General features: G+C 38.8%; 1 protein-coding gene across 1 annotated transcript; it reads left to right on the top strand.

Moving 5' to 3' along the window:
* Positions 1-14,453: 14,453 nt before the first annotated feature.
* LOC104915314 (E3 ubiquitin-protein ligase Topors-like) lies at positions 14,454-42,733 on the top strand. Its single transcript, XM_010726155.3, has 3 exons — positions 14,454-14,554; positions 27,154-27,233; positions 40,684-42,733. The coding sequence occupies exon 3, from the start codon at positions 40,758-40,760 to the stop codon at positions 42,567-42,569; it is 1,812 nt and encodes a 603-aa protein (XP_010724457.2). The 5' UTR covers positions 14,454-14,554; positions 27,154-27,233; positions 40,684-40,757; the 3' UTR covers positions 42,570-42,733.
* Positions 42,734-72,089: the final 29,356 nt, after the last annotated feature.

Here is a 72,089-nt window from a genome sequence, read left to right as displayed (position 1 = left end):
ATAAGGACGTTGAGTTGCTCGAGTGTGTGAGGAGGACAGCAGTGAAACTGGGAAGGGATCTTGAAGTCTGAAGAGGAGTGGTGGAGGGAACTAAATTTGTTTACTCTGGAGGAAGCTGAGGAGAGATTCATCTCTTTCCTATAGTTCCTTAAAGCGGTACAAAGCAAACTGGGTGTTGATCTCCTTTCTTGGTGACAAGTAATAGGATATGAGGAAACGGCCCCAAGTTGCGACAAAAGATGTTTAGATGGGATACTGGGAAGAATTTTTTTCACGAGAGAATAGAGAAGAATTGGAACAAGCTGTCCAGGGAGATGGCGGAGTCCCCATTACTAGAGGTATTCAGGAGATATAGCACTAAGGGATGAGGTTTAGTTATGGGACTTGACAGGTCAGGCTGGTGGTTGCACATGATGATCTTAAAAGTCTTTTCTGGCAGAAATGATTTTACAATTCTATGATCTCCTGAGCCAGATCCTGAGATGATGCAAATGGGTCTAGTGTTTTCAAGTTCAGACTACCTTTATGCTGCTATAAATCAGGAAAATTGAAATAACACACAAGTACACACCAAAATCATCACTACTCATCTTACAACTAACTGTGTCTTGTCAGCATAGACAACAACTGTACAGACTCAGAACTAAAAAAACTATATATTCTAAGGTGAAGGGTTTGCTAAATGAGCATAACATAAGATAGCAGAAAGAATAGAGTACAAAAACGCTCAGGGCTGTAGAAAAGTGAAATTGACAGTACGTGGAGAGTGTTATGCTTCCTCAAGAAGTTCTTAGCACAAATAGTTCTCCCAAGAACTTTCTTTCTCTGTAGCATCTGATTTCACAGAATCACAGAATCACAGAATTGTAGGGGTTGGAAGGGACCTCTAGAGATCATCGAGACCAACCCCCCTGCCAAAGCAGGTTCCCTACACCAGGTCGCACAGGTAGGCGTCCAGGCGAGACTTGAATATCTCCAGAGAAGGAGACTCCACAACCTCCCTGGGCAGCCTGTTCCAGTGCTCCGTCACCCTCACCGTGAAGAAGTTCTTACGCACATTCGTGCCAAACTTCCTATGCTGCAGCTTATGTCCGTTTCCCCTCCTCCTGTCTCCACGTACCACTGAAAAGAGACTGGCCTCACCACTATGGCCGCCACACCTCAGATATTTATAAACCTGGATCAGGCCCCCTCTCAGTCGTCTTTTCTCAAGGCTAAACAGACCCAGTTCACTTAGCCTTTCTTCATAGGGGAGATGCTCCAGGCCCTTCACCATCTTTGTGGCCCTCCGCTGGACTCTTTCCAAGAGATCCCTGTCTTTTTTGTACTGGGGAGCCCAGAACTGGACACAGTACTCCAGATGAGGCCTTACCAGGGCAGAGTAGAGGGGGAGGATCACCTCCCTCGACCTGCTGGACACGCTCTTCTTAATGCACCCCAGAATGCCATTGGCCTTTTTGGCCACGAGGGCACACTGCTGGCTCATGGCCAACCTGTCATCCACCAGGACGCCCAGGTCCCTCTCTGCAGAGCTCCTCTCCAGCAGCTCATCTCCCAGCCTGTATTGGTGCATGCAATTATTCCTTCCTAGGTGTAAGACCCTACACTTGCTTTTGTTGAACCTCATCCGGTTTCTTACTGCCCAGCTCTCCAGCCTGTCCAGGTCTCGCTGAATGGCAGCACAGCCTTCAGGCGTGTCAGCCAATCCTCCCAACTTCGTATCATCAGCAAACTTGCTGAGGGTGGCCACTATCCCCTCATCAAGGTCATTGATGAAGATGTTGAACAAGACCGGACCCAGCACAGACCCCTGGGGGACACCACTGGTTACAGGTCTCCAGCCAGACTCTGCACCGCCAACGACGACCCTCTGCGCTCTGCCAGTCAGCCAGTTCTCAACCCACCTCACTGTCCACTCATCTGTCCCACACTTCCTCAGCTTTGTTATAAGGATGTCGTGGGAGACAGTATCAAATGCCTTTCTAAAATCAAGGTAGATTACATCTACCGCTCTTCCCCCATCCACCAGCATGTGACAGCATCATAGAAGGCCACCAAGTTGGTCGAGCACGACCTCCCCTTGGTGAACCCATGCTGACTACTCCTGATAACCTCCTTTTCTCCCAGTTGTCTGGAGATGGTATCCAGCACAAGCTGTTCCATCACCTTTCCAGGGACAGAGGTGAGGAATTATCTGATTTTGTATATTTCTTTTGTCAATTTTGTATTTTTAGATTTTGAGTGCATCATGATTTAGCACACGAAATGTAAAGATTAGTCCCAGCTAGCTGAGTTGAAAACAATAAATGTTATATGTTCCCATCACTGGACTTACTGAATAAGACCACATATATGACTGAGAGACCAGTTGCAGCACACGTGTGAGCCCCTTTGTTTGGTTTGTTTGCTTGGTCTGATGCACACAGAGCACATTGGATCTTCTGTGGGTATGCAGTTCTGAGCATGGAGCAGCACTAGGTGAGAGCAGAATATCACATATGTAGAAGACCTCTTCTCATGTGCTCGGTGACCATTTCTGTGTACTCTGGCAAGTGAAACACTTGTAAGGTCAGCTCTCCGCATCAAAGTGGCAATAAAGCAATGTGGTTTTTGTGCAGTGCTAGGAAAGATGGTGAGACTAGAGAAATACCCTTCCAGGCTGGAGTGCTACATAGGAACTTGACAAAGAAGTGAGTAAAGGACAAATCTCTCTTTTCTTTCCGTTTGAAGGTGAAACGAACCACTCAGAGCCAACTGTCATGCTTCTCATGGAAACAATGTACCTGGTAAGGCTGAAGGCTGTATCTGTGGTCAGAAAGAAGGACATGATAATACAGGAATAGAGAGGTATGGATTGAAGAATCACATTCTGCTCTTGCGTGACTGGGATATGTGAATGCACAGGTGTGTGTTGTCAAGCATACAACCTTGAATGCTTGTAAATTTTGCATTCTTGAGCTCTTCTCATGCACCTGAGGGAATGGCACAGAGCTGGTCAGGAAAGGGTTCTTCACCAGAGAGTGGTCAGGAACAGTCCCCAGGGTAGTGGTCATGGCAGTAAACTGACAAAGTTTTTATGATCTTATGAGTCTGTGAAGTACTTTTCAACACTCAGAGAGACTTACTCATACATAAATGGAGTATAGGAAATTGTACTGAAAATGTTCTGATACCAGTACCAAAAGGTTTAATTCCCCTTATCTTTCAGCTATTGCCTGGGCTTCATCTACAGGAAATCTATACTGAAAGCATAATAAGAGGCCATTAAAATGGAACACAGAGGCAGAGCACCTTCCATTAATCTTCTTCTGAATCCTCTTTCATTGGATTCTTTCATTTGTTTTGACCCTACTTGGGATTATAATCGTCTGAAAAGTGTGCACAGTATATGCTGTGCTTATCATCATCTGCACTGCTTCACTTGGAGTTAGGCTGGAGGGGCCTAAGGCTGTTTGAAAAAGAGAATTTTTAGCCAAATTTTCAGGTTGTCTCCTTTAATTTTCTATAAGCTCAAAAGCTTTTAGTCATGAATGGAGTCTGTGAATACAATAGGAACTACTCACTGGTAATCATAGAAGGCTGTGTATGTGGAAGGTCAGTACTGGCCATGTGAGCTTGCTTAAAGTCTATTTCGAAAGGAAGGATACGTCTATTAGCACTGCTTACTGCGAGCTGCTGGCAATCTCCCTCACCGGCAGCTGCAGTTTCTCTCATGCTCTCTGTGATTAGCTTCACTGCCAACTGATAGTAATACCAGTCTGAAAGATGTGTCACCTCATTAGCCTGACATTGTCTTCTTGGCAAGGCTTTCTGTCTTACCTTAAGCATGGCACTTTAAGGGCCTGTCAATATTGGTGCAAAAGGACTACCTAGTTGTTTGCAAAAAAAATGTGAGCATGGGTTTGTCTGCAAAGGCTATCAGATGTAAAAAGTTAAAGGGAAGCCCAGCTGCTCAGAACACACTGATACTTTCAATTTTTCTGCTTGAAACACCAGGTAAATTCAAGACTGTAATCCTCATGTGAAGGCAGCTATAGTTGGGTCAAATGCAACATTTACAGCTTTCTGTATTACTTCTTGTTTTACAGAGTAAGTTGTCAGTCTGATCAGCCTACTGTCCAATGTTCTTCACCATCAAACTGTCACTGGAAGAAGCTGTCTCATCAGTCAGGGAAGAAAAGGTCTCTGAAAAGTGATCTCCACTCTGCTCAGCTGCACCTGAAAGACTGAGTATTGAAATTCAAGGTTCACACTTAATTAAAATTCCTGAACTCAGCTGAGAAATCCAGAGCTCAGAGGTGATCACAGTGTCATAGTGCTGCAGTAGACCCAGGATTTGGTGCATCTGGCCACACTGTACCTTACTTATACTGCTGCAGAGGCCTGATGCTCAGTAGTTCAGGCCCAAGGCTCTTGGCTAGGGGGACTGGAAATATCACTGTCACACTTCATGTTGTCGCTATAATTAATTTTAATCCCACCAGTGAGGTCAAATGTTGCCCACTTTTTTCCATGTGCTAAAACCTTGCTAGGTGTTATGGAACCTTCTCAGCCAAACTGAAAAGAGGGTAAAATGGTTCAATTTTATTAATATGTATGGAAATTTTGGAAAAAATATCACTACAGGAGTCTGAATTCAACTCACACTCCCTGCAGTATGATACACTGACAGAGTTTTTATGATGTTATGAAGTTGTGAAGTACTTTTCAACACTCAGAGAGACTTACTCACACATAAATGGGGTATAGGAAATTGTACTGAAAATGTTCTGATACCAGTACCAAAAGGTTTAATTTCCCTTATCTTTCAGCTATTACCTGGGCCTCATCTACAGGAAATCTATACTGAAACTATACTGAAAGCATAATAAGAAGCCAGTAAAATGGAGCACAATAAGCTTTTCCTCAAATAAGTATAGAAAAGGTTCTTAGAGTCGATTCAATCTAGAGTAAGTATTTCTGGGGAGATCATCTTTTAATTAGGGATCTTCTAATTAGGATCTTTTAATTATGGTTGGGTTCAGCTGTTGGGTATTGATGGATGCAAATTTTAACTTCTTATGGAGCTTCTACTGGCTCATGAGCACTTGGCTCACCATACTTCATGCAGCTACTTGAATGACATGTTGCTCACTTCTAGATAAGTCAAATTTATCCCATAAGATGAAGGTGGGCATGCATCCATAATGAGAGAGCTGGCAGACGTAACTGTTGAACCACTCTCCATCATCTTTGAAGGATCTTAGCAAACAGAAGAGGTGCCTGAAGATTAGAGGAGAGCCAATGTCACTCCAGTCTTCAAAAAGGGCAAGAAAGAAGATCTGAGAAACTGTGGGCCAGTCAGCCTCACTTTCATCCCTGGAAATGTGATGGAATTGGAATTGGAAGAGAAGAAGGTTATCAGAAGTAGTCAACATGCATTCAACAAAGGGGAAATCATGCTTGACCAATCTGGTAGCCTTCTGTGATGTCATGATCATCTGGGTAGATGGGGAGAGAACAGTGGATGTTCTCTACCTTCATTTCATCAAGGAATTTGACACCATCTCCCACGCATCCTTATGAAACTTAGGAATTGTGGGATGCATGAGTTGGAAGCCTGTAACTAGTGGTGTTCCTCAGGGGTCAGTGCTGGGTCCATTCTTGTTCAACATCTTCATCAGTGACCTGGATGAAGAAATAGAGTCCACTCTCAGTAAGTTTTCTGATGATACAAAGCTGGGAGGAGTGGATGACACAATGCAAGGCTACCATTCAACAAGAACCGGACAGGCTGAAGAGTTGAGCAGGGAGGAACCTGATGAGTTTTAACACGAGCATGTGTTTGCTTACATGTCTTGCACTTTAAAAGGAATAGACACATGCTTCAGTACAGGTGAGGGGATGAACTACTGAAGAAAACTGTGAAGAAAGGCTGGCGTGTTCTGGTGGACAACAGGCTTACCATGCACCAGTAATATGTCCTGGTGGCCCAATGGTATTCTGGGGTATAATTAAAAAGAGCATGATAGCAGGTTGAGGGAGGTGATCTTCCCTCTCTACTCTGCCCTTGTGAGGCCACTTTTTAGAATATTGTGTCCATTTCTGGGCTCCCCAGTTCAAAAAAGACAGGGGTCTCCTTCCAGTGGAAGGCTACACATATGATTAAGAGTCTGGAGCGTCTCCTCTATGAGGAAAGACTGAGAAACTTGGGTTAATTCAGACTGGGGAAAAGAAGACTGAGAGGTAATCTGATAAATGTTTTTAAGTATCTGAAGGGAACTGAAAGGCAAGTGGATGAGGCCAAGCTCTTCTCAGTGCTGCACAGCAATAGGACAAGGAGTAATGGCCTAAAACTTACACACAGGAAGTTCCATACTAACATGCAGAAGAACTTTTTTATGATAAGGATGACAGAGCACTGGAACAGGTTGCCCAGAGAGGTTGTGGAGTCTCCTTCTATGGAGATATTCAAGATTTATCTGGATGTAGGGTAGTATGGTTAGGCTGCGGTTAGACTTGATGATCTTTAAGGTCTTTTCCAGCCTGAGCAATTCTATGATTCTATGATTCTGTGCTGCTTACCTGTGTGACCTATTGTGGGGTATCTGCTTTGAGAGGGGGTGTCTGAACCCTTCTTTGGCTTTGTCTCAAAGCTTGCTTTCCGAGGCATTTCTTGTGATAAGACTCTGACTTATCTAGGAGATGAGAGGCGGATGTTGCCATTTGGCAATCAGCATCACTTTGTGAACAATTTTACATTTGAAAGTGTTTGTTTGGAGCTGTTTGCCAACAAATGACAGTGCACAGATCTGGCCTGTGACCAAATAACTCCAACTTGGTATGAGAAAATTTGGGAATAATATCATCATGTCCCATGAAAAATAAGATGCAGGTGGTCACCTTCTTGCATCCTTTTATCTGCTGGCAAGGTCTGGAAGATGGGAACAAGGGAGTTTCTGCTGAGATCCCAAAGCCAGAAGCTGGCACTCCGAAGAGAGCTGACTCAATCACTTTGGACTTATAAGTAAGTTTGTACTATGATTAGAAAGTTGTCGTCAACCGAACAACAGCCCCTGATGACCCACCACTATTGAAGATCAACGTCTGAACTACAAGCAGTGCTGGAATCAGTGTTGGTGACTATCTCTCCCTTGCTTTCTATGAAGACTCCTTACTTTTATTTCCTATTTCTTTTCTATCACCTGTCTTTCCTTCCCCATCTCCCTAAACGACTAGGATTTGCAATAAACTGGTCAGGCTAACATTTAACGCATTGTATCTTAATCTCGCCATTGGGAATACATATATTAAAAGACCCTCCTCTCCCTCCTATAAATTGGAGCATGACAGGGGTGTTAGACTAGATGATCTCTTGAGGTCTCTTCAGCCCCTGTGATTCTGGGACTCTGTGATAAGATATTACGAAAAAAGAGACATGGTGTAGCTGTATAGCTTATATAATATTGTAGGAACCTCCTTTCTGGAAATAACTTTTCTAGGGATGCCACCACAGGTTTCAACATGTCTTCTTATGTTTGAGTACACCTCTTATCTTTGAACGTAATACCTTCACAGCTAAAACAGGCCCATGCGGAAGTTATAACAGAAGTCTTGGAAACTGATGTGGATCACCAGAGATATGAAATTGCACATTAGAAGATAAGTCTGAGTATAGGCAGCGTGCATCATGTGCAAAGATATCTCCCCTCCCATCTACAACAGCAAAACTGCTTAGAATGTATGTCGACTGCCCTATCTTGTAAAGGAAGTGCATTTGCTAAGTAACTGAACATTGTAATGACACCAAAAATTCCATGAGTGAAACAGAAAGACCTCAAAGAAAAGATCTGTATTAAAGAAAAAATAAAACTGTATGAAATTCATTGACTCTGCTCATTGTAGATACAGAAGTCAAGGGCTTATTAGCAGCCTCATCCAGAAGCATCCTTATTCCAGCCTTTCTTTGACACCACTAGTGCACGTCAAAGGTGAATTAAATCCTGGCTTTTATTGTTTTCTAGAATGAAAAGACAGTTATATTCATGAGCTCTTACAGCATATGAGAGACACACAACTGTAAAAATAATGCTCAGAGGTGATCAACAAAAGTCTATTTTAAGCATCTTTATAATTTGTATTCTTTCAGCATAGTCAAAATACAGGGCTTTAAAAAGCTTTTAAGAGCACAGATTTTTATTAAAGTATCTATTTTTCAGCACTTGGACTTTTCAGCTCAAAGCTAAGATAGTGCCTTGGAGACCTGATTCAAATCTCTGGCCTCCCTGCTTTGGAGCTGAGTAAGGATTTTCTTCTACACCCATCCCACCTCCCCTAGATGTCTCCAAACAAAAGTAAAGAAGAAATACGGAATATACATCTACCTTTCATACTGCCAACATTTCTTCCCCGGAAAGTGGAGAAACTGGTCCAAATAGTAATTATGTCTCCATAAAGTGCTTAGGCTCCTAGGAAATGTTTCAGCTGTCTTGAACAAGTCAACTCAGCCCACATAGCTGGATCTAGCTTCCTCTAGGGAATAAACAGAACTATGATCAGAGTTGCTTAGAGGGAAGATTTGCATGTTTTGCAACTATATTTTCAGTGATGGACAGTTCAAACATCTTTTTTATATTATTAATTTGTTTTGACCTTTGTTACCTTTGGTATTAATTTTGCTATCTGAATGATATTTAGTTTATTTCTTAATATGGTTTCCTCTGTAATGGTGTATTTACTGTCTTTACTATGGGAACAAGCCTATTACATTTTTCTTAATTAAGTTCAAGTAGTGCTATCAAAGCTACATTATAAAGTCCTAATTAACTGTTAATAATTACAGTCTTCTACTGAAACTACTTGTAATTAGGAGGCTACCAGCAGAGACCTGGTTACCTGCCAATGTGTTGGCTTGATTTTCACATGCAGTGGAGTTCCTTTGGGTTGTTTGGATGGTGAAAATTCCAGCTAAATTTGGCCTGAAAAATCTATTGTTCTGGGAGTATTTCTTTCCCTATGTATTGCAACAATCTGTTACTGATTTTTCAGAAAGATTGTCCTAGATCTTTTCACATAGTAATTTATGGTGTGGCATTTCAGTGAAGTTTTCTATAAAAAAAGTATTATTTCAAACACCTCATTCACATTTTAAATTGTCCCTGTTTTTTAAAAATATAAATTAAAGCACATGGACTTCACAGAATACATGTAAAGAGTATGTATTTTTAAATGTGTGCACCATTACCTGACCCAATAAAATACTATTCATTTAATGGGAGGAAATTTGAAATTAGAAAGTTTATCTCAGATGTGAACGCTGCCCACAAGTTGGTTGTTATTTTCCCGTGCAGCAGAGTTTTGAGGAGGCAGACAGTCCATCCGTGCAATTGTGTGAGAACGTACTGACCACCTGCCCAGGGGCTGTACAAAGAACATGATTATTTGGAATGAGTCACTCCTTAATAGAAAGTAATCTCTTTTCAGAGAAACCATCACACATAATTTGGTGCAATTGAACTTCATCTTTAACCTTTTGCTATGATTTATGTGATTAGGTCACCAGAGGAAATGGTTTTAGAATGCATGATTAAACATTCAAGGAAATAATTTCTATCTTCAAGCACCTCGTGTAACTTCACTTTTCAAGTGTTTGTCCTTCCTCGTCAGCCTGGCTGTATCAAAACGTAGAAATGCATTATTTTAAATGCTATTTTACTTAATTTTAAAATAAAAAGAGGTAAGAGCAACTGAAGCTGCCCATAAATTTTTATTGTGACACTGAATTTCTCGAGCTTTTACTCCAGAGTTTGAGTTGCACCACTGGTATTGCTGCTCATTGCTACACACTGTAAGCATAACATAATAATTTCTGCAGTTTATCTGCTGCAACTTGCCATTTCAGTTCAGAAGTAAGTTATTTTCAAATCACTTAAATTCTTCTTAATACCTTTACCACTGTAATGCTTGTGCATTTCTGAAAAGGATGATATGCTCTCCACCACATACCTTCCACACAGCTTCTGGCATCATCACCATTAGGCAGTGAGAGCTACAGACTATTCCAGTGGTGAGCAGGCTGCAATCCGTTAAAGTTCACCAGCTTGCTGAACAGTGATTAACATTTAAAATGCATGCAAACTTGTCTCCTAATTAAGGTTCAGTAATGTAAGGCTTTGAACCTGTTCGTTGCCTTTGGAAATAATCATAGAAGAAGAGTGTTCTTATCACTTGAAGTCATTATTGCAAAAGGTTGAATCTATCATTTCTCAATTTCACATCTTCTCCATGTTGGCTGTTCATCAGCACAAAATATGGCTATGAACTGGGAATACAGAGATTCCTCTGAGTCGCTGAGCCTTCTTATATCTAGTACTTTTCATTTGTTTCCTACAACTGAGGGATCTTTTTGTAGTTCTGATGTGCAGAAAATCAAGCCCTATAGCTTGTAACGATATAGAGAAGGTATGTTTTATTGGCAATTGTGCAATTCCCCTGGTGCAAGGGGGATAACTCCTGCAAGCTTGCACATCATCTGGAAAAATCGTGCTACAGATATAAGGTGAACTAAAACATAATCAATAGTTTCCCGGAATTCTGATACATATTTATTATACCCCAAACCATGCAGACCCTCCCCTGTTGCGTGTGCATAGTGGGTCGTGGGTTGAAGAATTTGTTGTCTTTTTCATGCAGGCTTCTGACCTTCCTCGCCATAACTCCCGACAGAGAAGGGGGGCATGCCCCAAACTAGTTTTGTCTCACTCTGAGGACATCTAATCACCTCCCTGTAAGATGTCTCAAACCTTATCAGCATGGCCTTCATTCCCCTCATTATCCCGGACTCTGTGTTTGCTATCCCCCTTTCTCTAACAAGCTCTACATTCCTGCTTCTATAAACTATCCCCCTCTATCCCCCCCCTATTATCAGTTACTGCAAAACCTTCTTTTTGCCTTTTACTGTTTCTTATGGGGCCCCTTTTCCACCTTTCAGCTCTATTTTTGTCTAAATATGAAACCAAAGTTAATTTTCCTCTATTAATTTACATAGCCAGTTACTGTTGAATTTCAGTGACTTTAAATAATAGTTGTAATGTTATATCTACGAAGGCAGCTTAGCAACTCAAGTCTAAGACTTGAGACCTACAATCTAATGCAGAAGACCTTCTCAGCTTATTTGAAAATCTTTAAATAACTCACATCCACACATCTTTTTGTCCCTCTACAAGCAGTCAACATCTCATAAGCTGACACTGGGGAAGAAGAATTAGTCTGGAGAAGAGTATTTACAGGAAATGGAGATGAATGGGACTATCTGTAGAGTGCCTCTTTTGTAGTGCAAAATTCATATTTCTAATGTTTGTTAATGTTGTTTATCTCTGCAAAGGTAAACACTAGTTGCAAAAATCACAGCCTGAAGTTGAAATCTGCAGCTCACTAGACAGTATGCTAGAAACTGAGGCATAATGTTCCATAACGTGTCATTCTTTGTCTGATTCATCCATTAGGTTGGAAAAAAATTAATCTTCTATGTAGTATTGCCTGACTGGAAAACTAATGGAGAACACATTCTACAAAGCATTGTTTCAGTGACATCTAGGGATATTTATAAGCTAGAAAAACATAACATTTTTTTTCCTCTTGTGACGTATTAATTCCCTTATTTTGCCATTCGTTTGCAAGTATCCACTATATGAGTTTTTTTTTCTTGTCTTTTCTGGAAACAACTGAATACCTGAGAGGAAGAACCTTAAAGACAGATATATATAATCTTCTTCTTTCTTTCCTGTTGATATTTTCATGGACAGTATTTGAAAGGTCCCATGAGACATCTCAACAAAGGAATGGAGCTTGGGCTCATTGTCCTGACAAATACAACTGCACTCAGTAAATCACCGCCTTTAAATACTGGTAATACAAGAATTCACGAGAGTCCTTCCCAGAAGGACTGGCACATATACTTGTAAATCACTGCACTTCAAGAACATAATACATTGCTCTATAAACTCTTTTGTGATTACATGTTTATGGGATATTAAATGTTATATACCAGAAACCATCATAAAATATTTTTTGTGTTTATGGTGGTTGTTGCATTAAATGAGAAGAGATGAGAGGGCAAAGAGCACAAAGTTCTGCTATCCATACAGCATCATACAATTATAGGGATAATGACAGTCTTCTCAGATGTTCTTGTGTGAGATTAGTGCAGTTTCTTTCACTATTATAACAGGATTGAATTTACTTCCTATCTGTTTTCAGAGTGCACAGTTCAAGAAAGATGTAAGAGCTGGAGTTGGGAAACTGCCTTGTGGAAGTAAGACTGCTTAAAAGAGCCACCAGTTCAGGAATCCAGAAATTCCAGAATTTATTTTTAAAAAAGATCCTCTTAATCACTTTCTCACACACAGTAATTCTGCTTAGGTCTAGAGGAAGGGGTTCCAAGGAGCTAAGGTTATCAGAGTGCTCTATTGCTAAGGAGCTATGAGGGATCTGTGGCCTCCTCAGCGCCTATCTGGGGACCTTCCTGTTGGACTTGACTGCCTGTAACTGATAGCAGAAGTTCAACTTCTTGAAATCAAGGATGATACAGCCCCCCCGCTGTATATGTGTATATGTGCTACTGGGGACAATGCTGAACTGACATAATTTGAAGCTGAAGCCTCCTACTTAAGCAGAACAGGACATCTGTATGGAACAAGTATTCTTTTGAAGGGATCACTGTTGGGAGTGGTGAAATTGCTCACCCTGCCAGCTCTTGTTATTACCCAGTGAAACTGGCAACAAGTGCCAAACACAGCTATATCTGAGCAGGACATCTTTCTACCGTAAATGGACATGGACCACTAACTCGTTTTTGCATATAGTTTCATTTCTATATCAACCATCCCCATGGTAACTGACTGCTGTGCTGAAGATCACGTTTATAAGGTGGAAGATAAATTTTGATTGATGTGAAATGGATGTGTTCTTTTCATATCCAGTGCATGTTTATATCAAATGGGGCAGTAATTGTTCCCTTCTAATACATAAATTAGGCATATGCCAAACTGTGTCAAATCATTACTCTACTACAGATTTCTCATGGACTTAGTATTTAAATTAAAAAACAAAAAACTCAATATGATGCTTTTCTCCATTAATGATTGCTTTTATTTAATTTCCAACGTACTTCAGTTGCTCACTGAGAGGCTAAACCAAATCAGGCACTGACTGTTACACTGTAATAATGTTCCCTTGGAGACAGAGATAGCTGATTCATGAAGTGCCAAAGGCTTTATATTCCACACACTTTCTACAAATTCTTTGTCCTTTTTGGTTGGTTGGCATTTGCGACCACAGCAACAGCTGCAGCTGGTAACAGAATAGAATTAACATATGACTGGGGCCTTGGTGGGACATAGCCCACCTGTCTCCCATGTTTTCCTTCTAACAGTACCCAACTGCCTGAGTCTGCCTTTCTGTCTTGGTTCCTGTGGTGTTTGAGCATTCAGTAAAGATAATTGGATGAGAACAATTTGATAATTTTGTGTTATAAAAACTACAAGGTCCTTCTTCTCGTTGGCAAGATCAGGTGGAAAAGGCTACTGGATAAGTTTCCTTGCACTTGTCTGAAAGAACCAGTGGCTTTCAAATGAGTCACAGTCTCCTAAATTGACCTAGGAGCATTTGAGTGATCTCATGGTATAAAGAGCTCTTCTACTACTGATGCTAGTGAGTTGTAAACAAACTCACTCAGTCATGGACAGGAAGGTGATGGATAGATGAACGAAAACTTCACAGTTCACTGATCTCAGACTCTAGGTTTAGGATGTAAAGTGCTAGTGTACCAGATATAATGTTCAAATCATTAAGAATTAAATCTCAGACATAGGCCATGACAGTATCTGCCTGATGATGAACTAATCAATGTTAGAAAACAATTCAGTAAATAATGCTGCAATATTTTTTCTATTTAGAGCAAATATAAAGGAAGAAATAAATTATATTGCTTCAAATAATTTCAGTTTCGTGATGGCCTAGGGAAAGGGAAACAAACGATTTAATAATTTTTTTTTCTGAACTTTTGTATCACATTCCTTAGATATTTTAAGGAGGCAAACTTGAACACTATTTTCAGCACAGCATAAGAAACAAATGCATAGACTGTTGCTGTTCAGAGACCAAGGACATGTCACTTGTTTTTTTCCCTGCAAGACAGCATGTATATCACACTTAGATCTCATAGTCATAAAATGTCTAAATTCTTTTGCCAATACTTCTCATTCTCTGCCATCTGTTATTTACATCAAAATAACATGATTCATTACCTTTCACTTATGCAGTTATTTCAATAATGTACCATAGATCCAGCTTAGAACCAGCTTCCTTCCTCACCTTCAGTCCTCAAGTTTGGCCTATTTGTCCTGTCTAAAATCAGCTGGAACAAGATAGCTTTTCTTCACAGTGCCATGTTTTGGTTTTGGTAAGAAAAGCAATGTTGATAATACTAAGATGTTTCTATTTGTTGCTGAACAGTGCTATAAAGAGCCAAGCACAACTCGGTTTTCTCACATTATCCTGCTGCCCTACCAACAAGGTAAGACTGAAGGAGCTGGGAGGGATGGGATCAGGACAGCTGTCTTAAACAGGCCAGAGGAATATTTCATATCATATGGCACCCTGTGGAAAGAAAGTTTTGCAGGCAATGGGAGTTCTCTCTTCTGCTGTTCTGGGGGTGAGCTGGGCATCAGTTGTGGGGTGGTGAGCAATTGCTTGTGCATCACTTTTTATAAACATTCATATATACATATATATATTGTCATAGCTACTATCCTTTTTCCTTTTGTCAGAACTATTGTCCTTTTCCTTTTCTCTGTCTCTGTAAATAGTTTTATTCCACAAGTTCTACTTTTTTTATTTTTTTATTTTTTTTTCCTATTGATTCTCTCTCTCATCCCACTGGAAAGGACAGGAGTGAACAAGTGACTGTGTGGTGTTCAGCTACCTGCTGGGTTAAACCATATGTCCCAGGATGAAATGGCTGTGACTGGTCACTAAACAATGTCCCTGTAGCAGATCCCTCTAGAGAAGGAGTCTGCTGACTTACAGGGCAAAACTTAAAACAAAGGAACATCAGTTCCACTGAAGTTTGTTTTTGCAAAGAGTGAAATGCAGAGCAGAAATAAAGGTAAATAAATCTTCTGAAATGACAATTACTTTAACTATAAAAAATGCAGGAAAATAATTGAGACAAATGACAGAATTTAGTAAAAATAAATCTCACCATTAAAAAGTAATGAAACATTTGCATTTCAGAGTGAAGTTTCTGCTCAGAAGTTTGGAGAACAGCAGGTTAACAGTGAAGATTATTGACTGCAATTTGCTGAGGTTTTCTAACAAAATTAGTTACGTATAACTTATGGAGGATTTACTCAGCTCTACATAGTTGCTTTATTATTCTTGTAAAGAGAATCATTTATAACTGTTCTTGGAGATCTTTTATCGGGCACTTATCTCATTCAGCTGGACTTGTGATATTGAAGGATAAAACGAATTGCTGTTTAATATTATAAGAATTAATAAGAGCAGAACAGCAGGAGAATAATGACAGGCTTAATGATTAAATATTTTACATTTGGCAACAAAACTGCAAGAAAAAATATAAGGAATTTAACCTTTATTCTTTATCTGAACACTGAAAAATGTTGGTGACAGCAAGCTACATAATGTAATTTTGGTTGTTGCTGACTAAACAAAGCTATTTATTTTAGTGAAAAAATGTTTTGTGTTACCTAACCATTCTCCCTCTGAGATGTCCCGTGACATTATTAAGCTTTCATCTATCAGACTGGGCTCTAATCCTTAGACATTTGTGCTCTATTACAGCCTGTATAGAGCAACTGAGGTACACTTTTGCAGACATGCTATTTTGAGACTTTGCTTTTGCCATCACTACTGCAACTACTGCAGCCATAGGAGGAAAAAAAAAAAAAACCTGCAAAAATATTATGTGTGCACTGTTGGAATTTAGTTTTGGTGATTCTTCATAATCTTCATATTTCCCTGTACCATAGTCAGCCTTTTTTAATGTTTCCACAAGCCTCTAAAATTAAAGAAATTGGTCTAAAGTATTTTAGAAGAAAAAAAGGAAAGATATTTATGGACATGAAAACTGAATCCACACATATACTGCACATTTCTTATTTAATTTCCATAAATACAATGATAAATACATGCATTCTTCTGGCTGAGAAATTACATATGGAAGATATCACACAGCAGCAAGTGTCTTTTCCTTCATGTATTCTTGCAAGAAAACCTTCATAGAGACTGTACAGCTTTTTATTCTGTGAAGTGTATTCCCAAATGATTGTGATGAATAGGCACGTGTTGTGCATGAGTAATACTCGCCATGTCTCACTTTCTCTATAGTTACATTGCTTATTCTACTGATAAGTAAGTGTTGATTCCTGATCTGTTCTTCTACCATAGTATAAATTGATTGTAACTTTGATTCACAACACAGTTAGACTTTGCTTGGTGAGACAGTGGGTTCCTCTTCACTTGCTCTCAGTTGCTCTTATGTTGAAGTAGGGGGAGCATCTAGATGTAAGAAAGTAGAAGTTGTTCTCGAATGCTCTGTAGTGGATACAGTGAACCTAAAACTGAAGTCTAGATTCCTAAAATGCAAGGTACTGATCCCTCATAAGGCACCAACATTTTTGCCGTCAGATGTCTGTAGTCGTGCTCAGTTTTGCATTGTTGTGCACTGACCTTGGAGTATCTCATCCTGTATCGGGTGTCTCACTCCAGGTGTCTGCTGTAGGCAGTGCAGAGCATTAATTTCTCTTACTTTTGCTCCTGCTTGGTCTGTATGGAGAAAAGAGTTCACTTTTTTTTTTCTCTTCCTCTGATTACATTTGCTGTTTGAATTGCTATGTGTTACAAAGCTAGCTTGCTTCCTTTTTTCGTTTTAAATTTATGTTATTATTATTATTTCCTTATGGCAAGCGGAGTTTCCATGGTTGCTGTGAGTGGTAACAGATCTAGTCTATTTCTGAGCTCCCATTAGAGTCTGGTGAAATTCATCATCTGTTGTTTTAGTTACTTGCTGACAACATTCTGTTCTTCATCATTCTCCACTGCTGCTTTAGCGTTTCAGTGCATAGCATAGAAACAACGATACACACTTTCTGCCTTGCTGCTATAATTGTGATCTGAAGACAGATAAATTCAATCATTTGGTAATTCTGCTATTGATTCCCAGTTTCTTTTTGCCAAAGGAATCTCCCTTTCCTTTAAAATACTAACCTCATCAGCTGCTATTTTGCACCATCTGGGAGCCTGCGTCTCAGTGATTTCTTCCCAAAGCACAACTTCCTCAGCTTTAGATTGGATTCAGCTCTTTAGATTTTTTTATTGTAGTTTTTAAATCTTTAAATTTACTTTTTGCCTGCTTGCATATGCAGCTTAGAGATTACTCCTAGAAAAGGAGTTGGAAGTTGACACCATTATTAATGTGATTTTTAATGAGTCTTGCATGTGGAAATTGTTAATAAAACTAAGTTTTTGTGCCAAGAATTCAACGAGGATACTGATAATCAGGATGGAGACAGAGGTCTTGTGCCTGAATACGAGCACAGATGGCACAGAGTATCTGGTTTCAGCTATTTTTCCTGCATCCATGACTGCTTCTCAGCTTCCTTGAACCATTTGAAGCTGTACTTCAAACTAGTACATATTTATTTAGTTCTAAAAACTCAGTGATGAGACATTGGGAACTTCAAATGTTATTTTGCCAGTTTACCTGCTGACAAATGGAAAGCACGCACACAGATTTAAGCAGATACTTGGCCATTGCATCATAAGAAACTACCTCTTCTAGATGAAGAGTGAATACTTTTTGTAACCATAGATATCTCAAGTGCCTGAAAAGTACAGACTGTGAGTCTTGCTCCTTCAGTCCTTACTCAGACAAAACCACAATAAAATTTAACAGAGATTTTATATGTGTCCATTATACAGAATTAGATCCCCTATTTTTTTAATCATCATATTCTGTAGTACAAATGACATTTTATTAGTGCTTTCCTTCTTCTGGGTTTACAGTATGCAGCAGAATGCAACATCTTATTTTATCCTCAGAACAAAAAAGTCCTAGATCTGTCATGACTATTACAGTGTAAAAATTATTACAAACAACTGCTAGTCCTATTGACATTTGACTAGAGTCAAGTGTTTTATAATATTACAATCTGAATGTGCCAAGAATAAGTCAGGGTAATTTACTTTGAACACTAAATGCTCAAATAAGAACTTTGCTGTTTATTGTTTGTTCTCTCATATTCTTCTGCTCTGACATTTTTTTTTTTTTCAAATTTTTTTTTCTTCCTCAATTTCAGAGATGCCTCTGCCTTTACTTGGGACTTTCTGGAATGCCTTTACAAATTATCTCATTTCTGTAAACAAATGCAGCAACAGAGGAAGAAACATTCTATCAAGAAGGCTTTCTTGTGTCATCTGCAGCAGAAAATGTAGTGGCAAATAGAAACCTCTCCCTGCCAGGTTACTGCATGTAGATCTTTCCACGTAAATTTTAGGTGCAGATAAGGTTTTTATTGGACAGCAATATCCACATATAATTTTCTAAATATTTTTGTGAGCACTGCATGGTTTAGGAGACCATTAATGAGACAACCCTATGGTATAAGGGTGAAGAATTTTTCACACTGGGGTCACTAGTTTGAATCCAGCCTAACTAGGAATCACTTAAAAATTGTTAAAATTCAGTGGCTGGGTGATAATACAGGACTTGGGAAATAAAAATTCAGTTCTTGCTCTGCTACAAACTTCCTGTGTTACTTTGGAAAAGTCATGTAGGGCGAGATTTATGAAGATATTCATCATTTCAGTACCTCCATGAATCTGCTGATCTTTCACTTCTTTGCTTCTGAATATCTGTGTTGTGAGTCCACAAACATTTTTCATTAGCTCAGATGAACCTGTCTTCATTAGAAAAGGAGACTGGCAGATATCATGACTTGATTTGAATATTGAATATATATATATATATATATATATATAGAATAACTTGAATATTGCAAAGCAGCAAGGAGCTTAGGAACTGAATATCTCAGCAAATGTATGAGGCCAGGGAAGTTGAAATGAGAGGTATTTTTGAAATATTATTGTCCCTCTTAAGTCTATGTTAGACATAGTCCCTCATCTATGAGCTTTCAGTTTTCCAATGGCACTTCTGGCTCCACTGCAGGTTTGAGCTGCTGAATGGTGTCCTGTGTTTCTCATCATATAAACATGTGGTCTAAACTGTCTTAGGGGAGACTCAGAACACTTCAGAAGAGGGAACTGAGCTATCAATCATAAAACAAGCCCTCCTCAACAATGAAAAAAGTGAAGAGAGACTGGGTCTTTTTCTTTGCCTGCTATCACTACTATTTGACATAAGCTATGTATATCAACTTCTTAAATACTGTGCAATAAGGAGGAAAGGCACTCCATAACCCTTAATTTAGGACTGTAAGTGAATACATAAACAAACAGGAACAAGTAATCAAGACACTACATCTACTTCCAAGAGAACTGCCAAACTAAGTACTTTACAGAACCTTGCTATGTTCTTCTTAATTATAGATACTAGCATCACACTATACTAAAATGCACTTAGACTGACAGTTTCAACAAAGGACACAGAAAAATAACCAATAAATATTATTTGGTGGTAACTACTATTCAAATTTTTATGTAAATTTGAATGTTCCCACACAGCATTACCTCCTTAAATCCTTAAATTTTTTTCTGAAAAATTACCTTTTAACCCTAAATGGGTGAATACCCATTGAAGTCTGATATTTGTCTCAGTGCTAAATAAAGGTATGTCTCTAATCTTCAGTAAGGGCAGACAAGTTAATTAGTGGTTTATACTTTCTGTCACTCACCTTTCTAATACAGGACTACAGCTTCAGTTTTCACCTTTTGAACCTGTACAATATAGGACTGCTCACTTAACAGTAGAAGCTAGTTCTGTTCCAAATATCAAGGTAAATTCAGTGCTTGATACTCAGATCATATTATGGAGATTTTTGGTAGTCCTATATAAAAGGAAGAAAAGACTGATCACAACGTAATTCTAGGCTAGAAATGAACACAATTGACCCTGACACGATCCATAAATCTTGTACTGGAATTTTAGAATAATCCACACTTAGCAGCTTAGAGGTTCTAAGCCGATGATGCTACAAAGGTGGACATAAAAAGAAAATATTAGGTAGTCTAGTGTTTGGTGATTTAAGGATGTCTATAAAGCTTAATGTCTTCCACCACTCACAAAGGGATATGAGACACTGCATGCAGAAGTGCTGTTATTTCTTCTTTATTTTTATTTTTATTTTTTTGCTATTACTGTTGTACTCATGTGCCCATTACTCTTAAATTATTTCATGTGGTCACATCACAAGAATGGCTTTTGTCCTAGGGAACTTCCAAAAAAAGTAGAAAGGCAAGAGCAAGAGAGAGGCATTCCCTGACTGATAGCTTCAGGGAGAAAATGCTACATCAGTTTTCTAGTAGAGAGTTGCCACTTTAAAGGTAGCCTAACTATTGTCAGCTGTTCTTGTATTGAGGTCATCATTAAAGTGATGTTTCCTTGAGTTCTTGGAGAACACATAAGAAATCTGATGTTTCTTCTCTGAAAAGTTGGAAAAATGGCCTTAGCATAGTACTGATAAAGCAATGCAGTGTTTTCTATTGTATATGGCCATATAGCAGGAATTTTGATTACCAAATCTATGTTCATATATACACACATAAGACACCAATATGATCTATTTATCCTTATGCAATATCTTCCACAGTATTTGTGCATATTTAAAGGCAGCACTATTAATTCCATCATGGATCTGGCTTGAGTGACAAAGGAGTAGGGGGTCTTGAAATTTTGAAGAATTCTGAGTTACAAATGTATCTATTAAGAACAACCATGACTTTTAGAGTGTTTGAGTGTATTAACAGCTTTTATTTTTAGTGGAGGTACAGCAATGCCTATTCAAAATTAGTTATTAAGTGATTGATTATAGTCTAAGTATTGTTCATCCATGCCATTTGTATAATCAATGAATATTAAGATGTTATAACTACAAAATAAACAAGAGAATTAGGCAAAGCAGATTATAACAACAAAAAGAGAATAGATAGAAAGCTTACCTGTATTCTCAGCTCACTTACCAAACTCCAGCAGAGCAGATCTCCAGAGAGATCCTTTCCCACTGGCGGTCAGCTCTTAAACGGGTCTATTGCCTTCACCTGTGCTCCCGTGGCTGACTCATTGCTCGCCTCAGGTGATCAATCAGAGGTTCAAGTCAAGACTCAGCAGTTCCCATACACCATTGGACCAGAATAATGGATGAAAAAAGTCAAATGTTTCTGAGCACTTTATTTAACATCAAGACTCCAAAACAAGGTGTAGCCATCTCCTCCATTTTTCAAGGCACTGAAGTAATAACATTTTCTGCAACAATGTCTCTCCACAGTGAGATTTCCAAATGTCTTCCAGTCGCTAATTTTGGATAATGTTTGGTAGCAATCTCTAGATGGCCTACATTTCTTGCCCTTCAGCTGAAGAGACACCTTCCAGATAAATTGAGCAACCAGCAAAGCACCTGGGGAAACACCACAAATAGCAGGAGAGGAAATTAATTCACAAATGAGGTGATAGGGATTGCCAATACTGTAAAGTATCCTAGAGTAGCTCTGTTCACAAAAGCACTTGAGGTTATTATGGAGGGTGAATACAATATGATTAACTCAGTTCTTATCATTCATGAAAACATGCAGCTGAGTATATAGAATCCAGGTTGGAAAGCTTCTGTAAAGTTAGCATGAAAGTGGCTTAAAAGATACCATGAATGCTGTAAATTTTCGAAAGGATGTCACTGTAATGAATACCTAAACTATTATAATTATGTGTTGAAATTACCTTTTTGTAATGTACACATTTATGACTGATATTTCAGTCAAAACCCCAGAAAACACAAAAACTGAAAATCTTCTGAGAGAGCAGTATTACTTGCATGATAAAAGGGTTCTAAAATTAAACACCCTTTGGTAGCTGAACCATCTGATAGCTCACTAACAATATCATCCTTACTGGTGAAATTATACTTTCTTGTATCTGTTTTTCCCTCCTCTGAATGCCACCTGAAAGTGAAATATTCCTTGGTCTGACAGGACAAAAATTCAAATTCTATGCACTCCTCTGTGTAGAGCATTATTAAAAAGGGATATTAAAGTTTTTGTTTATCTTTTAGAAAGGATGTTCATAGCATTTATGCCTGTTTGCTTGATTCCTTTGGCTGTGTCTTCTCCTCTAGCTCAAGGCATCATAATGGCCAGTGTAAACACAACACAATACCTTTCTCTACTTTACCCTTAACTGGACAGTCTCTATAAATTGATATATCACTGTCACTATTATCCTGGTTTTTCCCTCTTGCTGAGCAATAATGGCAGATGTTTACTTCAAAGGACTTTACAAACACAGACAAACCTGCTTTAGTGAAAAATAGAGTAGAATCTTACTGTAAGCATACAGAGTCCCAGAAATGTAAATTCAAATGTTCATCTGGATGCGGAGAGCCATAAAGGAGTAGCTGGAAGGACCGTATCACACTGAACACAAGCTGATTGATTGTGCACTATTACTACAAGTGCGGCTGAAATGGGTTAATATACTTTTTTAATACACTTTTGTCTCCTTTGGGAGAATCATTTCCCAAAGAGAAAGCTGTCTTTATCGAAAGTGTGGAGCAAGTTCACTCTCTTTTAGATCCAGTTGTAAGAGAGATTTTATGAAATGCTAAACCAATACTCTGCATCAGTGTATTTTCAGGTTGTGAGTCTCCTAAAAAAGATACTAGGTTTTTCAGCTTCAGTTGCTCTGTAAACAGCAAAAAAATTAACTCTGTAATAGCTTACAATTAAAAGATTAAGAAAAGCATTGCAGGTCACATCATATTGTTAGTACTGTGCTTTTTTTAATGAGGAGAGCATTGAGTGCTCTTCTGAAGTTAGGGAGCAATATCCACAATAGAAGCTGGTTGTTCTGTCTTTCAGAATTTTTGGCTTGGTTGAAAAGGAGTAACCACAAATTTATTCAGCTGTCTTGTGCTGATGTCAGCTGTGATGTGAGGGCCAAGTAGTTAGGACTGCTTTCCGACAGTCTGTAGACTTAGAAGAGATCATTGCTATTCAGTGATGCCAGACTGAAGACACTGCGTTTTCTTCCATGATGTATATGTCACTTCTCATTAATTCTGAGAGAACTGATACTTTAGAAACCAGAGTAAACAGAGTAGTATATTGGATTAGATCTCTGCCATGAATAAATTTATTTCCCTGCAAGTATAAAAAATGAGCAAGGCCAAAACCCCTCAGAGCAGAAATTGTCATAGTGATTGCTAATACATTACTGTGTAGAAAAATGCCTAATAAAACCCCTATTAGGATGTCATACCTGCTTACTACTGAATTCTCCGGAAAGTTTATTTCGTACGTCTATGCTAATTATCAAAGTCCTGGTGATAAGAAGCAGCTCACTGAGCCTGAATGTATCAGAACAGAATGACTAAATTGTGAGAATTCATGGTCTTCTGCTTTGAATAATTAACTTGACTCTGTGTGGAGAGCACACACCTTGGAAACTAATTTTCCCCTCGCACAAAGCATTTTGTCCTTCTGCTGCCTTTGAAAAGTAAACTGTTTAACAGGAAGGCTGTTCTCATCTCTAGCCTATTCATCTCTGAGCTTTTTTCCTTATTTTCTTCTCCTCTGTACTTTGTGTATTGCTATTGCATTGGCTAGGCTTTGCTCTTACTTAAAACTGAAAAGTGAGCTCACATCATTTCAACCAGGTGGACTTGTGTATCTTTTCAGCACTGGCTTTGTGGCACAAAGTGCTGATTGTGGACAATAGTTTTGCCTGAATCAGTAGGAGAAATTCATTGATGGTGTGCAGAGGGCTGGTTTGGCAGGAGGGAATCACGATGCAGTAAAATTGTGACTGCACAGGATTTACTGCCAGCCCCTGTGTGTACTGTGAGACTGGGATTGCAACTTCTTCATCACAGGAAAACTTTCTGGGTGGTCACAGTAGCCCAGGACAGTGCTTTCTTTGCTATCAGATCGCTGGACAGAAGTGAATGGTTCTCGTTCTGCTCCCCTGTGATACCCCTGTGTCTACAGTTCTGGGACTGTTTAGTCCAGAGAAGAGGAGAGTCAGGGGAGATTTCATTGCTTTTATAACTTCCTGAAAATAGGGTGAGAGGCCTCACGATGCGTCAGGGGAGGGTCAGATTAGGTATTAAGAAAATCTTCTCAAAAAGAGTGATCCAGTTTTGGAACAGGCTTCCCAAGGTGTTGATGGAGTCACTGTCCCTGGAACTGTTCAAGAAATGCATAGATGTGGAACTGAGGAATGTAGTTAGTGGGCATGGTGGGGCTGGGTTGGGGCTGGACTTGTTGAACTGTAGAGATTCCATGATTGCGTACATTTCAGAAATCACCTCTGAATTTCACACATTAAGACAAGAACTGTAGTATGAAGGCCAAGAATTTTTTTTATCTTCGACTTGCAAGTGACAGACCAGCCTCTGGTTTAACACACATTCAGGTCATGGTTTGGGGAAATAAGAGGACTGCTCACCTTGGCCAATTCTCCCCTCCCATGGCTGTATGACATGGCCTGCAGCTCCAGCAGCAGGGCACTGTAGCTCGTGGGCCTCTCCTTCACAGGCTACAGTAATGGAAGAGTCTTTGTGCTGTAAATAGGTTTACCTCTTCCAGGTAGAACAGAACTATATCTATGCAGAGGGAATTAGCATGTTTAAGCCTTTTGTTCAGCTTGTTTTCTGAAAAGCTGGATAATCTTTGTGTGTTTTGTGCTGTTTTTTTTGGTGTCAGGCTAGTATTGTGTTACTCACCTGCTGTTCTTTCTGGAAAAGCGCACTTTCCTTAAGTCTTAATGGAACACATTATGAATAGGACCTAATCAGTCTCTGATGCAAGTGCTGTGCCTCTAGGAAATGCTGATACATGTGTTTGTAATTCCAAACACTTCCTCAGCCCCGTGGTTCCCTTCTATTAACAGGCATCCTTCTTTGTCACCCAAGAAATGTCATTTGCAAGACAAAAAGCATGGTTCTTCACAGCCTTTCTTAAAGCCAGCAGTGCAGGTTTCCTGCAGCTGACCTTTGATTAAAAAGAGACAAGGGAGATGTAAAGCTATCTTTAGGCAGTTTTCACATGATCTGTGCTGGACCTCACTGTAATTACAATGATTTAACATTTGCTCAGGTTATATTAATCCGTATGAAAATCCAGGGTTTACTATAGCTAAGAATCTGGATCTGGATCTACACCAGAACTGCTATATATAACTGTAATAGATATGAAGACAGTGTGTCCTGCAGTAGATTCTTGAATATGCAAGCAACAAGGGAAAATCGCCAGGCATAATTTGGTTCAGAAAAAAAGCCTACGTTAGGAGAAGAGAGATGCTCAACACCAGGCATCACTCCCAGTGCGAGCAGGGAATTTCCCCACTGGACAAAAGATGCCTCCCACAGCTAATATTTCCATGTTGCTTCAGGCTGTAGCGACTGAAGTCCATCCGCCTCCAAATCCTATGCTGCATTTAGAGGTGCTGTAGAAAACAAAACTAAAGAAATCGTGCTCTTTTTTAGATCTTTAGGGTGCTTCTCTAAAATCTGTATTGGACAGACCTGGTTGATTACCATCTTAATTTTGGTTTGCTACTTACCAGTGTTTAAAAAAAGCAACAAATATTTCTTTCCATGGGAGAAAACAGTGAGACTTGCAAAGCCTCACTAGTTTTGTAGGAGGGTGCAATAGGCTGTGAAAACTACTGCACAGCCTTCAGAAGTCACTACTAAGATAAGCAGCACAAGCATCCTTTGGCTGCTTTGCGTTGCTCTGGACGTGATATGCAGCTCTAAGATTCAAAATACATGGGGTCAACCTGTGTATCTGACCCTTGTTATGGAAGGGTCTCTTCTTACATCAAGCTATTGAAAGTGAATGTGTTTAGGAAATCTTTATACTAAAACTGTGTTCCTCTTCCAATCCTCTCCTTGTTCACATATCAATGATGCTAGGAAAGTACACCAAGGAGTCATTAATTTTATGTTTGCACCAATTTACATTTCCTATTTCATCTTCAGCTGCTGACCAAAGTCATACCAAAAGTACTAATCCAAAGTCATCTGGTATGAGAAAACGTTATTCTATATTTCTGCTGTGCAGAACCGAAACTTTTGAAAACAGTGCTTTAGTTCAGAACAGAGAATTACATGAAAATTTCACAGCACTGAAGTTGCTGAGCATTTGTTTAGTGCTACTGTTCTTATTTAGTCAGTCAAAATTTCTTTTTATATGGAACAAAAGCATTCTTTCTTTTTATATCTTATTTTGTACTACTAAATAACATGAAAAATAGCTTCAGAAAATGAACTGGTCATGCAGCAGCTAGCCATATCACAAACTTTATCCCAGACATTTTCCAAGCAACCTATTTCTTTTAATTATTCATAGTTGTTGAAATATTTTCCCACTTGAGAAAAATTTATCCAGTAAATTTTTGTCTTGCTTTGATGACAACTGACCTTATTAGCAGAAGCTGTCACAAAAACAAAAACAAAAACAAAAAGCCCATCCAAGCCAAACAAAATGACATCACTTTCAACTGGTAGGATTTAATTACAGAACTTCTCACTGAGTTAATTTTTGCATCTATGTGGCCAAATTGTGAATGAGCCATGTTGTTATGGTTAAGCAGCATTCCTTTTCTTTTGCAAATGGGGTAAATTTGTCATGTTTTGAGCTTCCTTAATTAGCAGTGAGTTTCAGATAAAATAGCTAAGTTGTAATTAGACACATTTTTTTGTTGTTGTTTCTAGAAGTACATTCTTACATCAATTATCAGGTAATAAATTTTAATTAAAATTTTGTCTACCTTCTTAATTGGCTCCCTATGTTTTCTATCATTTTTAAAACCAGCTTTACAACACAACGTGGGGACATTTTATGGATGTTGTGAAATTTTCACATTTTTGGGAAAAAAAAGATATTTGTATTTTTAGTATTGTCCAAACTTTATCTTCACAGGACCATATCCACCCATGTTTGAAGAGAATTTGGGATAGTACTGGCATTGAGTACTTCTCTGCATTGTGCTGAGCAAGCAGGTAAGGTATCAGTTGGCCAAGATTTGATGTGTTGAGCTAGGCAGAAGATGTCTCTAATTTCACGTACTTAAGATGAAGAAACAGATTCTCTTTAGAGGGAATAAGTGGAAAGACCATGCAGTCCTGAGCAAATTTATCCAACTTGTCTACCAGTCCCAACAGAGTGGAAATTAATCTAACCCTATAAAATGATGAAGTTTCTTTCCAATTGACTCATGTTCTGTGGATGACAGTGAGCAGCACTGCTCTGCGGTGGGAGACCAGGTATTTGAAAAGAGGCTATAAAGGGTAAACACTAATTTCCTGATGATCATTTTCCTATGGTAAAGAGGTAGTGGACAGACTTTTGTGAAGATTTCCCACTTGACTACATGACTAAATATTGAAGAGACAACAGAACTGGCAATATATTTGTCATATTCATGTTTAAGTAATTTCTGTATCCAAACTGTGTAACTGTTTAATACTTACAGACTTGTCAGCCAACAATTCAGAGGAGATCCAAAATAAAAAAAGTAGGACAAAGAAAAAATATGTAACTGTGGGACATGATTCATTATAATAACATTCTTCCATACAGAAATACAAATAATGAACCAGAAGAATTGGAGCAGGGGGAGTTTGTGGACACTGCTGATGGAATGACTCAGATGAGAAATCAGAATAATGATTTATTTAACCCTTTTTTCTTTTCTTGAAAGCATATGCTGAAGTAAAATGGGAGCATAATGACTTGACTGGATTTGGGCAGTGTTTTTCCATTTTTTTCTTTGTGTTATTGTGCTATTTTGCACTTCTGTGCTATTTTCCCATTCAGGGAGGGTGTCTCAAAATAATTTTGTGTGACAGCAAATTAGTTTGTTGCTGTTCTGTGTGTGATGGATGTTGCTAGAGTATGGAATATGGTATACGGCTCAGTGAGTTTCAACGAAAAAGATATAAATTACAATATTTTGTCAAATGTTTGTAGTCAAGGTATGTACAGATGAGTAGAAAAGATCTTGTAAAATTCCTTTGTGACCAATGAAGAAGAAGAGCGTTATGAAAACTCAGAGTATCTTGTATACAATAACAAGAATACAGGAATTACCTGAGAACTATAATGCATTTTTTAATCAGCTTCACTATATGTGAGAAAATGCTTTGAGGAACTAGCTGTGCCTAAAAAGACCTAAAATTTTGATTTTTACTTTTCTTACAGTGCCAATAATAGCAATACGCATGAGTGCAATTTCAGGTTTCTCTGCTCACATCTTTGTTTGAGAGGATGGAGTGGTGTTCCCCAGGTGTCTTGGAACTGGTACTCCTTAATATCTTTATCAGTGGCATAGATAATGGCATTGACTGCCTGTTCTGCAAGGCAACTGATACCAAGCTGAGCAGTGCAGTTAATGCATATTTTGTTTTGTTCTGTTTTGTCTCCTTCCACCCTCCCTTCACCTACTATTGATGACCCAGAGAATCCTACTTTCAAACATGAAAACATTTTTGAAACGCTTTTTATTTTTTTCTTCCTGTTGATGTTAAAAAGGAAGCAAATCCTTTATAACTTTTTAGAACAGTCTTCTAGTTCACAATGGAGTTGATTTCCATGCCAGTAAAAGAAAAACCCAGCCTCAAATGTATTTTGTCTTGCGCCAGTGGCTGTATGGCTCTGGGGATTTTTCACTGCAGTGATGCTAGGTTGCATGCTTTGTTTTTCGGTAGATAGTGTGAGCGTTCTCCTTAACTCAGTCTACCCAAACAATGCCTAAAATATCAGCTTTGTACTTCAGACATCAAAGCAGTTAAACCTGCTGTTTCCTCTGTGTAAACAAACTTCAGCTATTTTGAAAATAAAGCCTGCCATTTTTCTGCTGAGATGAAGCCAGAGGTGGCTCAGGAGTTGTTTTTACTTCAGCAAGCTTTTTGAAAGATCAGAGCTTTCTTTTGTGAGTATTCACTGCTTGTGACAAAAACTTCAAACCTCTTGTTTTGTATCACTGCTGGTTTTGTTGCAAACACCTTTTAATGCCTCAGGACTGCAAGCATTTTCAGGCTTTTTAGTATTTTGGCCCCATGCCACCATAATAAGTAGACTTATCCTAGCATGCTGTATGAAGCTCAGGCTGTCTCATCAGTGGGAAGATGGGTTCAAGTTGAAGAGTGTGAAGGAAGCTTATAGACGTGCATCTAGGTTGTAAGACACTTTGCTCTGAAGAGAGGTTGTAAAAAGGATTTCTTTTTCTCTGATTTGAAAGGGCAATGCTCTCCAAAGGCCTCAGCCACTGTGTGTGAATATTTCTGGGGACTGGAAAAAAATGAGAGAAGGAGGGATCGAAACAGCAAGTGACAATTTAAAAAGCTGAAAATTAGAAAGAGATTCACTGGGAGATGGCTCATATCTTGCAGCCATCTGATGACAGGCTAGCCATCCAGGCTGGGAGAAGATCCAGCAGCGTCACCTTGAGGTCTGCCAACAGCAGTGAGTTCTTATGGAGCTGCATCTACACAGAAGCCACAGGTTGTGCAGAATTTGTTGGCTGGCTAATTAACAAACCAGTTTTCTTTTCTCAACATCATAAAGTTGTGCTCTACAAAATGCCTGGGTCCTCCCTTCTTCAGGGTGAGCCTTCTTCCAGTGGTGTTTGGCAGTGCTTGCCATGTGTGTGGGCACCTGCCTTTACACGAGGCCAAGGAAAATGGAGTATGAGTGTTCACTTAGCCCAAGAGAGGGCTCCCACCAGTGCTTTCCATCTTTATTTTTGGATGCACAAAGAGACAGAGAAACAGCTTAGGAGTGCTTCAAATGTTCTCTGACGAAGCAGAGGATAGACGAGAAAGAAGAGTGCCTTCCCCTCCTGAAGACTTTTTTTCCCCTTCTAACCATTTTTCTTTCCTTTTACTTCTGCAATCTATGCCATATTTTGATTATCTTCCCCAGAATATAATTTTATGAATTGAAAAATGTGTTTTATTCAGTGAGTATTTATTTTCAGAATGATCCATGCTGCCATTGAAGTCAAGTTGGAGCGCTGAAAATAAACTGGACTAAGCCAGCTAGATTTCAGAATTTCTTGACCCATGACATACTTTTGCTCACTTTACTTGAGATTAAACCACTCAACTGGTTGGCTTGAGCTGATCTGCAGGCGCACATAATATACTTCTAACTTGTTTAAGAGAAGCAAAAACTTCTATCCTCGTGTCTTACTGTACATACGGACAGATCAGTGGCTCTTGTCTTTACAATGTATGGTGCATCCTGGTAAGCTGTATCTCTAATCTTACTGCACATGTACAGTTCTCTTTAGCATGTTAGTACCAAAGCAATAGAATAAATTTTATTTTTCTGTATAAGTGTCAATCATTCCTTTTACCAAAAAAGAGGATGACAAGTAAAATGATGAAAGCATACTATGTCTCAGATATTTTATAAGCCTTCGTAGATTAAATAACATGAAGACCTAGTAGTTAGTATCAGACTGGATAGCATAAGAGCTTAATGATATTTTGTTTCTGGTTTTAAATGCTGCTAAAGAAACCTATGTTTGGTTACAAAATAAAGTTGATCTGAATCACAAAACATATGTTAGAAGAGAAAGAAATTCTGTGTAATGACACAATTTGCAGGAATTTGCTGTTAGCTAGGTATGAGATATGTAAGGCCAATTTTCAAGAAGAGGTGGAAAGTGTATTTTAGCATAGTTGAAGCTATTGTGGAACTACTGAGGTAGAATTAGTACAGAGCACATTATTCATACTTTAAAAGGAAATTTTTCTTTTAACCTGTGATTCACAATCTTTTTAGAACCATGGATCTGGAATCTAGAATCATATTGGAATTAGAAAAAACCTGCAAGAACTGCTAATTTAGCTCTAGTTCAGATTTTATTTTTCAAATATGATCAAGCAGGGGAACTACCAAAAAAGGAGGTTCTGTTAATCCTGCAACGCCTCCCTTAAAATAAATACATAAATAAAAATAAAAAGTAAAATAAAATAAAATAAAATAAAAGAAGCTCTTCTTCTATGTTTGTTATACCCCTCTCATAGTTTTCAACTAATTTCCCTGCTTTGCTTTCCATTGTGGTTGCTTTCTTTGGAAGCAGAAGGCCGAGGAGCAATGTCTTGGTCATCACATATAGCAGTAAGTTTGTTGTCACCCAACAGGAGTTTGGGTGACAAGGTAAAAGCATTATAGAACCATGAGGGTCTTGTTACATTGAATATGCTTGCAACATGATCGTGAGAAGATGTCAAAATAATTTCAGCATTCCCCAGAGATGACATTTTGTCATGATTGATTGTACTAAATACTGGCTTATAAGAAAGGAACTATACTTGGATGTACCTTTTGCAACCAATGCTGTGGAATTACCTACAAACATTTGAGATGAGAGAGCAGCTTCTGGACCATACAACTGTACTTGTGAGGAGCAGAAGAATTATGTCTAAGAGGTGGCAACAGCCATCAATAGAGGGAAACAAAGGACATAATAGCAAGATGACAGGTGTCATGAGTAATGGTGAGGTCCTTGGCAAGTCATACCTGCATGTAGTGCACCCACAAAGGAGAGATTTCCTCCCTGTCTTTTGTCTATGAACTCTCAGGGAGTGCATTCACCTCTTCCCTTTCCCTACTCTCTTTTAAATCAAGCAGGCAAGTGAAACTCTCCAAACCAACAAGAGTTGCCTACCCTGTCTGCAGGGCAAAGAGGTCTTCCAAGGTCTGAACAGAAGTTTGTACTGCATGATAATGGCAGGGTGTTGGCAGTACATGGGCTGTGTCACTTCTGTGGGAAAAGACCCATAGCTGCCACATGCCATCTCCACCAATGACTTCAATGGACACAGCTCAGGATAGAGGTCCATCAGCAAAGCTGATGAAAATGAACTAAAAAAATGGCAAAATATGCCACAGAGGAGGAGGAGGAGGAAAGTAAAATAGTGGGAAACAGCAGAGGATTAACAGAGGTTAATCATGATGTCTTTGCATAATGCCTTACTACAGTTTCTCTTTTCAGAAGTAAACTTATCAAGGAGCTTTAGGGAAAGCCTTTTTTGTCAGGGCTGACATTTTTTCTTATTATGAATCCTCCTCCCAAAGCAATATGTATGTTGTCATGAATATGGAAAGGCTGGTATGTTTTGTATTTTCTTGCATTAATATAATACTACAATCTTTGAAAGAATTTTTGGATATCTCTGGATATGAAGGGTACTTTATCAGCCCAGCTACTATTCTGTTGTGTGTGCGCATTTTTTTAACATCTCCCCTTAACAGCTAAACTCTTGCCTCTTTCTCCAACCTTTTCACCTTTTCTTATTCAAGTATACTGAACTAAATACAGTCCATTCATTGGCAGGATTAAAGCTGTCTGGAAAATAGATCTTTTTCTCCTGCTCTATTTTTCTTTTTTTTCTTTTTTTTTATTATAAAAAAAGTTTTATTTTCAGTGGCTTGAATGAATTATTCTTTTAGAGGCAATATTAATATTATATTCTGTAGATAACTTATCTGTGTGCATGACAGTATTTTTACATTCTTTCCGAATTCAAAAGTCACCTCTCCTTTGCTTATGATTCTTTCCAATCATATCTCGGAAGATGATGGGAAAGATTTACAGATTAAAATACAGTTATTACCTTCAGATGTAATGGCACAGATTAAAAACACTTGAATATAGCTGAGTTGCAGTAAGCACAATTGAAAAAACTTCATCACTTCTGTGCTGTCTTTTAAAGATAGTGATTAATGTACCATTGCAGGATGATATATATGCCCATAGATTACTGTTAGAATTACTGTGCCTGCTTTCTGTCTTATTGTTCATCAGACAGCTCTGAACATTTTATTTAAAGATTAGAGAAGAATAAAAGAACTTTCATTTTTGCATCAGCAAGGCTTATAAAATATACAAGAGAAATAGGATGGGGAAAGACAAATAACTCATTCTGTCCTGAAATTAAGAATTACAGAATCACAGAATCATGGAGGTTGGAAGGGACCTCTGGACATCATCCATTTCAATCCTCTTCTAAAGCAGGTTCCATAGAACAGGTTGCATAGGAGAATTATGTCTGTTTCCAGAGAAGAAGATGCCACAACATCTATGGGCAGCCTGTTCCAGTGCTTTTTTGCCGTCATAGTGAAGCTCTTTCTTATGTTGACATGGGAAGTTTAATGACCACTGCCCCTTGTTCTGTCACTGAGCACCACTGTAAAGAACTTAGTCCCATCTACTTAACTCCCACTCGTTAGATATTTGTAAACACTGATGAGATTCCCCCTCAGTCTTCCCTGCTCTGGGCTGCACAGCTCCAGTACTCACTCAGCCTTTCCTCAGAAGGAAGCATGCTATAAAACACTGGCTTGCAAATGATGGCTCTTTTTCTGATGGTGTTTTGCTGGAAGTATTACTAATGTGTGCTGGGAGAGCCGAACAGCATTTGTCATTGGAACTGCATGTCCCAGAGGAATGAGATTTTACAGATTCAGTAAGCTAAGTCCCTCTGTGTCTGTCTGTGAGTGCTCAAGGTTTAGGAAGAGCTACTGCCATTCTTACAATAGGGTGGCAGATCCCAGCCTGGCTGGGGCAAATATTCAAGATCTCATGGTTGTCCTCCATTGAGGGCACAATTCTATGATTTAGTGTGTTCCTGGAATCACATCAGGAAGGTAGGAGTTCAAAGTGTACACTCTACTTTGAGTTCTGTGTTGGAGTGTCTCAGGTCAGATGTCCTGGCCCAGCTGCATATAATTGCATTAAACATGGCAGATAGAAGATTGGTATAAAACCCTGCAGGTGGGCTAGTGGCTGGTAGGGGGAACTGGTGGATGGTGGGGCTTCTACTTCTTGTGGAGGTGTTCTGGATTTGTTTCTTCCTCAAAGGTAATTTACAAATGGTTTTGGTGTAAAACAGCAGAGAAGGGAGAGAGCTTTCTCACTTACGGTTTTGTATTGTTGCCTCTCATGGAGCAGAATGCTTTTTAAGTTGATTATTTTTGCTAAGATAATAGCAAGTAATTGTAATGAATGTTGCACTTACTTATATAAGTAAGAAGGGAGAGTGAGAAGAGATTCACTCTTTCAAAAAAAAAAAAGTTTAATGCTTTTTATTAGAGGAATATTATTTTTGTCATAATATTAACTTAAATGATAAATGTCAGCATTTAAAACAGAAATGATGATAGTTTCATAAGCCTTTATGAGGGTGTAATTTTAAGGCATATTTCCTTTGTAATAACGTATCAAGTAATAAACTACATAATGTTTCTAGCCAGTCAATGCTCATCTTGATGTTCAAATTCTGGGAGGTGAGAAACCGTTTATGGTTAGTATTAATTGTTAGAAAATAGCTATAGAGTTATTGAATGAATATGTTTTAAACAGTCTTTCCTCACTAAAACTGGTGTGGAAATCAAGCTTCACCCCTGAGGTAAATTCGAGCATTTCAGAAATGCTTACCATTATCCATTTAGTCTGAAAGCCACATAAAAATAAGCAGACAGGGCAGAAGTCACAAGAATAGCAGAATAGGCATGATTTCCATAATGTATTTCATACGTTTTTTGTTTTCGTTATGTTTAGTTACTTTAATGTGAAACATTGGTGATGCTGTTCCATAAAATAAATAAAACTACAACAGAGGGGAAAAAATAGAAAGGTAAATTTCACAATAAAATAAACTGCTGCGTGCTGTGTTTTGAAATATTTTTTTTTCTATCTTTATGATGTCAACATATAACAAAGGCAAAGTAATGGTTAGAGAGAATACTTTATCTGTTGGAAAAACATGGCGTTGAAAATTCTCCAGTGAATTTAGGCTTTTATCTTTTCCTGACAAAGTAGCTAACCAGTTAACAGATGCAGTGTTCTGTCTGCTTGTTTGAACTTGTTCAGCAGCTGTTACATGTTGTTCATCTTTTAGCTTTTTCTGAGGCCCAGTCATCAGCGGGACAGGCAGGTGTGATCTGAGTAGAGGTGTGATGTGGTGCGCTGTGATAACACTGATCAAGATGTAACCAAAAAGATTGAATTCCTCTGCTATTCTTCTGGGTGTAACACTTAGTCTTTCTTTTTTTTCTTTGTTAGGTAGCAGAAGAAGCCAAAGTAGACCTTTTCTGAGATCAGTAACTTAGAAACTTCCTTAAAAAATTTCTCCTGAATGAATGACTGTGCCATCTGTTCCCAAGACTCTCCCTTTATTTGCCTGTTCTTGCCCCCTTCCAGTTTCTTGCAGATCTCTGCCTTAGATCATAGTGTATTAATATCTCTATTATTTGGAGAACATTTTTCATCAGGTAGACACTTTCTGTTATCGCATGTTAAAAAGCTCTGGAGTTGCTTCTTATCAGACAAAGCTGATAGATAGATACCTGATATGATAGATGGAAATGTAAGTTGTCACACAACAGGATTTCCCTTGTGCAGTGGATGCGAAGTTGGCTGTTCATAATACATTTACTGCAGCCTCTCAGTGACAGTGTATAACATCCTTATATGAGCCTTCTGATAACAGTGCCATGCCTCTGCAAAGTGACAGTGTTTTTACGGTACAAACTGCATGCTTCTACTGAAAACTGACTGAATAAGAAAATTTTATAGGACCATTTGAGTTGGAAGGGACTTCAGGAGCATCTAGTTCTACTCCTGTGCAGTGAACAGGGACACTAACAGTTTGATCAGATGCTCAGAGCCCCAATCAGCCTTCTTTTGTACATCATCAGGGATGAGGCATCCACCAGCTTTCTGGGCAATCTGTTCCAGTGCCTCACAACTCTTATCTTAACATTTTTCCATATATCCAGTCTGAATTTCCCCCTTTTCAGTTTGGTTCTATTTCCCCTTGTCCTGTCACAGCAGACTCTGCTAAAGATTCTATTTTTTTTTTTTTTTAGCCTCCTTTAGATACTGAAATGCTGAATGCTAATGAAAAGGTGTTCTCAAGCCTTTTCCTCTCTAGCTGAACAGACCCAGCTTTCCTAGTCTGTCCTCATAAGGGGGCTGTTCCATCACTTGGATCACTTTTGTTGCTCTTCTTTGGACACACTTCAGCAGGTCCACATCTCTCCTGTGTATGACACAGTGCTCCAGAGGTGAGGCCCCACTAGCACACAGGAGAGGGACAGGATCACCTCCTGACCATGCATCTTCTGATGCAGTCCAGGGTACAGTTGCCTTTCTTTCTTCAAGGGCACATTGCTGCCATGTCCAGCTTATCTTCCAGTATCTCCAAGACTTCTGTCAGGGCTCTATCCTTTCATCCTTCAGCTTGTACTGATAGCAGGCATTCCCATAAGTGAGACCTTGTACTTGGATTTGCTGACCCTTAAAAGTTTCTCCTGGATCCCCTACTTGAAACAGTCTTCACAGAGAAGGAGTAACTTTTATTTTATCCCTGGAATTCGAATACTATATGGGAAACCAGTGAAGAATATTATGAGTAAGTGTGAAGTTTGAATTTATTTTGCTTAAAATCTGTTGTTTTCATGCCTTTATTTTCCATCATTGGTTCATTTCAGTGGTTATCTTCCAGTGTGACTGAAACAGAGGAAAGGAGTAAATGTACCAAAAGTTTTTTCTCTTGCTTTTCCCCTTCTATTAGACTCTAGTTTTCAGCTGTTTGCACACAAGAGTAAATAGATGTGCATATGCACATGTGTTTTGCACACAGACTAAAAAACTCTCTTAGAGGGGGGAAATTGCCTGACTTTGTTAAAGTAGATGTGTTGATCATTGGATATGCAGATTACAAAAGAAAGCCACACTGCTTATCTCCCATTCCATCAGGATCATTTACCTTTGAAGGATAGGAAAGAATGAACTGAAGATCAAAATCATCAGTCTTATTTGACTTCATCCAAGATTTATGGCAGTTGCTTTCAAGGGCAACTAAAACCAGCCACAGATCTCATATCCATATCACTTCCCCCCCCCCCCCCCCCCCCCCTTCAATATTTTATAAATGTTACAGGAAAAGTCAAGCTTTGGAGACATTAAAATTAAATACTCTTCTCCCTCCTTGTCTTCTGGAAACTTCAGAGAGATCTATTGCCAATCACTATGTAATATCTTGCTGAAATACCATCCCTCTGTGCTTCTCTTTTAGTAATCTTGAGATTTTTATATATAGTTTCATGTCTCTTTAGCAAACATGATTATAGTGTTGGTATTTCTCTTGTTTGATTTCTTGTTTGATTAAATTTGACAGGAAGGAATTTGTCCCCTATTTATATGATAAAGGGGGGCAATATGTGTGAGGCTGATATGATGACTTTAAAATTACTAACAGTTAATAAGAACTGATTAAGCAAATTTGCTTCTATGTGTAAGTTGCTCCAAACTTTTAAGAGTTTATTTGTAGCCATTGCTCTGATATTTCAAGGTTAGATTACTTAGTGGGATAATACTTGCTAAATTCTTGAGCACTGTACTCAGAATGGCAAAGGGTTATACATCAAATAAACCTTGGAGGTCTTGAAATTAGTTGAGTGAAAAATGTAAACCATTCTACCAACATGCTTGATCTGCATGAGCAAATTATTTCATGAACAATCTGAAGAGATTTAAGGTATGGAATAACTCAGCCCCAGTTTTCACACTCTTTGCCTTAGATCCTGATGTCCATCTGGTATAAACTCCTCAGAATTCAGGTTTAGAAATGTTCTTCACCACAGTGCTCAATGACAGAAAGCTTTCCTGATAGGCCTATGCTACTTAGCTACCAGCTGAATGCCACTTTCTCTCAGGCTTTTGCAAATTTCAAAGAAGCCCATAACCTTATACAGGTAGAAAACAAGTTATTTTGAACCCCTAGGACGGCTCAGTTTTTGTTATGTTGACAGTACCTTCTCTACTGTAGAGTTGCAACTAAATCTGTGCTTCTAAAAGTAGAGAGTCCTTGGTTTGAGTTAGCTGTCTTCAAATAAGATATTTAAAAGACCAGCACAACTTGAGAGTGTTATGATAAAACAAAAAATAAAAACGCAATTTGTAGCTCATTTTCTAGTTAAGGATATCAGATTAGGAAGATATCAAAGTTATCAAAGAGCTAGAAGTCGTAGCTTACTGTTTGTGCCAAATACAAATTCAGAAAAAAATCACAGATAGTGAAGTTCACTAAGCGTGCAAGAGTTTCAGGTATTAAAACCATAGAAAAACATTTTCTGAGGTTATATTTGTACAGTTTTACAGATAATTCTACTTGTTTGGCGGCTTTATGAAAGTTGGTAGGAATTCACTAGTTATCTCAAATGTTTTCCAGTATCACAGTGTGGATAGTACTGTAGCAATCAAGTTTATTACTGAGACACTCATATCTTGGAGAACAAGAACTGAAAAGAAAAGGTAGTGGAAGGATGAATATAATACTGTGAGAGTACATAGCCAGAGTAGCTGTAGAATGAATAGAATCCATAGAGTAGTGGGGAAAATGGAAGCCAGGGAGAAAATATTAATGTACAATCATTCTACAAGAACTGCTAACAAAATGCTATGGAAAGGTGCTCACTTCACTTTCATCCTTGCTTTGCTTAGAGAAGAAATATCTTTCTCATAAAACATATTAACATTTTTGTTTCCTTTACTAAGAGATGTTAACAAGACCTTTTTTTGTGCCTGTTGAATGGTGAAACCTTGTGCAGCTGGTATAACCAACCAAATAACTCAAGAACCAAATAACTTTAAAAATAAGAAACTAAAATGCACAACAAAATACAGATGATAAAGTAGCCATCTCCCATTGGAAACTTACTCTCTTGTGAAGCTGCTGCTGCTCATTGGTCTCACTGGTCTGCTCTTCTTTCTGAAGAAAGATATGATATTACTAAACCTCAAGTTTGATCCTCACCCAGTAGCAACTGAAAGTACTGCTGTTACTTACAAGTTAGAGAGGTATCTAAATACTTATGTTTCCTACTGACTGTGCAAAAAAAAAAAAATAAATTGCCTAATATGCAAAAAGCTATCTATGCAGAAAAGATTCTTCTTTATTGGCTTCTTCAGACAACAAATGTCATTCTACTCTGCATTTTAATAAGGTGGTTGAAACGCAGGATGAATTGCTTTCTGCTTTCATAAGGAAAAAGCAAATGTTAAGTTTAAGTATGTCAATGTCTAATTTGACACAACCAGAACATGTTTATATTTCAGAGAATGCTGAACATCTGCATTCAGGCATTTTTGTACAGTTATCCAAATTTCAGTAGAAAAACTTGTAGTAATTTGGGGAAATAGTATGAGCATGTGTGTAAAATATGTGCATGACTACACAGTATTATTACAGGTGAAATGAATAAAACAGTCTCACTGTAACGCTATTGTAAAGTTTCTCCCAAAGCTGCATCTCCAGAATTCTGTAATAAAACTGAAATGTTTTCATGGGAAGATGTAACTAGTACAGTGAGTTCAGTTAACACAGTAGTCTCATGGGACAAAGCAGTACCTGAGAGGCTTTTTTTTTGTACTAAGTGTGTTTCATGTCTTAAAATGCTAATGTACCTTTACCTATGTGTAAGCAATTCAAATTTGGTTTCGTTTTCTTCTGTATTGATTTTTGGAACTCCAACATTAATCAGAAAACACTTCTACCTTTTGTTGGGATCTGGCATTAAATTATACTTTCTTGGTTTCTCAATATTCCTTGCATCTATCCTTAATTTTCTGAGTCTAGGTTGCAGGATACTATTCAGTAGCAAGGACTTGTTATTGTGACGGGTCTTTCCACATTCTATATTAAAAGATGAACTTTTGAAGAAAACATTTTATAGAAACAATTTTTTAATGAAGTTTTGTCCAAAGTGTTGACAGAAATTCTTCTAAAACCAGGCACAAACTCAGCAGGATACATATCTTGCTGAAATGTTTTTGCTGTAGTTGTCAGATAAAATGTAATGTTGATAGCTGTAACATCCTGGAAATGGCCACACTTTTGTTTTTCTTTAGTAAAATACAGACTAGGAATTCAAGTATTTGTATTACCTAATTTGGAGATGAATAGATTTACTTTTGATCTTTTTACTCATGATAGCCCATTTTTATCTTAAAGGATATGAGAGTAGAATGACTGTGGCAATATATATATTGTATGTGGCAATATATATATATTGTTAAAAAAGACAAAAGTCATGGGAATTAAGAAAAAAAAAAAAAAAACAGCTTTTTGTGGCATAATTTTGAGAATTGTTTTGTAGATCCCTACAGAAATTGTCGGCCTCACTGTAACCAATTTGATCAAAATTGCATCTTGCTAAAGTTAATACAAAGGCCTGAATGTACCAGATGAACTGAATTTAGAGCAAGTTACCTCTCTGGCTCAGATTATTTTATTTACAGTCGTTTGGGTCCAACCTGTCATCTTAGAGTTTTTGAATTGGTTGGGGGGGAAACCAACAAGACTGAGTTTTTTTGTAAGTTAAACAATTTTTGTCCCACTTGCACATAGTTTTTGTCTCTTTCTTTTGCAGAACACGTCTTCCACAGCCTGTTTGCAGAGGACAGCAGCTGTTAGCCTAAAGCTTATCCTAGCAAGCTGCAGACCATGCCGTTGGACGCCCCTACTGACTCTAGGTGCCCCATGTGCTTGGACAGATTTGAAAGTATTGTGTATCTAGATCCTTGCTGGCACAAGTTCTGCTTCCGTTGTATCCGAGAATGGTCCAAATTCAAAGCAGATTGCCCACTCTGCCAACAGCCCTTCTTTTCTCTTTGTCATACAGTTCATGCTGAAGATGACATAGCTAGGTCATCAGAAAATGAATCTTTTTCCTACTCTGATCTCAGCAGCATCAATTTTACTGAAAGAATTTCTGACTTAGAGGCATGGGATCAGCATGCCAATTATGACTATCCTACACCATCGCACAATGAAGAAAGCAGCTCAGACTCAACTGTTGCAGACTTTCCAGATGAGGTGAATTCTCAAGAGAGAGAGCATGGTTCATCTGAGCATAGTGTTGATTGGCTGTCCTCGAATGATGAAACTCCAGGTCCTTCGTATTCCTCTTCGGAAGAGTATAATGCAGCCATAACTTCTTCAGAGTTAGTAGAAAGCTCTAATGACGACTCTCTTTGGGAGAGAACCACACTGCAGCCTCAGTTACAAGTCAGTGTTGACTCCGGTGACAGTAACTCTTCATTAGAGTATCATGATATCTCTGACTACGTTTATGCTGACAGGACACCAGAACTGACTGTGCTGTCCTCAGACTCTGAGGACTCCATCAGAGAGAGGAAAAGGGAAGATACAAAGAAAGAGCAGTCAATCCAGGGTAGCAGCTTGAGTGACAGAGAATCACAAAGGGCTTCAACACCCTTCCCTCTGTACAAGGAGCATGTGAGTAGTTGTCAAAGCCCCTTGCTTTCCGTCAAGAGGATAATGTCAAAGGATGAACAGAAGAACAAAGATCATTCTCCACATGACTCAGACTGGAGTCTGCCTCTAGGAATGGAAAATGCATACTCTCCTCGTAGTCAGAGACTGTCCAGAAAGAGAAAGACCAGGAGTCCGCAGAGCAGTGAGGACAGTCATGACTATTGGCCTCGGAAGAAGCATTACCTTGTTAAGTACCCGTCTAAAAAGAGACTACCAGAAAGCAGACAGTGTAGCAAATATTGGAGCAAAATAAGCAGGTGGTCAAGGCTCCATGACAGGAGCCCCACCCTGAAAGGCCAGACAGAGTCCAGTAGTTGTGAGAGCAGTAGCTCCAGAGATTCAAGCAGATCGTGGTTGTATCACAAAGGCTATGGCCAAAGGAAGTCAAGCAGCCTAGACAAGGATTGTTCTTATAGAAGACTCTGTTACCAAAGCAGTTATCTGTTACACAGTCCAAAGACAGTTGGAGAAGGCTCCTCCTGCAGTAAGAGCACTCAGCCTGAAGCTCACTGTTCAAGCAAGTCTCCTAGTCTGGAATTCAGGAGCCAGTCTTCCACCAAAATGACAGATCTTCAAAGCCAGATAGGATTCCATGAGAGGCAGGACTCCTGTTACAAACAACGCAGATCAAGGAGCCGATCAAGCTCCAGATCAAGGAGTCCCCCTGGAGAGGCAGACAGAACAAAAAGCGAAAAGCCTGGTGGAAAGAGAAAGTGCAAAACTCGACACTTGGAGAACACAGAGAAGGAGAGCACCAGTATGGTGAGAAAGAAAAGCTTCCCAACATTCAGTGGCTACTACAAAATAAGGCCAATCTCAGCCATCCAAGAAAGTAGTGAGATAAAACATGAGGAAAAAAGTGAAAGTATGGGAAGTACAAGTATGGAGGGAGTCTATGAAGGGACAGAAACAATGAAGTGTGCTTTAAAGAAAAAGTGTAAGAAGAAACACCAGGAACATCACTGGAAAGATGCATAGTTCTTACAATTTATTATGATTAATTTTTTCTGCCAGATTCATGTGCATGGAGTAAATTGATCTCTGCTGAAAAGTAGTAAGCAGTTTCTATGTATTGAATAGATCTTCCAGAAGAATAAGTTATATTGAAATATTAATAAAGAATTTATGGTCTAAAAAGCAAATACATGGTCTGTATACTTTGTTAATACAATACATCTCTTTCAGTTTTGTGTGTCATACAGCGCTACATATTTTGGTGTTGTCAAGGGTGTTCCAAGCTGGATGGCTTTCAGGTCCCAGCTCTTCTGAAAGTGGGAATAACTTCCACAGATATCAAGCAACATGATCAAGTTTTTTTTTATCTGTCCTTTTGCAATGGAGCCTGTTTCCCCTGTGCCCTGAATGTATTGAATGCAGATCAGTCTTTAGCAGTTTCTCCTGAGCTCACTGCTTTCAGCCCCTTCCCAGTTCACCCCTGTGGATGTCATGCTACATGTTGTACAAGGCATGTGGCCGGGAGTGGTGGATCTGGGCACAGATGTGTTCTCTGTGGCAATCCTGGAAGCTGCTTTCCTGTGTGGTGGGTATGGCTGTGGCCGGCTTACAGATGCCTGTACAGCCAGTCTCATATCCTGCCCTTGATAGAACGTAGGGAGAAGATGGGAGGGAAAAGCTTCTGTGTTGAGACAGAGACAAGAAGATCACTTGTGGTACTCTTATGGCCAATCCAGGCTTAGCACATTTACTTTCAGTTCAATATAGAGTAGGATGGTGAGAATCAAAATACCTATACACGCTTTCCCCCCCACACTCTTTCTTCCCAGGGAAGAAGATTCATTCCTGATCCTTTTGCTCTCCTGAGAAGTGCACGTGGCTGTGGGGTGGTTGCAGTCTGTCTATAACAGTTTGTCTTTGCTGATGCTTCCTCCTTGCTGCTTCTCTGCTCCAGTTTGGCTACTTCCCACAGGGCATGGTGCTTCAGGAATGGACTGTAAACAGATTACTGAACATATTGATCTGCTTCTTGGTGCTTTTTTTCTCCTCAGACATCTGGATTAAGCTTTAATTTCCCGCTTTGCAAAAGTATTCAGGATTAGTCCTGATGTTATATTTTCTTTTGCTAAGTTATCTTAGTTCTTAATTCTTCTAAGATAAGTGAATGCATCTGCTTTAATCTACCCAAACTATTCACTAGTTTAATTTCCTAACACATTGGAATTGTTTCGTATTTTAATGATAATTTTCAGGGATTTCATTCAACTTGTGTTTCTCTCAGCAGAAAATAGTGCTACTACTTCTCTATTTTAGAGTGAAAGTACAACTCCTTTTAACAGCCACATACTTGAAGTCCAGGGCAAAATTCATCAAATGTCTGACTGTCACTGAGATTATTTCCCCCTGCAGAAGCTAGCTCAGAGTCTAATCCAGAGTATTTATGCTCCCCTCCATGCTCTGCTGGTGCAAAGCACTGCTGTTTAATGATGTGGACACCTCTACATTGAAGTTTCTTTTTTTTCTTCTATCTGCTTATTCTCTGCAGTCTGCAAAAGCTTCGCTCAGGTATGTTCCTTCAATAGAAGTGAATGTCTTCCCGTTGCCACCAGAGGTGGGGGCAGGTGGATTTCTAGGTGGGAGTTGGAAGCTGTCTGGTTATGCTGTGGAGAGAACAGCAGCCAGTCTGGGCCAGAATGATGAAAGAAGAGAGAGCCTCCGCACTCACTCAGAAGGCATGGTGCTTGCTCCAGCACGTTGCAAACCACTGGGCTGTCCAGCGAAAGGCTTGGAGGAAAATGCTGCCTGGCATATTCAGGCTAACTGTTTATAGGCCAGCGGTTTGTATCTGTTCTGCTTGATTGAGCTGCTCAGAGTTCTGCTTTTTAAAAGTAAGTTTTCCAGGCTTGCATTAGAGTAAGACACTTTTTTGAACAATAAAGCCTTCTGCCCTTCTTTAGAGCAACCTCTCAGTCCTATGTAGGAGTATGAAGGGAATTGTTTTCCTTTCTTTAAAAAATGAAAGAGGAAAGTCTTCCAGCTCTCCATCACTCAGCTGCACGTTATCCTTTTCAAAGGCACTGAGTACCAAAGTTCGTGTCAGAGAGCAAGTGTGAATGCTGCAGAGGATGCTATGGAGAAAGAAAAGAGTGACATGTTGTCAGTGGAGTTTCTTTGTCAGGTTACACCATCTTGGTAAGGGCACCCACAGCAAAAGGCAACCAGTAGTGAGCTGTAGGTTGGTGTGGACTGTTCTTCCACCATTAGGATCCCAAGACCACACAGTGCCAGAAGAAACTCAACAGTGATTACTTGTGAAGTGAACAAAGTATAAGGGATATCATACCACCTAGTCCAGATAGTATTAGTAGCTTCACTGTGGGGTGTGAAAAATTAATTCATCTCTAAGTCTGGGCTGCTGCTTCTTGGCTGCTGTCCACTGCTGAGATAAATACATAGATACCCAGCTGAGGATGCATTCTCCTTCCTGCTCTGCACTGAAGCTTGCAGTGTGGTCAGGAAGTGGAACATCTGATTTTCTGTCTTATTAGATTAAAAAAAATGTATTAAATGAAAGATTAGCTGAAGAAACAAAACTTGCTGTAGTTACAGAAGAGCAAATGGTGCAGGCACAATAGAGAATAAAACAAAAATGACAAGAAGTTAATCTACAGTCCTTGAAACAAAAAGAAGGGGGAATCAAGGTAAAGATTTAAAGCTCTTCAAATAAAAATTGAATTTTGATAAAGTTAGACAGCTGCTCGAATATCACTTAAGCATCTGTTAGTGTAGTGCTTCACAATTAAGCAACACTGATGTAATCCAGCTATGCCTTGCCAACCTAGAAGTCACTTGGATTGTTTTACTGATATGAGGTACAGGCACACAGACAGTGTAATTTGATAGTGTCACCAATACCCAGGAGTGGAACTGAAAGGGATCACTCTCTCTGTTCCTGCATTGTCTTTTGTATCTCTTTTGGCCTATTTCATAAGAAGGCCTGAAATATTCTTTTCCCATCTTGTGGGCTAGAATTTGCTACAAACTCATATAAACAGTTTTGCAGCTACAACTTTATTTGCTGCTAGATACAAGGAAAATACATGCTCTGAAATACAGATCTATCTCTGGTCCTGCAAAAAAGGATCTGTATGCATTGACTTTTTACAGTAAAATAAAGATTTCTGGTCTCATTGCAGCTTTTGTAGCACATGTGCACTGCTACGTGGTATGTAAGTTACAACCTTATATGCTTAATTAAAGATCTGAATTTTTTATGAGTTTATATTTTTATGAGATATGATTAGGTCACAGAATCACAGAATTTTTGGGGTTGGAAGGGACCTCTAGAGATCACCAAGTCCAACCCCCCTGAAAAGCAGGACGAAATATACTAAGACTTAATATTTATCATTACTAATAAGAGTAAAATTGAAGGAGATATAAGCAATTATAATCACAAGACTAGCAGAAGAGAAAAAGATGGGCAAATGAAATTACTAAATAAGATTAAAACAAAGATTTAAAATTCTACGTCCTTGGTCCTAGTCTGATGTTTACATACCTAGCTGGTACCTAGAGGTTTGTGTTCTCTTAATTTATTTGTTGTATATTTAATTGCACATTCAGATCGTAGAAGTAGCTGATAGCCCAGACAAGCCATCAATGATTTCACAGTTTCAGATGTCACTGGGATTTCTGCCAGCACAGAGTTGGGCTTGGAAAAGTGGATAGTAACTGAATCTATCCTGCGTTTATCTTACACAGGAAGTGATCCCCTTAACTGTAGCTTCATCATTACCTGTCATAACTTGTACTTGGTGACCTTCTTCCCTGAGACATTCTGTCTGTCACACGCATCTCCTTGTCAATCGTGGTAGACAAGAATAATGATGACTGCGTCAACAAGTTCACATCTACAAACCGGTTTGTTTTCTAAAACACCCAATGTGCTGCCTCTGTCTTTCTCTTCCCCAAAAAAGGTTCTCCTTGTGATGTCTCCTCTCAAGCCTTGCTAACAGCTTGAGGTCAATCCCTTCTTTTGGGTTTGTATGGATGAATTCTTTATAACTCATGGCCTAAGTTGGTGAATAGAAAGGAAGTGGTTTCTTCTTATAAATTCATGTTTTTGTCAGTTTAAAGAAATCAGACATAAAAGCACTATTTCACTGAAGCTTTTTTTTTTTTTTTTTTAAATAGAATTTAATGTGCATGTCTGCTGCCATCCTTTGAGTGATTCTATTACAATTAGGTGAGATCAATTTCCACGATTCAAAACTTCTTGGTATTTCCTGAGCCAGGGACTTAATTTTTTTCCTGGAGTTCATGGCTGCCCTCATGGGAGGCACTATTATCATCAGTTGGATTCTTGAATGGATCGGTGCTTCTGAACATGCAACAGCAGTGGTGCTTTCCAGTATTTTGAATGGAGAGCATGAAGTGATCCTAAATTTCATGGGCATGTCCTGGGGATAAGAAGTCGTATTTCTAACTAACACTCAATTGGGCAGAATCATGTCTTGTGTTTATACAAGAATATTTCTTTTCTGTTGGTTGAAATAGTGAAATGGTTGTGGTAAAGCCTTTATTTGAGTATAATATCATTATTTTAAACAATGAAAAGAATAAATTGGGAAGTTGTTTCCATAATGGTAAAGACAGATTACTGTTATGGACTTGCTTTGCCATGACTGGTGTGGATGAGCCAGGAACTATTGTTGAGACTCAGGGAGAAAAAGAGAGTCCATGTCCTCTGGAAGAAGGGGCAGGCTACTTGGGGGGATTACAAGAGAGTAGCTAAGGTAGGAAGGAAGTTAGGAAGGGAAAAGCCCAACTTGAATTCAGATTGGCCACTGCAGTAAAAGACAATAAAAAATCCTTTTATAAATATATCAACAGCAAAAGAAGAACCAAGGATATTTCTCATCCTATACCTGATGCAGCAGGGAATGTGGCCACTGGGGACAAGGAGAAGGCTGAGGTCCTCAATGCCTTCTTTACAACTGCCTTTAATAGCCAGACCAGTCATCCGCTGGGCATTTTATGCCCTGATCTGGAAGTCCGGGACCCTACTCAGAATATACCCCCAGCGATCCAGGTGGAGACAGTCAGAGAGCTTCTCCTCCATCTGGACTGTCACAAGTCCATGGGACCGGATGGGCTACACCCTCGGGTGCTGAGAGAGCTGGCGAGGGTGACTGCCAAGCCCCTCTTGGCCATCTATTAGCACTTCTGGTTAACTGGAGAGGTCCTGGAGGATTGGAGGCTTGCTGATGTGACTCCCATCTTCAAGAAGGGCCATAAGGAGGAACTGGGGAGCTACAGGCCTGTTAGGCTGACCTCGATACTGGGGAAAGTAATGGAGCAGATCATCTCAGGTGAGATCGCACGGCACGTGCATGGTGTCCAGGGGATCAGGCCCAGCCAGCACGGGTTCATGAAGGGCAGGTCATGCTTGACCAACCTCATCTCCTTCTATGACTGGGTGACCAGTCTGGTGGATGAGGGAAGGGCTGTTGATGTAGACTACCTAGACTTCAGCAAAGCCTTTGACACGGTCTCTCACAGGCTTCTTCTGGGGAAGCTGGCTGCCTGTGGTCTGGACAGATATACTCTTCTTTGGATAAGGAACTGGCTAGAGGGCCGTGCCCAACGGGTAGTGGTCAATGAAGTCCAGGTGGAGACCCATTACAAGTGGTGTCTCCCAGGGCTCAGTACTGGGGCCCATCTTGTTTAATATATTTATTGGCGACCTAGATGAGGGGATTGAGTGCACCCTCAGTAAGTTTGCAGATGACACCAAGTTGGGTGTGGTGTGGATCTGCCTGAGGGTAGGAAGGCCCTTCAAAGGGATCTAGATAAGCTGGATCGCTGGGCTGAGATGAATGGGATGAGGTTCAGCAAGGCCAAGTGTCAGGTCCTGCACTTTGGCTGCAATAACCCCATGCAGCATTATTAGCTTGGAGATGAGTGGCTGGATGATTGTGAAGAAGAAAGAGATCTGGGGTGCTTGTTGATGCTTGGCTGAACATGAGCTGACAGTGTGCCTGGATGGCCATGAGGGCCAACGGGATCCTGGCCTGCATTAGAAATAGTGTGGCCAGCAGGAGCAGGGAGGTGATCATCCCTCTCTACTCAGCACTGGTGAGGCTGCACCTCGAGTATTGTGTTCAGTGTTGGGCCCCTCACTACAGGAAAGATGTTGAGGCCCTGGAGCGTGTCCAGAGAAGGGCAACGAAACTGGTGAGGGGTCTGGAGCACAAGTCTTATGAGGAGCGGCTGAGGGAGCTGGGATCGTTTAGTCTGGAGAAGAGGAGGCTCAGGGGAGACCTCGTTGCACTCTACAACTTCCTGAAGGGAAGTTGTAATGAGGAGGGATTTGGCCTCTTCTTCGAGGCAATGGATAGGACCCGAGGAAATGGCCACAAGTTGTATCAGAGGAGGTTTAGGTAAGACACGAGGAAAAAATTTTTCTCTCAGAGAGTGGTCAGGCACTGGAATGGCTGCCCAGAGAGGTCGTTGAGTCACTGTCCCTGGCAGTGTTCAAGAAGCATCTGGACGAGGAGCTGCGAGATATGGTTTAGTGCTTGTGGTAGCAGGGGTAATGAGAAGACGGTTGGACTAGATGATTTTATAGGTCGTTTTCAACCTTATGATTCTATGATTCTATGATTTGTACTTTCAATAGTTCTGTACTACACATTTGTATATTACTTGCATAGACTCATGAAACATCTCTACTGTATGTGTTGTGCAAGAGCTGCTTGTCCTCCTGGTATTTAGCACTGAAGCAGCAGAGACTGTGATAGTACATGACTGTAGCAATCAGGCAGATCAGTATATGGATTGGCACGATAGAAATGTACTAAAGGGGAAGGGAAAAAGATTGCTTACCCATATCAGTGGCAGCCAGCCCTTAAATGGGGTCTAAGAGCAGTGCAGACAGGCTCCACCCCTTCCAGTCCCACAGGTGAATTGCATTCACTTGCGCTCCCAGCGCGGACCCAGTCCTTTCCCCAGGTGCTCAATCAGTGGTTCAGGCCATGACTCAACTGTTTCCATGCACTGACCCATTCCTGGTGTAAAGATAGTCTTTTCTGCATAGCAAAACTTGAAACAAGAGTACCTGCTATAGAAATAATGACCACAGCGTGCTCCCAGTGCCTTCTCTGAGTGGCTGCCACTAAAAACAGTGCTAATTTCCTTTATGACACTGAAATAGGTGATGAGCACGTGTAGTTGAAAGGTATTTATGTTTGCTTGCTATTCTCTTAGGAATCTCCTTATTATATGATTATTGTATTTGCTCATTTTTGAAAGGTGGAAAGATATCTTCTTTTTTCCTTTTTTCTTTTTTTTCCTATATTCATTCCACTGTAGATTTTCCAGGTCTTGAATGGCTGATAGTAAAATCTCAGCAGCTCTGGAGAATTTATAAGTGATAACTTATAGCACTAGGAGCTCAGCAATTTCTGACGTACAGCCATTAAAGAAACACAGAAATTTCCAGACCTGGGCTATCATGAACTCAGAGTATATTTTTTACAGAAAAAGATCAAGAGTAGATAAGAACCATGGAAGAACAGAGTGTGTTGCTTATTGGTTGAATCTTCTTAGTGCTACTTTCTGCATATTATGGTCAGTATAAAATTTGTCAGCACTGACCTATGCAACCTGCTCTTTTTAAACAAACTGACTCCTCATCTCACATCTCCTGAAATATAAATGATAGGTTTCTAGGGATTTTTGTCTTTTACAGAAATGATGTCAGTTTTGTAAATTGGAGCTGGGAAAAGTTAGAACAAGTAAATATGAACTGTCCAAGTATGCTGTTTGAAAGTCTACCTGAATTAAAGTCGGACTGTGCTGTAAACAAATGTTGTTTATCCATAAGAACAGATTGCTGCTTTACTTATTCATACACTTTAGTAAACTCACTCTTTAGAGTCCAGAAAACTCTGATTATAAAAGAATTACTTTCCTACAGTATCTAGGTAACAAGCCACTGAAAAGCATGTAGCCTAATGAGTAGATTTAGGTAAAGTACGGAAATGCTTTCAGCAGAACTTTGTTGTTGCTGGTGCCTATTACAGTGAAGGTAAGTTACTTTTCATTTCAATTCTATTTTTGGTCTATAAAATTTGCATTGACGTGCAGAATCAAACTCTGTAACCCAAGTAAGACTACAAAGCAGGTATAGTTTATTCAGTGGTGCGTGCATGCTGCGTGCAAGGGGGATAGATCCACCTGACTTGTACAACGTTTGGAAAAATCTTGCTACAGAACTGAACTAATACATAATCAATAGTTCTCCCAGAATTCGGATACATATTCATTACACCAACAAGAGTTTATTAACACATAGACCCTTCCCTCTTGCACGTGCGTAGTGGGTTGTGAGGGTCTCCTCCTAGTGGTCGTGGGATGAAGAATCCTCATCTTCCTCGCTGTAAACTTCTGACCTTTCGGGGGGGCATCCCTCCATACTGGTTTCTTCTTGCCCTGTGGACATCTAATCACCTCCCTGCCAAAAGTCCTCAGGCTGTTCTCAAACCCTTATCTTTATGGCCTTCATTCCCCTCACTATCCCAGACACAGAGTCTGCAATCCCTTATTTTCTAACAAGCTGTACGTTCTTGCTTCTATAAACTATCTCTAACTTTTCCCCTTCACCTGCCTTATTCTCAGTCACTGTGAAGCCTTCTTGTCTTTTTACTTTCACTTATGGGGCCCTTCTCACCTTTCAGCATGGATTCTTAGTTGACAATGGATTTTAGCCCCTAGTATATGGTGTACTGGTGAGGCTTCATGAACTTGCAGTAGCATGAAAATCCCTCCTCTACAATATGTGTTTATCCTTTTCTAGAGTGAACACTGTCCAGGAACTGCTCTGTAATGTTCTGGATGCCCTTGCCAAGTACTTTTCTGTGCTGTCATGAAGATCTAAAGAGAGACAGGATAGTTAAACTGTGAAAAGAGCAATACTCTTGTTTCAACAGCAGTGCAATAGGATGCCATGACTGAGGATTTCTTGCTATAGAGCTACATAACAAGGCTATGCCTAGAAAACTGGCAGACACTGGAGAAATAGCAGTGACAAGGTGAGCATTTCACAGGTGAGCAGAAGATGCTCAGAGGAAGATGTGTGTTGGAAATTTTAAGTTTTGCAAACTGCATGTGCTATATTGGTGTCAGTTATTGCACCCCCTTGTGGTACAAAGGGGCTTTGAGCATGTGTTCCATTATGCTATGAACTTCACTGAGGAGGCTGTAATAGAGAAGAGTACAGATAGCAAGCTCATGTACTTGAGTGATTTCTGAGCATAAGCAGGTATGTTTTCCAGACTTTTGGCTATATACTGTGACAAAATCCTTATACATTTGTTTTCTGGATTTATGTCTGATTTTGACAGCGTTGCAAATAGGTAGACTGAATGAGATATTTAAATTTCTTGACTGAATAAAAGCTGTTTTCAGTCTATAAGTACTGCTCTAGAAAAAAATTGTTAAAAAATGCTGCATCAAACCCCTTTTAATATACCTTAGGATTATTTATTTATTCAGTTATTCATCAGTGCTCATAGAGTGACGGTTGATCTTCCTTCTTCAAATTATCTTGAATGTTTACTTTCTTCATCTTGACTTCTAAGCTGTAGGTAATGAGATCTTGCCATGTGTCTGAATCTCTGTTATGCTACAGTTTGGACCTTTTCTCAGAAGTACCAAAAATCTGCAGTTTCATTTGAAGGCTGTGAAGGTGATATGCTTCTAAAACCATTTTTCTCTAAAGTGGACTTCTGACTGTCATATATGCCTTTGTTCACTTTGCTCCAAATGTCACACTGCCAAGAAGTGACATATAATCATAGAATCATAGAATGACTTGGGTTGGAAGGGACCTCAAGGAGAATGGACCACAAGGATCATAGAATCATAGAACGACCTGGGTTGAAAGAGACCACAATGATCATCTAGTTTCAAGCCCCCTGCTATGTGCAATGTTGCCAACCTCAGACCAGGCTGCCCAGAGCCACATCCAACCTGGCCTTGAATGCTGCCAGGGATGGGGCATCCACAACCTCCTTGGGCAACCTGTTCCAGTGTGTCACCACCACTGGGTGAAAAACTTCCTCCTAATATCTAACCTACACCTCCCCTTTCTCCCATTGCCCCTTGTCGTATCACTATCTGCCCTTGTAAACAGTCGTTCCCCTTCCTGTTTATATGCTCCCTTCAAGTACTGGAAGGCCACAATGAGGTCTCCCTGGATCATTCTCTTCTCTAAGCTAAACAAGCCCAGTTCCCTCAACCTTTCCTCATAGAAGAGGTGCTCCAGCTCTCTGGTCATCTTAGTGGCCCTCCTCTGGACCACTGGTTCCAAGAGCTCCATGTTCTTCCTGTACTAGGAGCCCCAGGCCTGGACACAGTACTGAAGATGGGGCCCCGCAAGAGCCGTGTAGAGGGGGACAATCACCTCCCTCTCCCTGCTGGCCACCCCTTTTTAAATGCAGCCCAGAACACAGTTGGCCTTCTGGTCTGCAAGTGCACACTGCTGGTTCATATCCAGCTTCTTGTTCACCAGGATGCCCAAGTCCTTCTCCACAGGGCTGCTCTCAAGAAGATCTTCCCACAGTTTGTATAAATACTTGGAATTGCCCCGACCCAAGTGAATCACCCTGCACTTGGCCTTATTGAACCTTATTAGGTTCACATGGGCCCACTTCTCCAGCCTGTCCAGGTTCTTCTGGATGGCTTCCCTTCCTTCCTGTGTATCGACTGCACCACTCTGCGTGGTGTCATCTGCAAACTTACTGAGAGTGCATGCACTGTCTATATCATTGATGAAGGTGTTTAAGAGCACTGGTCCCATGACTGACCCGTGAGGGACGTCATTTGTGACCCGGCCTCCACCCTGACATAGAATCATCAATCACAACCCTTTGGCTGTGTCCAGCCAGCCAGTTCCTAATACACTGAACAGTCCGTCCTTCACATCCATGCCTCTCCAATTTAGAGTGAGGGATCACTTAAAGGTTTTGCAGAAGTCCAGGTAGATGACATCCATCACCCTTCCCTCATCCACCCATACCATCACTCTATTATAGAAGGCCGCCAGACTGGTCAGGCAAGATCTGCCCTTGGTGAAGCCATGCTGGCTGTCTCAAATCACCTCTTTATCTCATATGTGCCTTAACAAAGCTTCTCGGATGATCTGCCCCATGATCTTCTCTCCACCGCCACACATAGTGGTGAGGCTCCCTGGCCTGTAGTTCTCTGGGTCTTCCTTTCTCTCTTTTTTAGAGACGGGAGTAATGTAATTGGAATAAAGCTCCAACTCCCTGCAACAGGCAGAGCCACCAAACTCCATATCTGATACTAGACCAGGTTGCCCAGTGCCCCATCCAACCTGGCTCTGAAAGAACTTTTCTGTGACATCCAACCTAAATCTTCCCTCCTTCAACTTAAAACCATTTTCCCTTGTCCTGCTGTTTTCTACTCTTGTAAAGAGTTGACTCCCCTGCTGTAGGCTCTGTTTAGGTACCACAAGGCTGCAGTGAGGTCACTCCACAGCTACATAACACAGAAAACGCACTTGTTGGAAAGATGGTTGCCTTTTAATGCCTTAGGTTGATGAGACTGAAGGAAGAGAGTCCTGTAAAGCAACCATGAAAGATGAATGGTTGAATGAAAGACCATGGGTTGGGTTGGAAGGGTTGTATTGTTGCAATGCAAAGCTGTGAGTCATAAGCATGCTGGTCTTTCTAAATATTGTTATTATATGCATCCTAAAAAGTATAAAAACAAAATCTATGCTCATTTTTCTAACTGTGCTAGGTTTAATTACTTCAGATGCAAGGAAACGTTACATTCATTGCCTTCTTCCAGAGAAATGTGATCTTGTGCTTTTGTGTACCTGAGTCCATAGTACAGATCTATGAGTAGACTCAGTAAATCTATATAAAATAAATCTGAAAATAGCTTGCAGCTCTTCATCTCTGCTGCTAGTTTTAAAATAGGTTGCATGCATCTCCCATAGCTGCATGATAATATTGCTAAATAGATCACTGTATTTAAGCAAAAATTCCTCAGAATAGAATCTTCCTTTCTCTAGACTTTCAGAGAAGGAAACAGCATCAGACAGAGTTACTTCACACTACAGTTTTTCTTTTATTTATTTCATGACACAACAGTAATTATTCCCTAAGGCACATCACAGCTTTAAGATATACAATCCAGCCTCTAAAAGTTGGGCTGTGATACCCTTGTCAGATGAGGTCTGCTAGATTAATGTAAATGCTGGCATGTTTGTGAATTGTCTGAACCTTTTGGAGGCAGGAAGCAGAGGCTCAGCAATGTTTTGAGTTTCTTTGGTATCTTTGTTGTATTTGTATTTGTATTTGTTTTTGTTTTTCTAGTGAATGAATGCTCACCACCTAATAATTATATTCAATAATACAGTCAGCAAATATTTTATTCTTCTTTTCTTCCTTCTCTCTCTTCCTCTTGGTTTCTCTTGATTTTAATATAAGTCTGACATGGCTTGTGACACCACTCACACTCCCTTGAAAATTATATTATTCAGACCCTACCTAAAGGGGTAAAGTACATTTAATGCCAGTCATCTAAATGAATAAAAATTACTTTCTGTGTTCTGCAAAGTAAAGATAGACAGGTGTATGTGTAATAGCAGACAATGTTGACATCAATGTGCTTGCCCAAGGCCCTGTTCTGGATTTTCTTATCCCATGTGCAGGTGAGCTGGCAGACATGGCATTTTGCACTGTGGGTACACCATGCAGCCTCAAATGGGAGCAGGGGTTGGAAGTGATAATCCTGCACCAATCACAGTATTTAAATACCATATGCAATTTAAATACTAGATGTCTTAGAATTAAATATTAATATATGAGGATATATAATGATTTAAAGTTCACTTGGAATGCCTGTCACAAAACTGGGCCTTGAATTCAATTTCCCTCATCCCTGCAGTGTACTCTTGGGGAGAGAACATGCTCTTCACCTAAATCACCATGTTAGAAATGAAGTAAAATAAACCAAGTAAACATACATTCTTTGGAATTGTTGCCAAGTGAAGGTAATTTCTCCATAATTTCCGCTTGTTTGGGTGCAGATTGACATTCCTTTTCTGCAAAGTTCTTCAAGTGCCTCAACTGACTTTGCCTAGAGTAAAAAGATTTTCAAAAGTCCCATGTTTTTCAGAGTGCTGAATGAAACTGTCACATCATTCATCTCCTGAATGCCTTTCTCTCTTCCCTCCGTCTCGTGTGCTTTCCCCACATTTACCTCCACAATGGCTTACTCATATACTTATTACAGAATAAAATGATAATTGGCAGAGGCTAGCAAATAACCAATTCTTTTTTAGAGAACTTATCGAGTGCTGAGAAATTTATGTATTACTTTAGATTTTGTTATCCTACTGGAATTGATTGTCATTTGTATGCTTGAAGGATATTCAGAACCACAACCTTAGTATAAGGGCAGAGCTGGGGGTTTGATCATGCAGTGTACTGCAGTCATACATCTTTCGCTGGCTACACAGCTTCAAAGAGGATTATTCCCTTAATTCCATAGTGCTTCAGGAAATCACAGAGCAGAGTCAAATCTCAAGTAAATTAATGTAATTGATAGCAAAGAAATGGAAAATGTGTTTCTAAATGTGCCAAGTGTACCTAGTACGTAGATAAAGCTATACAGAAGAGGAACTTGAAAGGTCTTTTTCAGAAACTTGGGTAAGCATTATGAAAACCACAATCACAGTGCAATATTTTCTGCATGTCAAAATGTAACTACAAGTACTTTATCTTCTTGATGAAATCACCATTTATAAGTCATTTTTCATCAAATGCGTATGAATGGTAGTTGATCACTGCAAATGACTTTGCCATTAGGACCATAGCTTCAATATTTTTCTTTCCTTTACAGTATTAAAACTGCTTCAGAAGGCAGAGTAGAGCAACCTGGATGAATCAATAAGTGATTAAATGCTGCTTTACATCCACTTGCAAAAACTCCGTACATTAGCTTCTTTGTTAACTTGAATAATTTTCAAAAATGAAGAAAACATTTTTCAGAGCCAAAAAGAAATACCTCAAAATATTCTTAAACTTGAAGTGTCTTTGAAAATAAATGCAAAATAACTTTGTTTCCCAGTCAGGAATCCGATTTAGATGCCTCAGGAGAGCTTGCATTGTTTTATGTAAGCTAAGTCATAACTCACACAAATTATGCATATGGTCATTTTATCCAATTATTATGCTTCAGAGTGCTCTCCCTGAGGGAAAAAAAAAAAAAAAACCAAAAAAAAAAACCAAAAAAAAACCAGTAGTTAGAATTTGTATGATTTGGCTTAGTGATATCTGTGCTTTCGGATGAACCCGCGAACCTCTGTGCTTGTTTTGGCTTACTTGCTGTTCTGATATAGGGCAGTTTCAGTAGAAAATTGGAATTGATGCTCATTGTTTGCAAACTTTCTCCATGAAAGAAAGTACATTTGAGGTATTTTAAGTTTTAAAGAGAAGTTTTTTTAAGGCATTTAAAACATTCTTTGATGCTAATCTCCCCTTTCCTTCTCCCTTTTCACCACTTTCTACTAAGCCACCTCAATGGGCCTGCTGAGCCTCACACCAGCTGCATGGCAGGCTGTGAGGATGAATCCTGTGTTAGCAGGACACATTGAATTCAACTGGGAGAATACCTTCTTCTCCTGTCTGCTGAAATTTTGGCAGAACACTAGTACTTAGAAGAGCTAAGAGGAATAACTTTTACCAATAGCTGTTTTGATGTGTTCAGCACAGCACAACCCATAGCACTTTGCTCAGCCATGGAAGCTCAGTGGTACATACTGATTGCATCTCATGGCCAGGACTGATTGGAAGCAAGAAACGTTTTAATCTAAAGGTGCTTATTTTGTTACCAGGTCTTGCAAAAAATGAAACCGAAATCAGCAGTGAGATTTACTTAAAATGTAGTCAAAAATGAAGAAATTAATCCTCTTTCCTGCTGATTCTTTCTTGCACTTGGGCATCTTGCTGCCTTACTTCAATGATCTAAAGAAGATAGCATACAGTGGGATTGCAAAAACAAAATAATATGGGAAACGTGGAATAAAACAAGTATTTTTGTAATAGATTTCTCATAGCCAGTTCCCAAGTACCAAATTAAAATAATCTTCTGACTTCTTTTATTTTACCATGGTGTAATTCTCTTTGTTTTTCCCAAGTGGAGTTGTGCATGATGATCCTTCTTCTAAATTCTGCTCAGTTAATAGCTGAATCATGGAATTACCATATTTTCTTGTGGCACATTCTATGCATATATCTGCTGCTGTGTGTTATCGAGAATGTATGCAGAGTAAAATCATCCTTCCATCCATTCCTCTTATGGTTAGGAATATTTTCCCTTTTAAAATGTGGAACTTAATGTTTCTTTTTATAACATTACATTTAAAACCACGAAAGAAGGGCAGACTGTGTCTTGAGCCACTTTAGTTCTTTCTATGACATTTGTCCTTTCCCCTGTTCCGTAGTCCCCCTCACTTATATATAATATTTATATAAGTCTTACACCACACAGAGCAGATTGGACTGTACTCTTCTTGAGGTTATCCACAGAAATCTTTTTCCATCAGTTCAACAAAAGGCCTCTGCAGCTATCTGTTTTTTACGAATATTATTTTCAAAGATTGCTTTTTGCAATTGTTATTTTCTGCCTCCTCTTCCATCATGATGCTGAATCTGAAAGAGGCAATAATCATAAAAATTATCCACTGAGTCCTGCAATATCAGCTGTTCTATTGACTGTGCAAAGCAATTTTTAGTAGTGGTAAGTATATCATGGAACACAATCTCTGGAAATGACTGTCTTCACAGACACAGAGGAGATACGGTTGCACAATTCAGAAACAAATAACGGATCTGACTCACTAGTTGGAGTTTACATTATTAAAAGTACCAATGGATAAAGTGTAAGTGAAACCACATAAAACTCTGTCAACTGCATCACTCCAACCTGTTCTTACAAGAAGTCAGTGCTGGAATTGACCCTATCCATCACTCAATTTGTCTCATGACCCCCGAGCAAGAAGCAGGTATCCCCAGTGCTTTATTTGAAACTTCCAATCCATCTCATTTGATTTCAGTGCTTGTTGATGTAATCAATCACCCCCTGCTTTCTGAGTGTCTGCAGAGAGGAGTCGTGCCTGCCACCACTGCTCTCTCCTGGTTTACGTTCTCTTTCACCATTTGTTTCCTATGATTAATAAAATTAATGCTGTTTTCTCTCTTACTCCAGAAGAATGCTGCAGGACACCAGCCTTGAAACATTTCTACCTTTCCTCGCTGCCCCTCACATTGTGAATAAGGCACGACTGAATTTTCTGGTCTGTTCTCCAGATCCTCCTCTGCCCTTCTGGTGTGTTGCTCTGTGTTTCAGACCCATCTACTGCTGCTGACCTGAGGCAGTGGAGTTTTGTTTTATTTTGTTTTGTTTTATTTATTTCATATTCAGAGCTTTATTTCAGAGCTTTCTCAGGATTCCATTTTGTCTCTCTTTGTCCACCTACCAATAAGTCCTGAACCAAGCCCATGGAGATGCTTATGACCGCAATCCCTTTACCAATGATTTTATCTTGATGTTGGTGTGGTCTCTCAACCATCATCCTGTTAGTTGCATGGTGATTGGTGCTGAAAAGGATACTAAAAATGGTTGTATGTAATTAGTAGCAAAAATATGAGACAGTGATAACATGAATGAAATAGCATCTAATAGAAATGTACTTCAGAAAGAGTTACCTACATTCCTACATGAAACTCTTGAGGTAACTCACTTTTTCTCCATTAATACATTTTGAAGAAAATGCAGTGTTTCAGATGTTTCTATCTACGTAACTGTGATCAGTTTTCTGCCCTTTAACAGTGATGATTAATGAATGTATCTGACTAAAAATAAAAGGAATCTGCTCCATTGTGTAAATAGCTTGATGTAAGGCAATCCATGTTTTATGCTGACCGAAAGCCTACTGTTGTATACTCAGCATGTAAATAATAAATAGAAGTATAAATTAGATGCATGGATCTAAAGTAATGAAGTTTTCTTAGACAGTACTATATCTTCTAAACATGTTGAAAATTCATTTAAAACATATATTGGAAAATGATAGAGCACCCAGCTAGATTATCAGGGATAGTTTTATGAAAGTTTGAAAGATTAACAGTTTCCCCCATTGCTCTAACTATTATTCATTTCCATGTCTCACTTGACGCTCAATTTCTAAATGAGCTGTACTCTTTTCCACGAGGCTTTTTAGTTTTATTGTAACTACTCTATGAACTCCGACTATAAATGGAGGTTTGTTTTAAATAGGAGTATGTGCTTCTAATGAGTAAAGGATTCTTTGAATCACATGGAAAAAAGTCATCCCAACAAAACATACAAGATTGCATGTTGAAGTTGTACCTATGGAAACGGTAGCTCATGCAACAATTCACTTCTTTGCAGTTTTATTTTCTGAGTGTCATTGTTTTTTTGGATATAGTCTTATAAACTTATACTGACCTAGATAACTCACTGAAAAAATCAAACGTTCAATTTCCTTACTCATTTCAGCCATAATTCATCCCTCAATCACCAAACAGGGATTTGTTTTCTATATTCTCTCATTTAAATGCACAGCTTATCACAGCTTCCATGAAAGAGATGTGGGGATCTGGAAATGTGACCTTGTTAAGTCAGATTGTGGTAACTGAAAGCTCAGCATCATATACAGCACTGTCTGCTTTTAATATTCTTTACTGAAATGCATTTTTGATGTTTTGTCCCACTTTGTCAAGCTGACCACACTCCAAGTGCAAGTTACTTTTTCTGCTTTAAACTGAAGAGACTTATGTAATTATGCCCGTACAATAGACTACATAGCTAATAAAACATAAAAAACAACAAAAACAACAAAAACCTACTTCTAAAAATTTTCAAGTATCAATGAAAAAAAGGAAATGAAACAGTTCAGATTAGAAGTATAAATGATGCTGAGGCTGTACATTTCTTGAAGCTTCTTAAGCAAGTAAAGGAAGAATTTCCCATGAAGTGATACTGAGAATTCCTGAGGATTGATGCCTTTGTTTCCCATGAATTAACCTCCATTATTGCTGCAAATTTCATTGAAATTATAGGGCAACAGATTTTAAATGCACTGAAGGAAATGTTTCCATGTATTCTGAAATTATGGGACTGAAATTTTGAAGATCTTTATATAAAGATGACATATCTGCTGATGTAATGAGAATTTACATATCTGCTTGTCTGGAAATAATACATGAAAACACTCACAACTGAGCTTATAAACCTGCTTTTTGCTGACAGAACCATGAGTTTAATTTCTGTAAAGGACATATTTGTTCAACTCTGTCATGTGTGTCTGATAGAAGTAGGAAAGCAGAGTTTAATCTTACATCCTCTTGAACTGTAACATCATACAAGGCACAAAAATCTGAGGACCTTCAACTGGTGCCACCCTGATTATAATCTTGTGTTTTTGAAGATAAGGCATTAGAAATCATTTCTTTACCTCACAGCTGCAGTGCTAGCTAAAGATAAGTAGTATGTGCTACAATACACAGTTTAAAAACACAGTTTACTAATTCTAGGCAAAAAGCTTTGACACTATGTTGGCCCTAAATGAAACTAGTGAAGTTAAAACATAAATCTCAATCATGGTCTGAGTGAAAATTCAGAATAATCAGAAATTGTCATTTCCTTTTAAATGGGGAAGCTGAGAAATGCATAGCAAATGCTGTGTCTAGATTAGGTGGGTGGCAGAGCATGGAATTTGGCAGCAACACCAGCTCCCTTTTTCTAGTCCTTTGCACTGAAACCTTTAGAAATATATCCAGATGTGATCCTACTATGTTTGATCTAAACATCTAGGTAATTATAGAACCCATTTCACATGGCAGAACAGGCCCCGACCTCTTTCAGCTGCTGCTCTTCGAATTTTTAACACCCTCACAGAAGATTAGACTTGAGTTAGCCCTAAATATAGTAAAATTGAGACAGAACAACCATAAGAAAGGGCTCTGCTCTTTCACTGAGTCAGCAACTCCTGAATGCCAACCTCTTATTTCTTTTCTCCCAGTGAACATTTAGCCCTGCAAGTGTTACACACAATTCAAAGAGCAAGAGTCAATGCACTTGTCATCAGAAGAACAGAACAGGACCATTTCAGTTCTGAGGATGTGAAGGTGAGATTCCTTTTCTCTAATTTGGGTGTGAAACAGAGCCACTGAAACCCACCAACACCTCTCTGGCTATCAGCGAGATAGCAGCTTTTTCTCTTGTCAGTCCAACTTCCTTGCAAGCACAACAGTAGGTGAGTAACATGACAGCTAATTATGCTGTGTGATTTCTTGCATGTTCATTAGTGACAGATGAGCTTGAACATTTGGTTATACTGAACTTTTATACTCTTATGCATAGATTGTCACTCTAGATCTTTTGTGGTATGTTATCTCTTCACAAAAGTAAATTGTTATCTTGTTCCATAAGTAAAATGGAAAATCAAGAAGAGTTATGCCTAGTCTCCTTGATGTTTTACTGATGTCAACGAGATTTCATTCTGGGTGAATCTGACGCTGTATGTGCTTTAATTTATATTCCACAGGTGGCATGGTGCTTGATTTCATACCATCAACAGCAGGTTTCTCCCTTCCCTCTGTTGCCTTTTAGCACACATCAATAAAATGATGTTGCTGCTAAGTCTGACTTGAAAAAGTTTAAAGCATGATAATCTGATGATAGAGTAGCGGAAATTTCTGCCTGGTTACTGAACAACTGATTGTCAGATTTGGAGTGGGAAATGTGAACTGAGTGTAAGATTTGCAAGGTCTGTGGCAAATCTGGAAATGGATCCACAAAGAGGTCATACTATGGTGTGAAGGTACAGATTTGGACGTGTCTATAAAGCTTTCAGGCATTTGCTCTGCAAAATTCCGTATGAAAGAGGGATTCTTTTTTAGTTGTATGCATTTTTTTCCCTAGTTGGAAAAAGCAATGGATAAATAAAGCTACATTTATGTTTCAAGCTAAAGCTCTCCTTTCAACCGATCTCCAGGTGTACATATTTCAGTGAGTTATGTCATTGCTTTGTGAGCTGATTTCTTTCAGCTTTTTGACTGGTCTGGGGATATCTCTATGAAATGCTGGACGTTTGGTGATGAAAGACTTAAAGCTTGAAAAATACTGTTTTATATGTAACCAAGTTTTTTGTAACGTTGAGAGATCAGACAATATATTACAAAAATCATGAAGGCCGTAAAATCTTTCTTTGGCCCTACCTGAACAAAGTCATAAGGCACTGAATTAATCTGCAGAGCTTGATCTTGTAATTAAATGCTGTACAGAGTAGTCCAGAGATGTCTGTAGTGAGTAGTTTTAGGGTCTCATGCTCAGAAAACCAAAGTTAGTCCTCGGTGCATGTGCTAATTTTACAGCACCACTGACACAGCGCCTAGGGAAAGCCTTACCTTTTCCTTAGTGAAACCACCATACCAGCATGGAAATGCAGGTCATGTTTATCTGTTCTGTGGTATATGCATAGTTTGAATATACCTGTTAGTGGCCAACTGCTGTTGAGATTACCTTTTTCTAATCAATGAACATTGTCTGGGGCTTTTTTTGTTTCACACAGAACCCCCAGCATATCTGCAGTAGGCCAGTAAAATCCTGGCTGGATTTGTTTATAGCCTGAACACAAAAGACATTTTTTTATTTCATTGCTACTTCCCTGAGACCTATTTTGTCATTTTTTGGGTGACAGTCTGCTCTCATCCCTGCCACAGAGGCAGAAACATTCAGGGACAGAAAAGGACCCAGGCAGATTACTCTACAGAAGGAGGGTAGGAAGGAAATAGACCCACCTGGGCTGATTCTGCTGATTCTTCCTATCCTCTGCCATTCTGTGAACTATATAGAGCAGCTGCTGAGAAGAAGTGTAGCTTGTGAGAGGCTGAGGTCTCATTCCATGAAATTACACAAGGAATGAAAAAAAAGCTCACTTCACAAAACAGAGTAAGAATGCTAGTAATTATGTCTCATATAGAATAAATAATATATCTAACTTTCAAAGGCACTGACAAGCTGTGAAGGGGAGAAAAATTATAGCTCCTACTTTTGTTTCAGGATGGTGAGCCTCGTGACAGAAATGAAGTGAGTGTATGTTATGTAAGTAATTTATTTGTGCATCTTTGGCATTGTAGCACTAATAGGCTTGCTGCCAGGTATTCCAGACTGCAGTTTGTCATGTCTGACTCTTTTGTCTTTTCAGGCAATAGAAGAAATGGCCTTCTGCAGGCTGTCAGTGACAGATACCAGCTCACTCACATCGATAAAGCTCAATTAGCTGCTGGAGAAAATGTCTTTTAAAAATGTAATGAGCTGCACCTTGAAAGAATGGTAGACAAATGTGAAAAACTAAATAAAACCTTAATGTGGACAAGTAAGAATACCACAGCAGCCACGATAAAATCTTTTTCTTTTATTCTGTGCTTTTTATTACTTTGTGGTTTTTTAATATAAAGACTCTTTATTAGTCTGTTGAAAAAGATACTTTTTTTTTCTTTTTTTTTTTTTGTGCAGAATTGATCTGATAGCTGTCATCTCATCATCATCATAAAAAAGCTGCCCTCTGGCTTACTATTTCACCACATATATTTCTGAGAATATTCCTTGAGTCCCACCAAACACTGGAGAACATCAGGGAAGAATATGCAGCTAATTGCCATGTGATACCATGGCTTTAGAATTAATAAGCATTTATTGGAAGGGCCGTATCAGTGATAATTTAAGAGTCTGTGTCTACAGTTTGCTCACGGAAACTCAGGAATAATTAAAACAACCAGGTCTGAATCAGTGATAACAGAGGAGAGTAAGTTAAACTGGAAAGTGAGGAGAAATACATGAGAAAGATAAGTAGTCTGGAAATACTTATCAACAGAAAGAGTGTCAGCGTCCACAGAGGTGGTGGACATCTTATTTCCAGTGATGTTTAAGACTTCTTAAGGAGCTGACTTCCAGCAGAGCTCAGAACTAAAACGCCTTTAAAAATACACAGCTGTGCTCCCCAGTGTTGCTATAATTAATGAACCAGATTGCTTAATGAACTTTGGTCTATTTTTGCACATTTCCCCAGCGTTCTCTCTGAAAGAGCAGTCATCAGAAGCCAGCAAGTGAAAGGCCTGGCAAGGCTCTTGGATTGTCTGGCCTCATCAAACTGGGCTGGTCAGAGGCAGCTGATCCATGCTGCTGGCACTGGAAGCTAGCCCAAGCCCTCCCATTTATCTTTTCTTCCACCAACCTCCTGCAGACTTTGCAGTTGAATGTATCCTATTTCATATCTGGTGTGGTGTGGTGTTGTGTGGCTGTGGTGTTCTAATTGTACTCACAGTTTTTCTTGTTAATGCCCGTATTAGAAAGCAGACAAGATGTGATTTTGAAATCATGTGAAAACACATCTGCCTTTAAGATCTTCATGAAGACAAACAGAATTAGTGACACATTACTTTTTCCTTTCAATTTACATATAATTTGGCAGGGCTTTAGCCTTGAGGAATTAAGTAATTTTTTGCATTTCCGAGAGAACTGTCACTCCTACAGGATTCTAATTCAGGAGTTGAATAAGCATTGGACTAATTTTATTAATTCAACTCCATTGGTTTTGAAGCATTTACATTTAAGTAAAATCAATTTATAGGCTTAGATAATCTTATAAGTTTCCTTTTCTCAATGTTTATTATTATTTAAACTTTTTTTTCCATAACCTGGCATCCTCCCCTTACGAATTAAGTAAGAGCTATTAACAAAAAGTACATTGAAGTGTAGAGATACTGAGGAATAACTTCAAAGCCTTGCAAATGCTTAATTGCACTGAAGAGCAAGACCTCGTATAGACTTCAGGACTAGGTAAATGCTTAATTGTCTTTTAAGGAACTGCACCTCTGGGATGAGTCTAAGGTGGAGTAAATTTCTCTTGGAAGGCAGAGGTGTGGTGGCATTCAGAGTCATGCTTTAAATTTGCTCAAATTTTTGCTTATTGAGGCAATTTGCTGAAGTCAAAGATTATAACACAAATTATTAGCCCTATGTATTGAGATTGTGGTTTCTGTAAATCTGGATTCCTATTTGAATAATTTCTGGTAGTAATATAAAATCCACAAAAATATTAACATCATGATTTGATAGATAATTACATGTGGATACTCTATTTTCTAAGATTTTCAAAGGCTTCCACTCCTGTTTGGCTGGTATTTTCTGTGTTACATTCTGAATGCTGATTTCTTACCTGTAATCTAAAATATAGGTATGCTGTACATTGTGTGAAGGTGCATCCAAGTCCTATACTTGGAGATGAGCTGACAGGTTCTGCTTGCCAGCTGCAGTCCTGAGGATGAAGATCTTGGATATCTGTGTCATCATATTTAGGCAATGCTGTGTAATTGTGTGGTTGTAATTTGGCATCTCTTACAATATAAAGATCTATTGATTATTAGGGATGGGATTTTCTTCCTTTTGGAGAACATGTTGGAACACTATTTCTAAATAAATTATGTGGAATATTGTTTGTGTTTTTCAGTGTGCAAAGCAAAAAAAATATTACTTTAAACACCCTGTAAGATTTCTTCCAGGAAGACTACGTTATCTGTTGATCTTAAATTGCTATTTTAGTCCTGCATTTTCCAGATGAACTGACAATATAATTTCTACCATCTACTAATCCTCATATCTTGCTTGAATCTAGGATTTTCAGGAACTGTCATCCTAAACACTAGTTCTTTTCTTCCTTCTTTGTAGACTACTCTATGTCAATATTTCAGATTGATATTTTGTGATAAAAGCTTATATTTCAGATAGTTTGGAGGATAGTTTTTGACTTCTTGGCTTCGTATAAACAAACCCATTAGTGTTTGTGCCATTTTCAAAGTCCAGTTACTCCGCAAGGATGTTTTTTTTCACTAATGAGTCCATAAATGTCGAACAGGGGTTGTTTCTGCATTTTTCTCCAGTTCCCCAAAATTATCCTAAGTTTATTTTTTCCTTTTTTTCTTTTTTTTCTTCTCAGTCTGGAATAAATTTTTTTCATTCTGTTTTTTGTGAGATGCAAAAGTTTTTAACATAGTTGGTTAAGATATGAATTTTTGTTTCTATTCTATAACCATGCCAGAAATCCAAGATTTAGTCACTGATTTCAGTGGATACCCTCAAGTAGGTTTATTTGTAAAAAAGGCAAGACATAGATATTACAAGATCAGGAAGAAAGGAAAACAGTACAGGAACAAAATAAGTTCTTCAGAGTTCTGTGCTGAAACCTGTGAGCTTATAGATTTTCTGCACTATAAGGTATGAATTTTGCTTCTGAAACTCCAATTCTGGCTGGAAACATATCTAACATATGAACAAAATATTTTTGAATATCAGCTAGACTGGACTACTGCTATTTGTGTCCAGCTGGAATAACTATATGTTCCCTCTCATGTGAAAAGTAGTGAAAGTAATAATCTTATCAGCATGTGATTACTGGACTTCAGTTCAGTTTGAATACTAATGCTAGAGATTCAGTTAAGTCTCCTAACTGAAAATACGGGCTTTGACTAGAATGACTGATACAAGTCAACAACAGCAATGCAAACATTACTATTCCAGTAAAAGAAGCACTGGAGATTTCAGCTTGTTTTCTGAGCTGCTTGAGCCCACACAAGTAATTTATGGACAAGCAGATTATAAAACTAAGTGCCTTTTCTAGCAAAGGTACATTTTTCAATACAATTGCCCTCATATGTGATTTTGCATTCTGCCACTGTACCTGCTGTGACAGCATGAGCCTTTCTGATTGAATAACATCCAAGATTAAAGTCTAGGAAATGTGTCAACAAAAAAAGAATGATAATGTGATGGAAAATACAGCTATCAAATGAAAATGTCTTGCAAATAATTTTTGTAATGGCCGATTCCAGGTAATTTTCTTTTCTTTCCTAAGCAAAGGGAGTAGAATGGAGGTCATTTTAATATTTTAAGTAAGTTTAGTAAACAGCTAGGTATTTGAAACTAAAAGCAAAACTAAGTTGTTTAACACAACTGCAGCCAGTTTTTGATCTCATTCCTAAGAGAAATATGGACATTGTGAACATTGTCAATTTAACATCTGAGAACAACTTGCATTAGGAATATGGGAAATGTGCTTTTGCTGATTGTAGGTGTTTTTTTAGACTGTACAACATGATAAGAGCACAAAGATGCTATCCTCAAGTATTTTTCCAAGCACTAAGAATATTCATCTCACTGTGCTACTGAGCCACAGAATGTCAGAAGTTGTAGTTTTATGCTCAAGGGCACGCCAGGGACTTTTTTCCAGGAATTTGCCCAGCTGTTTTCAACAAATATAAGGTTCAGTCTTCCAAATATCTACTAGTGAAGGAATCTATATGCTAACTGGACACCTGCTGCAGACACATTTTCTTTTCTTTGTTTGGCATTTACCATCACATAAACCTGAGCTGCAGTAACTATTTGGGGAAGTATTGCTTTAGAGGAAATATAGTATACCTACCAAGGTGGTCTGTTCAAGTAATTTTGTACTCTCCTTGTCTATAAATCATCATATGGGCTCAGGAAGCTCAGAGATCATGCGACTGCTTAAGTTATATATTTTTCAGATCATTTGTACTGTTTTTGCGCACCGTAAGAAGGAGTAGCTAGGAGAATAATCAGTTTTTTACCCTTCAGATTTTGCTTCTTGAATTTTCCCTTGATAATTTTTTCTTCATTTAGATTTAAATCAGATTTTTTTCCTGTTGAATCTGACATTGGAATACAGATAGATAATTCAATCATTTTTCTTCCATTCTTCTTTTCTGCTCTGAGATACAATTGAATGATGAGAATTTTCTTTTCTTATGTTCACATTTCCCCCCCTAATTTTACTATTTTCAGTTGGGAACAGAAAAAATTATGTGTAAGTTCTGACATTTCTGATCTCAGAACTTTTCTAATCAAGGATAATTATGAGCATACCTATATTATAAGCATATCTTTATCTACAACATGTAGTATTGTTTCTCTGGTTATGTCTTCATCTAATTTAGCATGGTGATACAGACATTAGCTTGGATAGACCTAGAACAATTTTGCAGGAGTGTAAAGTTGATTATTAGTTCCTTGAAGTACATAACCACTTACTGAATTTGACCGAGCTTGCCCAGTAGGATAATTGTTTTGCTATTTTGTCCTCTTTTGTATCCACTCTACTAACGATAAAAGTTTTAAAGAAAAGGGAATCTTTCACTCCTTCTCAGACAGATTTCCAAGGGAGGAGAGAAGTTTACTTTGAGATTTGATTTCCACAATCCAGTGTGTTTGCAGGAGCAAGCTAATAGCTCAGTAACACTTGTTTACTAGTATAATTCCTTCATTCCCACCCCAGTATAATGCTGCTCATATTGGATGTAATCATATTTGAAAAATGTGGGTGCTTTGATGCTGCTGTTGTTGTTTGTTTGCTTGTTTTTTTGTTGTTGTTGTGTTTTTTTTTTTTTTTTTTTAATGTGAAATGAACCTGCAGATCCACTTATTACTGTGTGGGAGATGGAGCACGGGCACAGGTTGCTCAGTGAAGTTATGGAGTCTCCTCCTCGGAGACCTTTAAAAGCTACCTGGATGTGGTGCTGGGTACTCTGCTTAAGCAGGTGCTGGATCAGATGGGCTCTGGAGGTTGCTTTCACTCTTAACAGTTGCAGAAATCACATGGATACTACTGAAATTCACACTGCAATTGGGCAAGGCTCCTAAGAGCCATGGTAGTACCATTATATTAGTGCTCACATGCATGCGTGTGTATGTGTCTGTGTCTGTCCCCCTAAGATATCTTGAAGCTTTTTAAGGCTGTGATGGCAGCATATAAACATCTTGGTTTTGGACACATGATTCATTATATAGCCATGTGCTCTGATTTGGAATTTGGGTGCTTTCAAATCCAGTTATGTTGAGCTGTGACAAATGAATAAGAATCCAAACTGGAAGAAAAATATATTTGTTATTCTCTGTAGGTCATGGGTAAGTAGTCCTTGCAAAAGATGGAAACATCTTAGTCTTTGGCTTCCATTATGTCACTTTCTAACATGGCAATGTGCTAAGAAATTCAAGCCAATAAATTTACAGGCTGCCTCAAGCCTCAGCTTTAATAAATATTTTAATAAACTTTGTAGGGTATTATTTGTTCATTCTGAAGCAGTGCTCTTTTCCTGACAGATGAATCACCTTGTTATTTATGGCCATCTTTTGTGTGATTTTTAATATCAACTAAAAATGAGTCCTTTTCATTTTGGTGCAAATCAGCAAGTCAATTTATAGCAAATATGTATAGTGTCTATAACCAGAAGAGGGTGAAAATGATAGTTCCTGACTAACCATATAGTTAAATATTATATTATATTATTTATTTTTTACATTTAATTGTATAGAAAATGAGAAATTAGTTGAGCAAGCCTATTTCCTGTCTCTCTCATTCCAATGTTGGGCAGAATTTTGCCCTTTCACTGTAAATTATTATTGAAAATGAACAAGTGAATTGTCATAAGTGAAGCAAAGATTAGAATCTTATCTGAAATGACATTTCAAGAAAAAAAAGTGCTTTTTGTTCAAGAAAGTGTATAACCAATATGAATGTTCAATTATAGAGCAAAAAAATTCAGTTATATACTTATTAAAATTAGCTGGAACTTGGGCCTGCCTGTTTATGTTCTCCATCTGTTGCATAGAATATTTAAATTTAAGCTGATAAGGTCTGATGTGGATCATTTTTGCTTAGATACATAGAGATCTTGTGGTTATAGTAAAATTAGACTGTAGATTTTCTTAGCATCACAGTTCTTGCCGCATATTTGTCTTGGGAAAAGAATGATATAAAGTTGAAATGGAGGGGAAGCATACTGTGATAAATAAAAAGAGTGAAAAAAATACATATGATTTAATGAGTGCTTGGAAGCAATAGAAAGGCATGCACAGAACAGGCTTCTTCAGACTAACGGGGAGGCCCAAGTCTTGGAGCCTGAAGTCTTTATGACTTTTGCTATGTCTTTATGTCCTGCATAAAACCACAGGAAAAAAAAGTCATTTGTAATGAGATTTATGGAGAATATTTCCTTCTGGGATTGTTAAGCTCTCTAGCTGACTATCAAGAGTTACCGGCCTAAGATAGTAAGTGAAAATCTAGGCTGAATCTGAAATCAGACCTTGAAAACATATTACAAAAACTTTTTAAATCTCAATTTTTCTGAAGAAATCTTTAGAATTTCCCCAGATGAGTTCTCCATAAGTTACTGAATTCTCTGATTTTCCAATTCTTATATTTTCTCATATTGTGCCTCAGAAAAGAGCATCAGTATTTTGAGAACCACCATGCGAGTCTAATAGTATAAAACTTCATCTTTAGTGTTTAACATGTTGTGGCTTTCACCTTTATATGATCAACTATTTAGCTTTGAAAAGCAATAACTCTTATATTGTTGAGTGACAAAAGCAAAAAGCTAGTCTGAGTACTTTTATGAGTTCTTTACAAAGTGCTTTTATGAGTTCTTTACAAAGTATTGCTTCAGACCAGAAACACTCAACATTTTCTATATTTTGTGGGTTATTTATATAAAAGTGCTTGACAAAGCACTTTTATATAAAAGTATTTGACAAAGGAAATATCTGTTTTTTCTTCAAAAGCACTGCAATGTAGAGCAGTTTTGCATTTATTTTCACTGCTCTGTCGAAAGAGCATAAGAGAGTTATATGCAGGAACACAACTTCTTAATTCCCTTGAAAATTCTGGTCTATACTGGGTAACTATTCGCCTACAGTTTCAACCTTCTGCACTTGTTGTTAAACCTCAGCTGTTCCAGAGGTCTCAAAACGAATATTTTTCAAAAGTTTTCATTAAGAAGTACGCTCAATCAGTTCATTTCATAACTTGGATTTGAAGTCTCTTTATGAGAGACTTTCCAAGGCAAAGCCCAGGGAAGGCAAGGCAAGGCAGGGCAAGACGCACATATAAAATAAATAAATATCTTGGATCTGTGTGTAAAACTGTCTTATTGCACACTGTGTACCAGACCCGTTTGTGGTACAACGTGATCACCAACTCCAACTACCTGACTACTTTAGGGCTAACTTACCTTTTTACCATAATGCCTTTCGAATATTGATAAACACAAAGCACCTTATTAGAAAGCTTATTCAAGTGTTTGACCACTCTCACAAAGACTTAATTATTTTTTTCCTATAGCTGTGTGAAAATCCCACTAGATGTCCTTCCTTTCTAGGTATCATTTTATGGTGTAGCTTTTCCTGCTTCTAGGTGCGTTTCTGAACAATGTAGCTTTAGAAGTAATGTGAACTGCTTAACAAACACAGCTTTCCCAGAAAATATGTGGGAAATGGAATATATCACTAATTATTTTCACCTAGTGAACACTGTTGATATGAGTTCTGTGTAAAATA

The sequence above is a fragment of the Meleagris gallopavo genome, chromosome Z (assembly GCF_905368555.1).
Source record: "Meleagris gallopavo chromosome Z, MGAL_WU_HG_1.1, whole genome shotgun sequence".
In the NCBI taxonomy this organism is placed as follows: Eukaryota; Metazoa; Chordata; class Aves; order Galliformes; family Phasianidae; genus Meleagris; species Meleagris gallopavo.
The sequence above is the reverse complement of the archived record's forward strand: the minus strand, read 5'-3'. Positions and strand labels throughout refer to the sequence as shown.

Coding starts and splice junctions, on each gene's coding strand:
- LOC104915314 (XM_010726155.3), top strand. CDS start 40,758: ATGCCGTTGGACGCCCCTACTGACTCTAGGTGCCCCATGTGCTTGGAC.